Here is a 72,089-nt window from a genome sequence, read left to right on the forward strand (position 1 = left end):
TCCTAATGTTGAATCCAAATTAAACTCTTCTATCACAACTGAGTGCTATGCGGTCCTTAAAATGCTATTCAGCTCAGAAGCAGGCAATTAATCTTTTCTTTTCTCATTTTAGTAGACACATGCCCATCTGCTACTCATCTTTCTTACTGTTAGCAAGGAAAAGGAAATGTCTTCTCTATGTTTTAAGCTTCACCTTGAATAAAATCTGAGAAACCTTGTGGGTAGACAATAAAAATTAAGGAGAAGCGAGAATGGGAAATTGGAGAAAAAGAAAAAGAATGGAATGCAATGAATGACAAGACAAAAATCAAACAAGAAATTGATTTTATTTAGGCAATTGCAATAAGGAGATCAAAACACCAGGGTCTGAACAGTGCAGTTTTGTCTTAGACTTTTACAGGGAGGAATAAACACGTTAAAGGCGGGGTGATTCACGGTGGGATTCCCTCCACTCTCCAGTCAGGAGAGTCTCAGTCGGTTAAAATGAAAACATTTATCCCTGTGTCTACCTAGTTTCAAAGAAAATAAACAGTTCTAATCTAACATAATCATTCATGAGACAAAGAATGGGAAGTAGGAATGTCACCGTTGTGGCTATGGGAGTTCTGGTAACACATACACACACACACACACACAAACACACCTCTGGGTCCTTATAACTGATGAAAAAATTAATTTCAACTCAGCGAATATGAGAAATATTAGTTTATTAAAAGCACATTATGAGGTAGAAGATGGGTCAAGCTGAAAACTGGTTAACCGTGGGAAAATGAGGAGGGGGTGAGGGTTAAAGCCAGGGAAGATGGAGAGCTGTAACAACCCCTGCGGAGGTAGAGGTCTGTGTTATATTAAGGATGTAATAAGTGGTTATGAAAGTGTTCTTAAGCCATTGGCAAGTGAGCTCATTTTGATATATAACTCTTCGCCAAGTGTGCATGTGCTTACCCAGAATTCAGTCTGTTATCATTAAATTTATGAACTTCCAGGTATAAACATTATGTTATAATGAAGCTTAAATTGTGGGCAAATTAAGGTAGTACCTTCTGCGCAGCCAAATTAGGCCAGCTAAGATTATGATTTTCCTTTCCGTTGTCTGTGGGGATGCAGGAAGGATTTTCTAACTACCAATAGGGTGTTCTTTGGGTGGCCTCTGGGCTAGGGCCCTATTTCTTTGTTCTATGTTGCTCATGTCTGACTGGCAACCTAACGAGAAGTTCTGTCTGGCTTTGCCAGCAGCTTTGGGCAAAACAGAAAGGTCTGTGTTGGACCCTGTCACAGTAAACAAGAGAGTCATTTAAGAATCTTATGGGAGTCATGAGAAAGTGTAGACAGTAGGTCTTACTTAACTCATGTGGGCAAAGGTGGTTTGGTGAGGTAAGCAATTTTCTATAACATCCTATAACACAAAAAAGGGGATTTGAGGTAACAAAAGCTTAGAGAGATTTCTTATCTAACACTTTTCCAGAGTATAGAGATCAGGTAAAAGTCAACATTATCAGCAGAAAGGCCAAAAAAAAAAAAAAGGGGGGAGAAGAAGGAAGAAAAGCACCCGGAAAAACATTACATTTTTCTCTATGTTAAATTCGTTCAAAGTTAAATTTATTTTATGAACCAAAGTTTTTCCCCAAGTGTTCCCTTAATTTTTTAGATCTCTATTAATCTTTTAATTTGATTTAAAAAATGTTAATTTTAATTTGGCCTTCAGGTTCTCGTTCATATTTTATAAACAAATTACACATCCATTACACATACTATATAATCAACAACATATTAAAAGCACCATGTTTTGACTTGTTTACTTCTCTAATATCCTTTTTTCACACATAATCTAAGTCACTAGGACTATTTTATAATTAAAGCTAAATTAAACCTTTATAGACATGTAAAACTTTATTAATCAACTAGTTCAATACCTTCATTTGTTCAAATAAAGAACTTTAGGCCTGTAGAGCTTTCCTAAATTTATACAATTAGTTCCTTAGATTATCAGGGCAAGAACTCAGCTTGCCTGACTCCTATTGTAATTCTTGTTGCATTGCAACACACTTGTAGTCACATTTTGCAAATGAATGACAATATTCTCTTAACATGACCACTAGAAAACATCAAAACTAAAACAGAATGGTCCTAAACAATAAAAAAGCTATTTGTTGTTAAAGGATTTAGAAGCAAAACTTAAAAACCAACAACACAACTAAAAATATGCAAAGAAGAAAATAATACAACTAAAATTGTAGACCATGGAAATAGTGACAAAATAAGATCAAGCTGAAAGTTTTATCACTCTTAACAGATTAATGTCAGCTTCAATTTCCTAAATGCTTGGTTTTAAACTTCTTACAGTCCAGTCTAATATTAACTGTTGCTCACCCAGAGTAACTCAAGTGTTTGTATCTGAGGTGAAGCTCCTTGAACAAGAATTGAAAAGAACCTACAATTGATCCAGTTCTAATGGCTTTGTGTACCTAATGCTAATTAAGTTTAGAATGAAGTAAAGAAAAGGCAAGGCTGTTCTTGGTACATCAATTTCAGCTCAAAGGCAGCCTTTAAGTAAATTTTCAAAGCTGAGAGTCTAAGGAAAGTAACTCAAATTCTTTATTTTACTTATTTACAGGAAGTTATTCTTATTGCAGAATTGTACCTGGTCAGAAGAGATATTTAAAAAATAAATAAATAACAGGCTCAAAATGGAGTAATTTGCCCTCAGGACAGCAAACTGGACTTAGTTGTAGTTTTAACATCTCCCAAGAATGTGATTATTAAGCAGACATTCTAAAATTTGCAGATTAGTACTAGTTAGATAATCTGCATGATAAACCCCCTGCCATTCCCCTCATCACCCCTGCCCCACAAAAGATGTTCTGTCCTGAATAAAACATTTCTTTTCTTTTGCTAATAACTTCCTTGCCCCTGCTCTCCTTCTGTCTGTAAAAACTTTTCATTTTGTACAGTCCCTAAGTACCTATTACTAGATGGAATGCTGCTCTACTCACGAATTATTTAATGAAGATCCAACTGGATCTTCAAATTTACTCCATGGAATTTTTCTTTAACAGGGTTCTTGGATTCCTCAAGATAGAATTCAAAAGGAAACCTCAGAAAAATTACCAGGCAGATTTTACTAAAGTTATTCTTGAGCACAAGGGAGACAAAACAGAGGAAAGGAAGGTCTTCTCAACTGGTTTGGGGCCTGGCTCTGCTTGGCTGCTTTTATAAGCTAGGGACAAAGCAGGCTTGTAGAAATGACAGGCTTTTTCAAAGCAAAGGACTTTCTTTACTGGTTAGTTGCCTTGTAACCATGTTCGCACCTATGCTGTGGGGCAAGATGATGGACTGATCATTATCGCTACTATTAGCAAACTCAAAAAGTTTATTTTGTCTGCACACGTCAAAGCCAAAAGAGACACGGACAGGAGTTTGCAGCAAAAAAAAAAAAAAAAAAAGTAAAGGTTTATTTAAGGAAATGCCTCCACCTAGAGACACAGGTGAGCTAGACTCAAAGACTTGCTTCTCCAAAGAATGGTATCTAGGGGAAACTTATTAGTCATGGTAGCTAAAGGAGTTGGGGTCATGGGCTCTAATGATTGGTCGGGATGAGGCAGTTGTTCACTGCCTCAGGTCATAATGTCATTCTGTCTTGTTTCCAGGGGATGCTGGTAGGATTCCGCCTTCAGAATGTGGAGCTGCAAGACATTATTTTTAGTTTCTGGTTTGGTCACAGACCTGAAGCTTTGTTCCTAAGACTGTTCAATGTTGACCTAAGAGCTTAATAATTAAGGGAGTGGTCATGCAGTATGCAGAAGGATAAGCAAAGAAAAGAAGCAAAAGCAAAGAAAAGAAGCGAGTGAGCACAAGGTCAATGTGGATCAAGGAGAAAGAGAAAAGAAAAAGTCATTTTAAAGAAGTGAAGATTTGCATTTACATTCCCCCAGGAAGATCATATAGCAGACAAACCTTGATCAACTGTGCAAGCAAAATGGTGGTTTCAACATTTGTATGTAAGCAAATAGTTAGAAGGGAGATAAATCAACTACTTCTGCATTTTTGCGTAAGAAGTGATGGGATGATGATATTCCTTCTGCCAGGTCCCAAGTCCCTATACTATCTCAAGAGGAAAATCAAAATCAAGTACAAATCATATAATTTTCAAGATTATTCTCTGTATCATTGAATTTGCTATTTCTTCAATCATAAAATTTTCTAGAGGTCATGACATACAAGAGAAAAGAAATATTGCTTAAAAGAATCAGTGTATAGAAACATGAAATATCAGTATGGCTGGTAGAAATGCAAAACTGGCAAGATTATTTAATTTTGTAGGCATCCTATGTTCTTATAAATGATGATTAAGCTGTTATTTCCTTTCTTATTGAATAAACTACAGCTAAATAACTTGCAACTTCCTTACAACAGTGACTTATTAGAAAGAAAAAAATGAGGTTCTATGGTGAACTGAAATCACTATACTTTCTTGTTCTCATGCTAATCTATTTTACAACATACTTCTGGTTTTGTGTGAAACAATCTAAAGAACACAAAGATCAGGTAACTATTTTCTCCAAGAAATACTTGTTCCTGGAAGATATTGTGAGAGAGGAACAACTTTTTCCTACCCTCAAGTTTCTTTCGGCTGCTCTAATAATCAAAAGACATGAGAACGATTAGCAAAAGAAAATAACCAAATTTAATACCTATATATGTATGGGAACCTCGCAAACATCAAGGAGTCAGAGACCTCACATGCTTGAGAGGTTCAGAGACAGAAATGGAACATGGGTATATAAGATATTCTGAGCTAGGGATGAGGTAAGGTGCCTTGGGGTTTTCAAAAGGTCACACAGGATGATAAGAAGAGCCTATGTTTACTAAAGAGACATCTGCCCTGCCTTATAAATAGATCAAAAGAGGTTATCTCTGATTCTTTCTTATTATGGGCGAGGCCCCTAATTTAAATTCTTTGAAGTAGATAAGGTAGGGGCAGAAGTTTCTCTTGAACCAGAGAATAAAGTTGCCTTTAGCTCAAAATAATCTGCATACCACAGAGTCACATTTTGGGGTGACTCATTCTGAACCTCCACAATATGACAGCAAATTACTAACATAACTTACTCATCAGAGGCACTTGAAAATCTTCTTCTTGCTATGCCTGCCAAACTAAAGATACTGCCACAAACTGTCATTCCCAACCAGTCTTCCACCTTGCAAGATCTGCCCTAAAATCACCCAGTCTAGATCCTAAAACCCTTAAAAATGTTCAGCCAATGCCATAAATATGATAAACATCTTCCCTGGAGATCTCTGCAACACTTCAAAGACTGTTAGGGGGTACACTTATGCACTTAGTTTTTTTGTATGTTTTCCTGGTGATATTTTGGAGAGTTATCAATCAATACAGCAGTACTATTTATCATATTTAAAATATCTGAACCTCAATTTCTCACATAAAATTAAGTACTGAGATCATTCTTTGCACGGATAATTCATGGCTTTGCATATTTTAAACAATTAAAATATTTTCAATTCAAAAATTGCAGAAGTTCACAACTTTTAAATTTACAAACTTTTAAAAAATTATGAGTTTATAAAGTCTTATAAACTTCTGGTTTGTTCTTATGTTAAAAAATAAGTTCAGAAAATAAATTAATTGGGATGTCAGAATCACAACCAAGAAACAGTTCACAATATAATTATAACTTTTATTTTTCCTTATTTTTCCTGGCTTTAGGAAAATGGCTTTAAAAAATTTGAAAAAGTGCAATAAATTAATTGCAAAGGTTTTCCCAGAAGGAATTTTTACTGTCTTCAGAAGGTATATATTCAATTTTAAAAAGTCAGGGGGCTTGGGGGCTCTGGGAGAATGGAGTGAAGGATTAAAGAAGTACAAATTAGTAGTTGATGATGGTCACAGGGATGGGGAGCATGGCATAGGGAATGCATTGGCTAGGTGGAGAGCCAGAGGACAGAAAGAAAAATCAGGGGGATCATTTTATAAACTATATAGATGTCTAACCAATGTACTGTATACTTGAAACTAATAAAATAAAATAATAAAAATAAATAAATAAAAAGTCAGATAAAAACTGTAGCCAGTAAGGAAAGAAACTGAATTGCCCATCAATGGATATGTTCAAGCTGACCTCAGACAGCAGGTTTCAGATATGTTGTAGAAGGGATTTAAGAATCCATTAGAATGTAGGCCCCATAAAGCAGATGCTTAGTATACTTTATTCACTCTTATATCTCAAATGTCTAGACTAATACTTGTCATATAGCTCAATAAATACTTGGAGAATAAATCAGCCAGAGATTTAGACTAAATAATATTTAAATTTTAAGAATTGTACTCGTAAGACAACTCCATGAGCTTTTGCCATGGTCCCTGTGCTTTATCAAGTCCTGGTTTGGCCTTCCTCAAGTTACACCACTTCTTCCAGAATGATAAGTCCTCAGGTCAAGGGAGCATACTTCCAAGAGCCCATAGAGTTCCTCTGAGAGCACACTTGGGATTCCACACCCAAGTAAAGCAACTCCTAGCTCACTTCTAGAAGCTGCAAGGCCTTTACTTCCAGGGACAAATGCGAATACTGAAGACTGGCCATGGCCAAGGAGTAGTTCTTTGTGTGGTTCAGGTAGATGGTACCTGTACTTGCAGGATGTGGTGTCCACTTCTATGTAAATGAGGCCCCTCAAAGTATAGGCCTGGTCAGACTGAGATAAAAAAAAAAAGGTGATCTATGGGCTGAAGGCTGAGGGTCTGGAGCTAGCTCTGCCTAGGTCACCAATTAACAACACAGAACTTCAAGGAATCTGCAAATTCCATATTGGACCTGTACATGTTGTACAGGACATTATAAAGGAATGTTTACCAAAGAACATATAAAAACATATTTTACTTGACAAATGGTTAACTTCATTTATCACTTTTAAGTATTTAGACAAAGGGCATGTATAACTCCTTGAATGTTAGGGGTAGGACTGTACCTGACACTCATTTCCTGCATTTTCTCTGAGGATGAAGACACCAGAAAACGCTAGGTGGAAACTCAGTAAGGTGAGTTTAAGTGCACAAGAGTTTGGGTAATATTTGCGTTTCCCTTCAGTAAGTCTTTATTGGGCCTCTTTGTGCCTGAAAGATAAGGCCGTAAATACCACAATCAGGGGTTCTTAGGGGAGAGTTACCAACAGCCTTCAGGGTGCTGAATCACCTTGATCGATTGTTAAAGCTACAGATCTCGCCGAGGCCACCTCCAGAGATGCTGATTCATTACATGTGTATGTGATGGGAGTGAAACAGATGGAATGTGCACATGTGTAGTACGCATCCCAGATGATTCTGAAGCCTGTGAGTCATATTTTGAAAAACACAATTGAACAAATAACATTTTCCTGGATTGTCCTGTGTCTCTTTAGTTTTTTCAGTTTCTTTTATTATAAAAGTAACAATAATGAACAAGTATGATCAAAAAGATAGGATTTTCATGCCCTTAAAGTTTGTTATTTTTGCTTATCGACCTTCTCTGTTTTCAAGCCAAAAGATTCCAATCAGTTACATCAGGGTTTGAAAATCAAGATGAGAACCTAGGGACGGGTATTCAAATCTTTAGTTAATGAGGGAAATTATATAAGAAAGACTCTACCCTTTAACTGTTGCTTCTCCTGTTTTACACGTGCTGATTTTTCAATCTTCATGCTAACATGTAAGTGTACTATTTGAAAATGTGGACGAAGTGATCAGCTTGAACCTGGCATACTTCCTGGTCATGTTTCTGATTTAATGCCTTTATATTTTTCCTAACTAAAAGTTTATTAGACAAGAGTTTAATGTGGTTCACTTAGAATTTCTGAAAATGTCAAAGGTTTGCATATAATCTTTAAGGAACATTGAAGAATACAGAACCCTCATAATATTAGACATAGGATTCTTCATTCTCCAAAAACATTTATTATATTTGCTATTCATATTTGAGTCAGTCTTATTTAACTCCCAATTTAGATGCTAAACAAAACCTTCCTGAGATTCTATAACAATAAATTGTAATAATACAAGAAGTTATACTGTTATAATGTAATAATATATATTAATAATTCTATTATTATATATTATTGAACTATATTATAAATTACCATACATAGATTATATAAATAATAATTTAATCACATAACAAATTATAAAAATTATAAAATATTGTCTTATATAGATTATTATAAATTATTACATATTTTATGTTATAACAATGTAATATGTGTAATGACAATTTATAATAATATAATAAGTTATAACAATAATTTATAATATATATTGCTTTGTATATTATATAATTATATAAATAATATAATATGAGGAGTTATATAACAATCCATAATTAATAAAGTTGATAATAATAATGGCTTTACGTGAAGTTGGATTTTTCTTCCCTTAAAAAAGGTATCACCTGACACAGTGTTGAGTATTTAGGCATTCAAATGTTGAATAGATTCATATTGAATCTGTATAATTTGAAAAAGCCTATAGAATTATATCTTTCATTTCATATAAACTGTTCACAAATCTGAAACTCCCACATCTTTGAAATGAGTCACAGTGCTTCCCATTTTCACCACTTGGGAAAAAAACTCACTATGTTTTAGTGACAAAAAAATGTGTTTATGGTGTCTGCACATTTAATTACATCCTTTAATCTGTTTTGGGGAATCTTATTAATTGGTCTACAAATTCTATGTATTATGCTATATCCTTACCAATCACACAGATGTCATGCATTCTAATTCCTGTTGTATAATCAATACCTTATTTAAGGAACATGAGCAATTTGAGAAAGTTAGAACATGTATACCTAGAATTAGTGATCTACTAATTAATTGTTATTATTTTCAAGACTTAAGTACATAAGTACATCTTTGAAATGCTTATTTCTAGTGTCAAAAAATTGACACTAAGATTGTTAACAAATTCCTGTTGGGGAGACTCAGCTTCTAGTAAGAAGTTAGAATCCTCATTGGTAATATCTCTGCTTAGAGAAGATTTTCATTTGAAGATACATATATTTCATTTGAGGATGTGAACATGAGTGGAGTTTCTTACCAAGGTCCTAAATTTATTCATTCCAGCAATTTAAAAATGTTCATTTATAATAAGCATAATTAACATCGCATGTGGAAATATCTATTCTGAAATCATTGGTTTAAATACTTTTGAGTAAGTGAGCTTTGGTCAAACCAAGAGGAATATTTTAGACTACAAAAATAATTCATGTCTCATAATCTCTCTCTAACTTTTTAAAACACAGATATGACTGAAGTGAAACCTGAAGAGAGGCACAGTATCATCAATAGCACACATAACCTGGGCTCTTCCAAATATAAGATAACTATTTCAGCAGCATGCAATTTCTGGTGCATAAGTAAAAATTCAAGGAGGCCTTTTAGATCTGTGAAACAATATACTGCCATTGATATAGGAGTAGAACAAGCCAACTTGCTTCAATTCTCTGATTAAATAATCTGTTCATAACACCCTAAAAAATTGACTCACAAAGATGATATTATTAGAAACTATTTCCATTTATTACCAAAGACATAATTTCACTAAGAAATCTAACAGTAAAGAGGAAAAACATCTCAAATTTGGACAAAGGAAAGTGTAGTAGGAACTTGGCTTCAGTTTCCATTAATAATTAGGCTGTTCTAATGTTATTCTTGAAATAAAACAAAACTATGGTCTTTGGTAAACAGCCAAAGTTTCCCACAATTTTTCAATAATGCTGTATGCAATTTACTACATGTAGCACATTTTTAGATCTGATTTTGCAAATGTAATATGATTTGGAAAATTAAAATTATTCTAATTTTTACATAAAAAGCTAGTTTTCCTTAAATGGTGACTGAATTTCTAAAAGCTGCTCTAAATAGTTAAAGCTATTCATATTAAAGATGTAACTGGGTTAAAAATCTCTTTTTCCATCAAGATGCTCCAAGAGCTTTAACAGTCAATAAGGCAATAAGTAGAAAAATGCTGTAATTTATTAAAATTTAGTTCCTATGTGGCTAACAAATTAAATTGATATTCAGTTCACTGCTCCCAATTTAATCCAAAATGTTATTCATTTTTATGAGATACTAGGAACAGTTTCATTTGACTTCACCTTCATCTCTTCTGCTAATCATCAAATGTACTTATGTTGTGTTCTGTTTTCCTAAGATCAAACTTATAATGTCGTTCTAAGTGAGGCATGTTAGAATCAATACCCCTTTTAATGCTCCTAAATCTTTTAGGAAAAAACATTAAGTTTTATAAACATTAGATTATAATAAAATCACACCTATAAATTTATAGTGAAATAAAGAGGATTTATTATATTAAGCTGCATTAGACTTCTAAGAAGTTAATTCCTTACCAAAGACTGTTGGTGATTTCTAGCAGTAGATTCATAAACATGCTTGTTTTTCAAATCAAACCCAGATCTGTGTTGATGTCCTCACTCACCTGGTACAAGTCAGAGACATCTTGTCATTAGTGATTGGCAGTGATGGGTAACTATTGACGCTATAACACCATACTTACTTACTAAAATAGTTGTCTGTGCCTTAACATTTATTAATGGAAAACCAGCACTGAATTTATTAAAGCATTTTGTTATTTGTTTTTAACAGGCCATTTTCAGGCTAAGAAATTTTGTATCTGCAGTGTTTGCTCCATTACTTCATTTTGCTCTCTGCTTACTTGTCAGCTTATCAGAGATCTAACATCTTATCTAAATAGCATCTATTCATTCCTATCTCCACCAGTATCCATACCCCTACCTGCTTTATTTTTCACTATAGCACTTATCACTTAAACTATTACCTTTTTATTTGTTTACTCATTTCTCTTCCATGGGAGCTGTCTCCAGAAGTTATTTATTTTCTGCACTTCTGTATCTCCAAATTATATAACATTGTAAAGTATGTAGAGGGCACTTCTGTATCTCCAAATTATATAACATTGTAAAGTATGTAGAGGATATTCAATATTTGTTGAATAAGTGAATACATAAATTTCATATCTATGAAATATTAGTTTATGTTTTGGATTTTTGTTTCTCAGTAGAAAAAAAAGGAGGACCAACCATATAAAAGTTGACTTTTTATTTTGGAAGTACGTGATCCTAGCAAGCTGTATACTACCAACATTCATCAGTCATGTCTCAAACGGCTTCTTGAAAATTACAGGGCAGTTTTGATTACAAATGCTTAAGATGTTGAAAAATGCAGATATCCGAACATTATATTACCAGTTCACATTACCTGATCCAGTTTTGTTTAAAATAGGATACTGCATCTGAAAATCTCAAAAGTAATTGTGGTGTACACTCCAGTGGATGCTTGGTGGTCTGCCCAGGTCCTCCTCACCAGTGATGCACTGGTTCCCTACCTGCCCTGTATGTTGGGTGACAACAAATCAGATACTTCTCCAGAGAACTGCACTCAGCCAAACAGAATCCCAGGAGACTTCTCCCTCCCTCTGCCCCCTCAGATTAGCCAATCACTGACTGACTGGCAGGAAGTCCAAAAGATGATCCTTGTTGCCTGGAGGTAAGTGTATCTCTGCACTGTGATTTTGTCTACAGAGGATTCGTATAGGATAAGACTAAAACTAGTCTCCTGCTAGGACCACATTCTTGCTTGTTTTTGCCTCTGCCATGGCCTGCTTTCCTCGATTCCTGTCTGCTCAGAGTGACCCCTAATGAATAAACCACCGGAACAAGAATCACGTGGAAAACTCTACTTCTGAGGAGCCTGACCCAGAACATTCCCAGTCTCAACATTTTTGACGGATTTTAAGTTTTTTGTATGGTTGTCTAAAATTTATATATTCTCTTAATTAAGTCCTCCAAAGATTAGAATTAATCCAAAGCATATGGTGGAGTTAGATCTATAGGCTGGATACAGATGAGTAATGATCAGGCCTGCTGTTTAATCCAGGACAATTAGTGTAGCACTGTATACCAACAATTAGCTGAAATTTGCCCAAAGATGTCTTCCATGATGCTGAAAGTGGATCATCTAGCTTTCCAGTAAACTGGTGCATTGCCTGGACCCATATAGATTGTAGAGGTATTTTAGCTACCAGTTCATCATAGAATACCTTAGTTAATCTGCACATTTCCTTTATTCACTTTCTTTTAATGATCATCTAGTTGGAATACAGATTCCTAGTGGTGTAAACCACTGGAGTAGTGCCCTGAGACACTGTCCCAGCACCTTCCGTTTAAGATACAATTCTTGTGGCCATGTGAATGGTCAGGCAGGAATCCATGTGTGGTAAACACTGCACATATTTCTCAGCTTGATTCTGGTGGATTTTCAAAGACAATAAATTTAGATTAGTGAGTATTAGATTGCCATATGTTAGAATCCCTTGGGGAACATCTCAAAAATAAAAATGTCTAAGTCCACCACCAAAATTTCTGATATTTTTTTTTAGATTATGGCCTACGCATCATCATTATTATTTTTTTAATTCCCACAGATGATTCTAATTATGCATCTACAGTTGAAATTCACTTCCTGGGATAGTTTTCCAATCAAAAAGTGTACATGCTGAGTTCCTACAGAACACCTAGGTTAGTCCTTATTAGATTGGTAGAACTTTGTCCTGTAACCTTAATCTGATAATATTCTGCAGTATGTATTCAAGGTGTTTGGTAATTCTGTTGCCCAGAATTTCCTCCTTTGTCTACAATAGCTGTTCTGAACCAGGGAATTTTTGCCCCCACCCGTTACCCTGGAGATACTTGACAATGTCTGGAGATATTTTTGATTCCTACAGCTGGAAGAGTACCACTAGCATTTAATGAGTAGAGGCCAGGGATTCTGGTAAACATCCTGCAATGGATAGGACAGACTCTGTATGCCAAGCAAAAAATTATCTATCCAGAAAGGTCAATAATGTCAAAGTTGAGATATCCTAGTTTATACACAACATTTATTTTAGAGGCTTATCTTTAAATTCAAGGTTTTTCTTAAGGTACTATTAAATATCAAGGTAATTCAAATAAAAAGCATTCCAATGCTATTAAACAGATCACACCAATCTAATGATTTAATTAAGTATTCAGTTCTTTTTATGACTTTTAAACTTCTGTGTAATGATTGATGGTACGATAATAAGTATACTTTCAAAAGTCCCTTGTTTGACCAAGTGAAAACCAATATTTGGATCCCTCAAACTCTGTGGAACATACTTCTTTTCAGGGTCATCTCTTTGATTTGATTCAAGATAGAAAGAGTAAAAGCCACTTATAATGAATCCTAGATAGAAAGTTACCAACATAAGACTCTTCAGTTTGCTCTCAAGTAATCTTTAAAACATAATATGTTCAGGTTGCAGCAGGAAATCAATCTCTTCATTATTGTGGAAGTGAATTTATACCACTTGCTATTGCCCAAATCTTCTAGTCTTCCCCTCAAGAGACCAATATATACGTAATTTATGTTTTCTTGTACCCTTTCCTTGGCAGCACTTAGCTTATCCAACTCTATGTATTTGTAGCAAGGCTTTTAATCAACCAGTTTCTACCCTGCTTCCCCACCCATCCACCAGTCCAGAAGTAGGCATGTGGATCAGTTTGGACCAATCTACTCTACTTTACAGTTGTTGTGAATGAAGACTCATGGGGCAAAACCAGAAGAATCTGAAGACCTTCCCCAGGGAGCCAGGTTCCATAAGTCCCATCCCTCTTCTCTATTTCTAATTCCTGTGGTTAATACCATTTTCCAATTAAAAAAACAAACAAAAAAAATTGTGTTAATGAGAAATTTAGTGGATTTTAATCTTGCTTTTAGGAGAAAAAATTTTGTTTGGTTTTGTACCACTTATTAGCTGTGTGACATTGCACAGGTTATTTACTTTTCCTATGCCTTGATTTTCTCATCTGTAATGTGGGAATAATAATAACTATCTTATAATGCTGCTGTGAGATCTTTGTAATGTACTTCTTCAAAAAGTTCTGACATACAGTTAGAGTTAAATAATTTGTCAGTGTCATCATTCTATATATAATATAATTTTTTAATGCATTTTGAAACTGGCTTCTTAATTGAATCATATTATTAATTGGAGTATGTTTGGAGTTAATTTTTTTTTCTTATAATGATTTTTTGAGAATTTTAAAATTTGGAAGGTTTACAGATTTTTAAAATTATTTTTGCTTAATTCTTTGTAAAATCTTAATAATGTGAAAGTAAAAAATTTCAAGTTTTCCTTAAACTTTTTAAACTTTTTAATCATAATTATTATTATTTGTTAACCCCCCCTCCCCAGCCATGGAAATTATATTAAATGCACTTCCCATCTCTCAGTCTTACTCTTGGATATGCTTTTTTGTTTGTTTGTCTGATTGGTTGGTTGGTTGGTTGTTTTTATTCTTTTCTATCCATGTTCTAAGTTATCTTAAGTTTATCCAATGACTTTGTGTAGTGTGTAGTTAAATTCTCCATTAAGACTTTATTTTGAAAATTATGTTGTTATCTTAATCCATTTTTTTGGATAAGTGATTATTTATATGTCATGATTGTTTCATTTTCATGTATGTGATATCCTCTAATAGTCAGTAGAAAGTCAAAACATTCACCAATAAAAATGAAGCCACAGCCTCAAAGGTGTCAGTGGAGGCCACGTGGGCAATAACAATCACTCCATCCCCTCTCAGTCAAGGTGGGTGCCAGTCCTCTCACATCCTTCTAGTACTAATAGGGAGACCCTCCCATCTTTAGGGTAAACAAAGACCAGTTGAAGAATCCACATGCATACCCCAACCTGCATGTAATGAGGGGGCACTCTCTCCCCACCTCGACAGCTTCCTATGCAAAAGTGGAGTCAGTGAAAACCAAGTAAAATAAAATATTTAAATAAAATCAAGAGTCTAAATACATATTACCCCAAATATTCAGGTTTTAATAAAATATCACTTGTCATACCAGGAACCAAAAGATCTCAAAGGATGATCTCAAACAATTACCAATATTAGGAAACAGAGCATATCGCTATAGTCTCTGAAGATATCAAAAAGGAAATAAGACAATACTATGGATAATTCTCAGATAAATTGAATGACTTAGATGAAATAGATCAATTCCTCAAAAACACAACAACCAAAACTCACCCAATGTGAAATAGATGATTTGAATGGATTGCTAATTATTACGGAAATTAAATTTATAATTTAAAACCTCCAGAAAAATAAATCTCCAAGTCTTGATGAGTTTACTGGAGAATATTACCAAATATTTAAAGAAGAAAGACTAAATTCTTTTCCCCTAAGGGAGGAAGACTAAGACTAAGGATAGTTCAAGGATGTCTACTCTCATTAATCTTATTCAACACAGTAATAGATTTTTAGTAAAGCAAGTTTTAAAAGTAAATAAAATATGTATGGATTACTTTTTTAAAAGGGACCTATTTGCATATGACATGATTGTATTTGTAGAAATTTCTAAGAAACCTAAGGAAAAAAAATCCTAGTACCAATAACTGAGTTTAGCAATGTTGCCAGATACAAGATCAACATAAAAAAAAAAAGTTATGTGTCAGCATACTAGCAATAAAATGGGAACACTAAAATTAAAATACAGCGCTATCTATAATCTCTAAAAAAAGACAGAGAGAAATAAGTGTAAATCTAACAAAGCATGTACAAGATTTGTATGCTAAAAACTATAAAATATTAATAAAATAAATCAAAGATGATCTAAATAAATTAAAAGATACATTGTATTGAAAACTCAATAAAGTAAAGATGCCAATTCTCCACAAACTGATATTTCATGAAATTTCTGTCAAAACCCCAGAAATATTATTTGTGAATATAAACAGATTTTCTAAAATAAGTACGGGAAGGCAAATGAAATAGTATAGATAAACAATTTTGAAAGAGAACAAAAAGGAAGAATTTACCTAATTTTCAAACATATTATATAGCTACAGTATTCATGAATGTGTGGTTTTGATGAGAGATACACACAGATCAATAGAACAGAACAGAGAACCCAGAGATAAGAATCATAAAAATATACCCAACTGATTTTTTAACAAAAGTGAAAAATTCAATAGAGGAAGGATAACATTTTTAACAAATGGTATTAAGACATTTATACTTACTTAAGGAAAATAATGAACCTTGATCTCATACAAAGGTTAACACAAAATATAACTCATAAAGCTATAAAACCTTTAGAGAGAATGTAGGGGAATATTATTGCAAACTAAGGCTGGACAAAGCATTAGACTTAACACCAAAATAATTATCTGTGAAAGGAAAATTTGATAAATTAGACTTTATTAAAATTAATACCTTTAATTTAATTTTCTCCCACTTTGTAGCTTGTCTTTTTTATTATCCTTACATGGTCTTCCACAAAAGACCATGTAAGGATAATAAAAAAGACAAGCTACAAAGTGGGAGAAAATATCTGCAAACCACATATCCAACATAGGACTAATATCTAGAATATATAAAGAACTCTCAAAACATAGGACTAATATCTAGAATATATAAAGAACTCTCAAAACTCTATAGTAAAGGATCAATCTAATTAGATAAAGGACAAAAGACATGAGAGACATTTCAGTGAAAAGAATATACAGATGGCAAATAAGCGCATAAAAAGATATTTCCTGTTTTTAGCCAACAGAGAAATGCAAATCACAAAGAGATACGACTACATATTTTTCAGACTGGTTAAAATAAACAACGATGACAAAACCAAAAAGAGTGCAGGAAAAGTACATCACCCATACATTGCTAGTGCCAATGTAAAATGGTACAGTCACTCTAAAAAACTTTTTGTCAGTTGCTTAAAAATTAAATATGCAGCTATCATATGAGCCAGCAATTATACTCCTGGGCATTTATCCCAGAAAAATGAAAACTTATGTTAGTGCAGCAACCTGGATAAATCTCCAAAGAATTATGCTGGGTGAAAAAAAAAAATCCTAAAAGTTATCTCACAATATAGAATTCCACTTATTTAACATTTTAAAAGAAATTATGGTATGTATATATATAAAATAAAATATTATTCAGTCATAAGATAATGAAATATTGCCATTTATGACATGGATGGACTTTGAGGACATTATGCTAAATGAAATGTTAGGAAAAAAACTACTTCATATGATCTCTTTATATGGGAATGTAAAAAAGAAAAAAAAAACAAGCTCATACATACAGAGAACAGATTGGTGGTATCAAGAGGTAGGGGTGGGGAGGTGGGAGAAATGGATGAACTGTTGCTTTGTAAATAAATGGAATTTAAAAACTTCAGAATTGAAAATTTGTAGAGCTGTAGAACAAAGTCTAGGGGGTAATTGTGGCTGTAAATGGGTAACAAGAGGGATCTTTGGAGCGATGGAAATGTTTATCTTGACTGCATCAGTGCCAAGATCTGGTTGCGGTACTGTACTGAAGTTTTGCAAGATATTACTATTGTAGATAAATGGGTAAAGAATACATGAAATCTGTCTTATTTCCTTCAACTACATGTGTACCTACAATTACCTCAAAATGAAAAAGTTTAGTTAAATAGAAAGATGGCCTTTAAAATTTTTGAATTATAAATAATAATGAAAATTATAATTTTTCTAAGATTAAAGATTTGATGTTATTTATCATTCAAGTACAGATCAGTGAAAACATACTTTCATGTAGTGTCTAAAAATCCCCAATGTAATGAATATTATTGAAAGGTTTACTCTGTAATAAGCTAAATTCATACCATAGCCCCCATTAATACACTTTGCTAATTCAGTTACAATGAGAAATTCTTTACTGCACATTCAATAATCCTCATCCATACAAATGTGTAACTGATTATGTACTATTTATACTTAAACAGAGAGGAGAGAATCACTGCCCCAGTTTTTTTTTTTATTTTTTTATTTTCCCTTCTAGCTTTATTTCCGAACTTTCAAAAATAAAGAAACCAAAAATAAAGTGACACAACCCAAAATAACAAGTAGGTATTTGGTAGAGGAAGACGGTAAGGATGAAAGTGTGGAGATATAGGATTTTTTCTTTCTCCTATAGGGTTCGAACATTTTTTTATTTTCTAGTTTATTATAATAAGCCAGATATAAGCTCTGTTTCATCTACTAATATTACAGGCCAAAAAAAAAGAAATGATTTCGTCTGAGTATTGTAAAATGACAAAAAGATATTGTTGTCTCATGAGACTTCTTGTAAATTAGCTGCATGAGCTATAGCTAACAAAATTAATAAGTTATATCTAATTTTTAGCCACAGCTAATAAAAACTTACAGCATTCTTACAGTTTGCAGAAGCACCTTTTCAACAACCCATTGAGTAAAAATGGCTGATGGTCCATGAATATAGATAATTAAAACAAACACTAACCCAGGAATGGAGAGGTATGGAAGAAAGCTGAATTTATACAGAAGTATGTCTAAAAAATAAATTGTATGAAAACATTGTTAGGATATCAAAAAGAACTGGTGAGAAATACAAAGTGGGAGAAGGGCAGAAATAACCTTCTGGCTCACATGTTCCAGGGAAGTAAAATTGGATTCATTTTGTTCAATCAAAGCGGTTTTCACAAAAGGAACACAAAGTTGCCATCACGACAGGAAACATTTATCTAAGGGAAGATTATAGACATTTATTATAGACAAGGCAAAGAAAATGAAAATGCTTTGGCTACGACCAGAATTTACTCTTTTGTCATCACCAAGAAAAGTGTTTTGGGCAAAATATTATTATGGCAGCATTGAATCAAAGATGTACTTAAAGGTGGCTGTTTTATACATGAAAAGGCTTTAGTCATTTTCCAGGAAAGTGTATTGAATAGAGAACATTAAGCATATTGAACATTAAGTACAGAAAATGGAGTAATATCTTCACACATATGGGTAACAAGTTTTCTCATTATAAATGTTTAAATCTTTTTAAATGATCACTATATCAACTATAGATCAATCATACTTCCTTTAATGGCCCCTATTCCAAAATCGTATCATGAAGATTTTTTAAAAAATTATTTTAGTGGTATTTATCAACAAGAAAATGCAAAAGTTTTTTATAATGATGCATTATCTAATTTTATATAAAGTTGTATCCTCTTTAGTAGTCAGAGTAATTCAAATATTGTTAAACTATTTGAAATTTTCTTCATTTTCAAATAATATTTTTTCAAATTTTTTAACTTTAATTTTTAAATAAGTTAGCATCTAACCTTAATGCTCAAGCTTTTGCATATATATTTTTAAAATACCATTATATTTTGCTGAACTAACTCTAAACACAAGTACATAAATTTAATTTATTAATCCTATGAAATTTTATTCAAAATAGCTACAAATCCACATAAATCCTTAATAATCAGAGAAAGATAATATTTTCCAAATTATCCATTCATATAGGTGGACTAAAATACACCTGTTTTCACAAGGTATTTGAAATAATAAAGTCTTTTATTTTATTCCCCCTGTTTTAACCTTTTATTGTCCCAACAAATGAAATATTTTATATGCCTCTAGTTCTATCTCTGCCTTGTATTGGAGAACACCCATTGTTCTCCTTAATCATTTTTAAACTCAGTTCTAAAAAACATCAATTGTCAGTTTTCTCTCAAATTACAGGAAACAATAAAATAAATTAAGCTAGGCTCTCAGCAGGGAGGTACATCATTTTCAGCTAGTTCATACCAATCTTTTACTAAATCTTTCACTCAGCTTAAATACATATACAAAGTCTACTTTGGTGGAAGAAATGATTCTGACAATGAGATGAAATGCCGTTTATGAAATATGCTCACTTTATTTACTGGTCAGAAGACAAAGCTCCAAATGGATGTTTAAAGCTAAGGCATTATCTCTACTCCTTAAAATGTTGAACAACAACTAGGTTTTCTACTGAAAGGGCTCCATCTGCCTGTGTACGTCCAAGCCAAAGAGATACGTGCAGATTTTCCAGAAGGAAAGTAAGGTTTATTAGAGTGTTGTTCATCCTGGAGACACAGGCAAGCTCTTGTTCAAAGGCCTGGCTACCTGGGTGTCTCGGGAGTACAGATTATATAGGGAGAAATCAAGTAGTCATGGAAACTAAAGGAGATTGGGTTGTAAACTCTACTGATTGGTCGGGGCTAGAGTAGGAGATAGTTGATCATCGCTTGAGGTCCTGATGTCAGTGATTGTGCAGCTCTGTTTGGTTTCAGGGGTTGCTGGTAGGGTCATCCACCTTCTTGAGTGTGGAGCTGCAAAATGCTACCTTTAGTTTGACGGAAACTGTCTCTGTGGACAACAGACCTGAGTCTTTGTTCCTAAAACTGTTTGATGCTGACCTAAGGGCTTAATAATTAAGGGAGTGGTTCTGCAGTATGCAGAAGGATAAGAAAAGAAAAAAGCAAGTGAGTCACAAAGCCATTATATGGGCAAAACCAGATTGAATCACAGAAAACAAAACTATATTAAAGAAATGAAGTTTGTATGCAGTTATAAAAAATAAGTTCAGAGCAACCGAAATTCACTCTTTCTGTAGTAAATGCTCAAAGAACAAAGCATGCACATACAGGGAGAAATTGAGCCTGATTATATCCTCTAAAGTGAAAGAGAAAAAAAATTTCCAAATTCTGCACAAAGAAAATACGTGGTCAGATAAGTGTAACTGCTGGCAAAAAACGATTTGATCAACCATTCTTCCTAAGATGTTTACATGACTTCTGAGAAACAGGTACTTTTCTAACAAAGATTAAATTGCTTCCACTGTGAGTGGTACCAGCTAGTCATATCCTGATGTGTCATAGAGAACAGACAGGGACTAAGACCAATACAAAAGGAGGAAGGAAAAAAAAAAAAAGGAAGCATTGCTGATCAAAAGCTAGTTGTTCACAGCAGTGACTTACAAAAATATCCCCTTCTACATCTAAGCAATAGGATGATTTCTAACAATGTGCAACAAAAACACTGCAGAAAATTGTTTATCTTGAAACAAACAAAAAAGATTATTCATTTCGAAGCAAAACTGCAATGCACAGCATTCTATGGTAAAACTCAAATAACCATGTAAGCATTAAAGAATTCCTTCGTACACAGAAAATAAAAATTAGCTAGAGTTCTACTTTTGGCCTACTAAAGCTAAACATGTATTAAAGGCAAGAGAAGAAGAAAAATTAAAAAGCAGAGACCAGCAATATTTGACAAGAGCTAAATTCTTTAATCCAGCTCCTGTAAGATCCCATTTAGATTTCCACATGAGACATAAACAGCCTTGGAAATGGTTTTCAAAAATCATTAGGTCTATAAAATGTATGTAGAGCTTGCAAAATTTGCATTGACCAAGTCCACATGTATCGATTCACATTTTACTTCTTTTATCCCTCCTAACCAATTTTAACTTCTGTAGCTCCCCGTGTAGTTAAAGAGCATTCACAGTTTATATTGCAATTGAGAAAAAATAAAAACTATTTTATAGCATAAATTAAATATGACATGTGTATGTACATATATGTATATACAAATGTGTATATGTATATACACATTAATGTGTAAGGATTTATACGCAAATGCATTGTAAAATATTACATACACATATAAAATGTGCATAAATATATCTATAATCTGTTTACATATAAACAGATATATATATAGTTCACATGTGTGTTCTCTCTTTACATACACACACACACACATGTGCACACACACACACACATATAATGTATGTATCAATACCTACATCACCAAATCCAGATATATGTTGCTGGATTAGAAACTAATCACTCTTACTAAGATAATAAAATGTATTCTTACTCTCTTGTTGCTAAAATTTTGAGGAACATTCTAGCTAAGGGGTAAATCTTATATAACTCTCCATCTAAGTATGGAAGCTGCCTCTAAATGTAGTTCTGATAAGTTTAGACATATGTATACACCCATGAAACCATGAACGCAGTCAAGATCATAACCTTATTTGTCACCTCAGAAAGTTTCCTCATGTTTTTTATAGCTACTCCCTTCCACTCTTTCTTTCCCACTAATGAATAGAGAAATACTGATTTACTTTCTGTCACAATTTTATCACTCTTTTTCATTTTTGGTTTTCTAATAGGCATATAGTAGTAGCTCATTGCAGTTTTAATTTGCATTTCCTAAATATCAAATGATGTTGAACATCAATTCATATGCATATATGCTATTTGTGTGTAAGTAAAATATCAGTTGAAAACTTATTTCTACTTTTAATTGGGTCGCTTTCATATTATTGAGTTTTATATACTTATGTCTTAGTCTGCTCAGGCTGGTATACAAAAACCACAGACTGGATGGCTGGAAGAAAAATTTATTTCTTATAGTTCTGGAAGCTGGAAAGTCCAAGCTCAAGGTTCTGGCAGAGTTCTATTCCTAGTAAGAGTTTTCATTCTGGCTTGTAGACAGCCACCTGGTCCCTGTATCTTTACAGGGCCTTTCCTCGAGACATGTGCCTGGAGAGAGAGAGCTCTTTTCCTCTTTTTAAGTGATCACTAATCCCATCACAATGCTCCCAGCCTCATGACCTAATCTAATCCTAATTTCCTCTCAAAGTGCTCATCTCTAAATACCTTTACATTGGGGGATATGGCTCCAGCATTCAAATTTCGGAAGACGCAAACATTCCGTCAGTTTGTAACCAAGATTTTATATATTCTGGATATAAGTGCTTTATCATGTAAAGCACTTTTCTTTACTTACTAGAATCTTTCGATAAGTAGAATTAATTAAGGTTAACAAGTCCATTTTCAATTTTTTTTTTATCATTCTTTTGGTGTCATATGCAAAAAAAATCTTTCTTTAACTAAAAGTTTCAAAAAATTTCTCCTGTTTTCTTCTAATTCATTACATGGAGTATATTTCTAGCTATTTAGGACTTTTTAAATTTCTCTCAGCACTGATCTGTAGTTTTCAGCATACAGTCTTCCGCAGCTTTTGTCAAATGTACCTCTATTTCATTGTTGTAATAATTTCTTTTTTTATAGTATGTATCTAGTGTTATAAGTTTCTCTCTAAGCAATGCTTTGCATCACACAAATAGTGATAGTTTTGTTTTCAATTTCATTCTGTTCAAAATATTTTCTGTTACATTTGAGTTCTTTGAATCATGGGTTATGAGGATGAGTGTTATTGAATTCTCAAATATTTGAGGATTTTCAGAAATCTTTTGTTAATTTCTAATTTAAGTCTATATTGGTGAGAGAACTTGCTTAGTATGACTAATTTGTAATGATTTATTGAAAAATGTTTAACAACTCTAAATATGTACATGTGTTTTGACAATTTAAAAGGACGTGTATTCTGCTGTTGTTGAGTGGAGTGTTCTATAATATAGATCAGGTCAAGATGATTTACAGTTTTATTCAAGTCTACTGTAATCCTGTTCATTATCTCTTTATTTCTCTTGTTAACTATTCAGGGAGATATATTGCAGTCTTTTACTTTATTTTTATATTTGTGTATTTTTCCTTGCAATTCTATTAATTTTAGCTTCATGTACTTTGAAGCTCTGGTATTTTCTGCAAAAATATGTCAGATTCTTATATCCTCTTATGAAATTACTTTCTTTAATTCTGGAGTATTCTTTATTCTGAAATTTACATTGTCATTTCAACATAGTCACTCCAGTGTTCATGATCAGTGTTAACATGGAACATATTTTTTCTTTCCTTCTACTTTTCACCATTTGTGTTTTAACATTTAAACTGAGTTTATTGTGGGATCCATATGGAATTGGGTCCCACAATTCTATGTGGATTGCATTTTTATCCAATCTAACAATCTCTGCCTTTTAACTGAAATGTTCAGAACATTAATATTTATCATGATTATCAATATGATTAGATTTAAATATTATCTTTCTTTTTGTTTTTAGTTTGTCTCATCTACTCTCCATTTCCCTTTCTCTTCCTTCTTTTGGATTCTGTAATTTTTATAATTCAATTTTATTGCCTTTATTGGCTCATTATTTATAAAAGTTCATACTAATCATAGGACTTATTATATACATCTGCAAGTTATCTGAATGTGGATTAAAATGATATGTTACTTCACATACACATAACAACTTTTCATCAAAGTTGGAAATTTTGGCTTACTATTTCTTCAAATATTTTTTCTGCCTCTCCTTCTTTCTCCAGTATTCCATTTATACATTATACATTAGTATAGGACTAATTACTCTCTCCCAGAAGACAAAACCCTTCTTAATAGTCTAATGTTCCCTGAATTATAAGAATTTTCACTTGGCTGTGGGGGATGGGTACTATCTCCAGCTTTGCATGAGCTTTGGTTAGCATTCCCTAGATTCTTCCATGTGGTTCTTTCCCAGCCTCGGGAAAGTTCCTCACATGTAAATGCCGATCGGTGTGCAGCTACATACTTGAAGGAAATCTCCACAATTCCCAAGTTTTCTCTCTATTTGATTCTCTCCTCTCCAATATTCTGACCTATAAATTCTAGCCTCCTTGGTTTCTCTGGACTCCAAGCTTAGTCTCTTCAACTCAGGAAGATGACCAGTCTTTGCCTGGGTCCTGCCCCACTCCACTTCACTTGCTCTGTTCCACAGCCTAGAAACTTTCTCTAGGCATTTACTTGTGGAAAGTGATAGGTATCTATTTTTGTGTGTCCTGCATCTCAGAAATCACTGGCCTTCATTGTTTAATGTCTAATGGCTTGAGAATGTTGTTACTTGTATTTTTTTTCCAGTTGTTTGGTTGTTTCAGGAAAGAAGATAAATCCAGTTATTATATTTTCATTTCTACTGGAAGCAGAATTAAATACATTTATATTTGAAATACTGAAACTACATTTTATGTCATTTTGCATCCCGTTTTTACTTTTATAAAATTTCTTTGAAGTTAAATCATATTTATTGACCTTTTTTGAGATGGTTCTTAAAAGTTTCTATTCCTTTAGAAAAGATCATGACTTTGTAAAAAGGTAAGTTTTTCATGTGTGTAGGGCCTGGGAATAGGAAAATAAAAGATATTAAAAACAAAATCTATGAAAAAGTCAATGGACAAACCTTTTACTTTAGTCTACTGAAATACTTCTGAGAGCCATTATAATCAATAAATACACATTTTGTATTTTCGTATTCCTTCTGCAATCAGTAATTCAGCATTTAAGGCATGGCATCTGAAAGGGACCAAAAGTTTTGCCTTTTAGGATATTGATTTTGAACTGGTTATTAAGAAACAAAAGACTCAGCAAGAACCTTTGACCCTCCTCATTTGCTGCCCAAGAAATTCAGGTTGAAAAACCTGCTTCAAGAAGGAAATCTTAGGATGTTCGCTTTAGCTAATTTGGCTAAATAGGAAGACTTCAGGCAGGGGACTGTTAGCTCGATACCCCGCTGTATCCTATTGTTTCTGAGTTGCCTAGCAAGAATTTGCCTGTCATGTTTTCTGCTCTTCCTCAACCACTCATAAATTGCCCATTGTCATTTCTGAAATCTGATATTCCATCTCCCCTATCTTTTCCTCTTTGTTCAAAATGTCATCTATACCCAATGTTGCCTCACTGTCTTTGGAATTTTCATGCTTATATAAATTCCTTGTGTATGTGCATGGAAATTTGATTATTTCCTGTTAATTCGATTATTATCCCAGCTAGAAGAATTTAGAAGGTGGGAATAAAAGTATTATTTATTTATTTATTTATTTATTTATTTGTTGCCCCCACAAATCCCTTTCCAGAACAAAATAGATTGGCATATCTGTGATTAGGACTAGAGACTGAAGAAGCAGTATTATATACTTTGGGTATATCAATAAACAATAGATCTTTTAAATTTATTACCTTTCTTAGTGTTAATTAAAAACATAGTATGCAGAACTTCAAAGATTAAGTCACTCTTTCAACTGCCACTCCAAGCGTGGATCACATGACAGCAGTTGAAATAATTCGAAGGCTATATTTAAAAACATATTATCTATTGATTCTTGGCCTTTAGCTGAGATCAAAACATATTATCTATCTACAGCATGTATTAATGATTTTTTGAGGTCAGAGTAACACAGATTTTACTTGGAAAAAATATTTATTTAACAAATATCTATTTATCTAATATCTATCTATCTATCTTATTTAGTTTGGGATGCTATAACAAAATACTGTAGACTGAGTGGCTTATAAACATAAGAAATTTTTTTCTCACAATTCTGGAAGATGGAAATTTAAGATCAAGGTGCCAGCAAGGTTGAGTTCTGCTGAGAATCCTCTTTTAAGGTGCAGACTGCTGGCTTGAATTCTCATGTAGTGAAGGGCAGTGAGGAAAAACAAGCTCTTTAGTGACCTTTTTAAGGGTAATAATCCCATTCATGAGGTCTCCACCCTCAGACCTCATCTAATCCTGATCACCTCCCAAAGGTCCTACTTCCTAACATCTTTACATTGGGGAGTAGGGTTTCGACATACAAATTTTGGAGAGATACAAACATTCAGTTCACAACTGCCTGTCTGTCTGTCTGTCTGTCTGTGTATCTAATCTATCTATCACCTGTTAGGCAGTTAGGTAGTTATGAGCTATGGGAGAGAAAGCCCAGCTCTGTAACCATAGAAATGACAACAATGATGGCCCAAACAAAAGGCTGTCCCTAGGAACTCCCAGAAAAAAACTCACTTTTCAAATAACAATACCCCTACATCCTGGAATACAAGGAAATAAATGACCATAACATAGCAACCGGTTTAGCCCAGCCACAAATGTTTACACAGTAAGGAGTACTCTGACCTTCTTGTCACCTCAGCCTCATTATACCATCATAATAATGTCATCCATATGCCTAGAAGTTCATGAATCTAATTATAACAGACTGAATTCTGGGCAAGGACATGTGCATTTGACAATAGGTTATATAACAGTCAACTGTCAATCAAAATGACCTCATACACCAATCTGCTAGCACAGCACTTGTAATCTCCAAACATGGCCCAAATATAAAACAGACCTCCCCACCTCTACAAGGCTACAGCCCTCTCTGGTGTAGCTCATTTCTCTCTTGAAACGTATTTCAATAAATCTTAACTTTTCCTAAACTTCACTGATCTATAATTCTTTACTGTGTTGGCAGAAAGGACTGAGTCCGCTCCCCACCCCCGCCACCAGGCCACAGTGGCAAAGAAAGATTTAGATGGCCCCCATCAGTAACATCCCTATCATTATCTACTTTTTCTCTATTTATCTATTTTCTGTGTTGTTATCAGACTGTCCAGGTTCCAAGCTCATTCACATGATTAACTGTTTGCCTTTATGGAAGCGACTTAATTTCATTGTGTTTCTATTTTCTTGTTGTAGAATATGAGAAAAATAATCATTCTTTTCTATGGTGTTTAAGTAGAGGAGAAAATTCATGTAAGTCCATAACACAGTGTGTGGCCCTTTTCCTTCTTAAATGTTAGCTATTAGTTTTTGTTTCTGCTGAAATCTTGATCTCAATCACTTCTCATTATCTGTGATTTTTCTCTCTGCACTGTGTTAATCCAGCGCTGAAGCACAGGTTTGTTTGTTTATTTGTTTTAGCTTCCTTCAACTTCATTTAAGACAAGATGATTTCATGTGAGCATACTTTATTAAAATCTTGAGAAAATAGAAAGGCATTATGTTACAGCACTGCCCAGCAAACATTTTTAAAAATTGAAATATCACTGGTCACAAAAATCTATAACCGTTGTGGCCTCTGGGAATTCTTCGCAGGTAGGTATTTCACAGCAATTGCTCAGGTCCTCTATCGCCCAGCTGACTATCCACAAACAAATCCCGTCAACCTCAGGACAGCAGCCTAGCCCCAGCCAACTATTCACAGTCTCTTCAGTCTCACATTTTTGGTTAAAGAGCTTTATTAGGTGTGTTTGTAAACAATTCCGGAGTTGCATTCTGTAATTAGCTTTCAGCTAGTATTTATCTAGAAAGAAGAAAGGAGAGAAGGGGGAAAAGGAGGGAAGGAAGAAGGGAGAAAGGACAGAAAAAAAAGAAGAGAGGAAGGGAAGAGAAGGAAGTCTTAAGAAGCCAGACAACTTAGGTGTAAATAAGAACATTTTAAGGAAATCTTATTTAATAGAATATAAATGCTGCTTCCTCTTGCAAAAGGCATTGAGCTCAAAATGATGCTTTCACCTGAAACTTGCTGCACAAGTTGTCACCAATTAAAGTGCCCCAGATGCTGAGCTTCTGCCCAAATTACTAATTGTGAGTGAGTTTACAATAGATACAACTTGATAACATTGCTTTTTTTCCCCAAACAACTCATTGCAAGGTAACTGGATTATCTGATCTTTAAGGTCCTTTCCAATCCTGAGATTTTAGAAGGCTGTGATTCCCTTGTGAATTTATAAATGTCACAGAAAGTTTTAGGATTTTATTAGATCCTATTCGAAATCATGGGAAAGGCTAAATGCTGAGCTCTAAATAGTTTATCCAAAAGGATTTATATGCTAATGTTACCAGAGATGTAACCAGTCTGTATTTATTGACTTGATGACTATTATCTATGTAGACTCTAAAAAATATTCATTACCATATTATCTAAAGAGCTCAAACTGTGAAGTCCATTCAGGTTTAGAATTTATCCATGAATGGGTGTGTTTGTTCCATTAGCTTAGGAAATGATCATTGAAGGCTTAACATTCCTTTCTTTGAATACACCTCCATAACATAAAATAAAGATACAGTCACCTGATTTATCTCGCCTTGGTTAGGATTCCACCAATGCTGCATTATTTGGGTACAGTACATTTATTTATGTCTTCTCGCAGGACTTCTTTCACTAACTGTTCATATTTTTCTTCCTTTGTTATTTTGTGCCCTGTGGCAGAGCTCAGTCAATCAATTATTGCAGCCGGGGCTGATGCTGCAGGATTCAAACAAAGGCCCACTAGCAACAAAGAAACAATGGCAACAGCAAACTGTAGTCTGTGTATCACTGAATCAGCTGATCAATCCATGATTGAATTGTTTTAAATGTATGTCAATTCAAGAACAGGGCTCAGAGATACATTTGAGGCATGAAAGAAAGGGGGAGATGTGATTTCAAAACATTTTTTTTTTCCATAACAGTGTAGAGCTGACCTTGCATTTAAAGATAGAGATGAGGAGGGGCAGGAGGGGGAAGAGGCTGTAAGAAAGTATGAGCAGTATGAATAAGTGCTGTTTATAGGAAGCTGTTTTAATACCTTTACTAAACCTGAACAATAGAAAGAGACAAAGCTCTGAAAAATGTATGCCTTTCCCTGTGATTGATTCTTTTATCTTTTCCTTCCTGCCCAGGTGATAAAAAGCATTTATAGGGCAAACAAGTCTTAATGTCTTTATTTTTTTGCAAATATGAGAAACGTTCCTTATTTAGAATTTTGCTATTAAAACATTTACTGTAGTATATCCCCCTCAGATTTAAAGGAAAAAAAAAAAAAAGAATTTGAAGTTTTTAAGTGAAAAGGTGGAATTCCATATAGAAATCTTTTTGTCTTGTTTTGCTTTGTTTTTTTCAGTTCATAAACTCATTTTTGGCACAAAGTTACCTGGAGTGATACTAAAAATAAAATAGTCTTTGAATTGAGACAGACTTCCTTTAGAATCTAGATGACACTTGAAAAACACCCAGGACAATTGCCAAATGAAAATAAGTGCTCGGCCTACATTAATTCTCATTTCTCCTTTCTTTTTAACTAGGTTATTTCTATGTTTCTCTAGGAAAACATAATTCCATAATAGCAACACATTTCATATTAAGTAGAAAAATTCAAATTTATTTAATATTGTTGTTGTATTAGACAATGGACTAATTGCTTTCATCTGTCATATCACTCATTTCTCATAATGATTCTTCAAGTTAGCCCCCACCATTTCACTTAAGGAAACTGTATTCTGAAGTTATTAAAAACATGCTGACCTCATGAAGCTGAAGGAGAGCAGATTTTGCCACCCTAAAATATGTCACTTTGGCATGAGTATTATTTTGAGCTAAAGGCAATCAAGACCCAGCACACCCATGAAAATCTATTACCTCTCCCTTAACTAGCTGAAAGAATGTAGGTAGGGGTCAGCCTAGAAATAGAGCTATTATTACAGATAACTTTTTATCTGAAAGAACCTATCTGTATGGCAGGACAAACATCTAATTAACAAACATCTGCTCTTATAGTCCTGTGAATTGCTCTCCTCCTTTTTGATGTTCTAGGCCCCTATCCTAGTCCTTAGTTCAGGATGGCATATTAGCCTCAACTGCATGACTTGCCTTTGGGTCTCAAACTTTTTGTGGGGCTCCCATATGTACAAAATTAAATGTGTTTTTCTCCTATTAATCTGTTGTACGTCAATTTAATTATTAAACCAGCCAAAGAATCTAGAAGAGTAGAAGGAAAATTTTTCCTCTCTGACGTGGTTTATAAGTGACAAAAGTGAGATGTGAAAACAGATTTGGTTAAATTCGAGGGTCTTTTTGTTTCTCTTTATCAATGGTTCTCAAATATTAGGGCAAATCAATTGGAGGGCTTGTAAAAACACAGATTGCTGGGCCCTAAACCCAAGAATTCCTATTCAGTAAGTCTAGGTGTGGCCTAAGAACTTACTTTTCTTTTTTCTTTTCTTTTTTTTTTACAAATTTCCAGATGATGCTGATGCTGCTGACCTGAGGTCCACACTTTGAAAACACTACTCTATACTCTGCTGACTCTTATTAGAGAAACATACTTGGTGTATTTTACGTTTACTACTGACAAGATTTGCTATTCAAGATAAAATGTTTGAGAACCATTTGAAAATTCAAATACTACATACTGATGAATTAAATTTTATTAAATTCTTATTCTTATGCATCTAGAAATTACATGCAATAGAAACAAAAATAATATATAAAATATAATCTCACATACCTTGTTGGCTACCCAACAAGGTATGCTAATCTTGGTTGTGACCTTAGGTAGGTTCTTCTATCACTTAGAATAGAAGGACATATAAAGAGGTTCCCAGACAAGAAAAAGCTAAAGGAGTTCATCACCATATTACAGGAAATGTTGGAGAGACTTCTTTAAGAAGAAAAAAGAAAAAATATGAATAATAAAATAGCAATAACTACATATCTCTCAATAATTACTTTAAATGTAAATGGATTAAATGCTCCAATCAAAATAAAGGGTAGCTGAATGGATAAGAAAACAAGACCCTTACATATGCTGTCTATAAGAGACTCACTTTAGATCGAAAGACACACACAGACTGAAAGTAAAGGGATAGAAAAAGATGTTTTATGAGAATATAAACAAACGAAAAAGCTGGGGTAGCAATATTGATAGCAGACAAAATAGACTTTAAAGCAAAGGCTGTGACAGGAGACAAAGAAGGATGCAGTAATCTCACTTCTGGGTATTTATCTGAAGAATCCCAAAACACTACTTCGAAGGGACATGTGAAGCCATATGTTCATTGCAGCATTATTTACAATAGTCAAGGTATAAAGGGAACCTGAGTGTCCATCAGTGGATGAATGGATAAAGACGAGGTGGTACGTATACGCAATGGAATATCACTCAACTATAAAAAAGAATGAAATCTTGTCATTTGCAACAACATGGATGGATCTAGAGAGTATTGTGCTGAGTGGAGTAAGGCAGACAGAGAAAGACAAATGCTATATGATTTTACTTACATGTGGAATCTAAAGAACGAAATAAACAAACAAAACAGAAATAAACTCATAGATTCAGAGAACATTTTGATAGTTGCCAGAATGAAGGGGTTTAGGGTAGGTGAAAAAGGGGAAGGGATTAAGAAGTACAAATTGGTAGTTTTAAATAGTTATGGAAATATAAAGTATAGCACGAGGAATATAGTCAACAATATTGTAATAACTATGGTGTCAGATAGATACTAGATCTATCAGAGTGATCGCTTTTTAAGTAATGTAAATATCTAGTCACTATGTTGTACACCTAAAACTAATATAATATAGTATGCCAACTGTAATTAAAAAATAAATTATTAAAAAAAGAAATAAAATATAGTCCCTGTCCTCCAAGAACTCATCAACTGGTTGAGACTACAGTCATAAGTATATACTTAAATTTATAATTAACAAGGCAAGTAGAATAAATGCTTCAGCAGAAAACGTTTACAAAATGTACTCTGGGAATATGAGGTAGGAAATTCTATTTAAAAAAAAATAACAAGTCCTTACCTTCGACTTGCTTTATCCTCAACTCACTTCATTTCTATATTTCTTGCCTGCAGTTAAAACTAAATTTATTCTATTTACTGTAGCTACTTCAAATCTCACTTATACCTGAGTCATAAAATAAAGCTTCCATATCAAACATACGAGTAAAACTGCAGTGGAGAAATTCACCCATAACTTCCTAATTGCAAAACTCAAGGGTCGAAAACAGCCCTGTTTCTGAGAATATGGGCGCTATTGATCATTGTCAGCTCTGCACATGCCCTCTTTTGTCCAGGTCACCTGTCTTGTCGCCTGCTCCTCCCTCCCTTCAGCTCAGATCTTTAAGCTCACTTCTCTTTGTTGTCTCGAAACCTCTTCTGCCTCCATCTAGTGTTTAAATTCCCTGTTCTCTGAGTTTTGCCCTCGTTCACAAACCTTAAAAGCTTTTCTCCACCTAAGAAAGAAATGATTTTTATTAAAATACAAGTCTGTTCACCTTATTCCCCCTTCAAAAACATCCACGGAATTCCCACTACCTAAGGCAAGCGGGTCTCATCATCTGGTTTTCTGTCTTGTCTCTTGCTTTTCTTTTCACTGCTCAATTCATTGTCTATCTTCATAAGTTCACTATTTCATTGCTTTTTTCTAACTTAAGGTAGATATGATTGAGCTAATTACATTGTTTACCTTCATGAGTACACAAGAGACTTCTTGTGTAAGAAAAACCTGTTCAGTTTATTTTTTGTCTATCTCTGTTACTGCCACACTCACACAGAACACTTCATTCCTGACACTTTTGGTCACCAAAGGGGAGGTTTTTCCCCACAACCAGCAATTCTCAACCAGCTGGGTGTCCTACAATTTAACTCAAATCTGACACTCTCTGAGATAGCATCAGATTCCACAAGTTAAAGGCTCGGTCCCATGAGACATGCCCGCTCTCAGCCTCTCCCTCCCCTCTCCCTCCCAACACACTCCTGCACCCCCCACTCCCCCACCTCCTCTCTACCTCCCCTCCCCACTTCCCCCTCAAGGCCTCCGCCTCCCCCCCCCACCGCCACCATTTGGTAGATTCCAGGTTATCACCTATGCTTCTGCTGAACTGAGTATAGATTAGAGGTTCCAATGCCTGCCTCTTCTGTGAGTTTGATTCATTTTTGGAGCAGCTCACAGAACTCGGGGAAACACTTGAATTTGTCAGTTTTTTGAAGATGTGATAAAGCATACAGGTAAACAATCAGATGAAGAGATACCTTGGGGCAAGGTCTATGGGAAAGAGCATGAAACTTGCATTCCCTCTTTGAGTGTGCCATTCTCCCAGTACCTCCACGTGTTCCCCAACCCAGAAGCTCCCTAAAACCCAGACTTTGGGGATTTTACAGAGACTTCATCATGTAAGCATGATTGATGATTAGCTCCATCTCAGGAGAATGGGAAGTGGGATTGAAAATCCCAAACTCCTAATTATGACTTGGTTTTTCCGGTAACCAGCCCTCATCCAGGAGTCCACTCAGAGTCACCTTAGAAAATACTCTTATTACCCAGGAAATCACAGGGTTTCAGGATCCCTGTGTCAGGAGTCAGGGGCAGAGACCAAAATATAATTTCTATAATCCTGCACTTTTCCTTTGCTTTTTTTAATTTTCTACTCCCTTATACTCTCCTTTTACCTCAGTGCTTCATTTCTCCTCTGATTCTTCTCATGCCAACAAATCTCCACACTAATAAATTTAACATGTGTCCTTCCATTCCATTTTACCTATAATGAGTACAATGTATGTGAACACTTAAAAAATCACTCACCATTTCTGTGGTATTTGGTTATGATATTTCTGACTAATCTATTAATTATATTCCTTAATTTCAATTTGTTTCACTTAGTGTTAAGAACTTGAAATTTATTTATTCTTCCACATAAAATTCTACTTAAGTTTGCAACGAATCATTTTATTTTTTATTCATTCATGCTTAATTCCCATTACTCAGTATTCCTCATGGAGATAATTTCCTTTTTTGCTGAAATGCTTCCTACAAGAATGCTTTCAAGATCAAATTTTTTTTTTATAAAAAATTCTAAAGTCTTTTACTCAGAGAATATTTATTTCTCCCTCATATTATGTGGTAATCTAACTACATATAATAATTGATGTTTAAATTTTTTTAAAAAATTTGAAAATATTACTCCATTGTCTTCATTTTAATCTTCTATTTAAAGAAAATATGTTTGACATTTAATATATCATATATAACTATATATAATATAAAATAATTCTATAATGTGTATTATGTTATATATCTATAAAATATAAAATAATTACACATATACTATGTTATATAATTAAAATACATTTACTATTTATTAAAATATAATATGCATTTTATGTTATATATATAATACATTAATTAACTATATACAAGGAAATTTATAATGCATGTGTAAGATAAAATGAATGACAGTGGAATAAACATTAATGTATCTACTATAGTTTAAGAAATGGAAATTTAGATGTGATTGAAATCTCATTTCCGCCTATTTTAGGATTATGCAATCCTGACTTTTTGTGGTTTTCATTGCTTTTACTTTTACTTTGTGGAGTTTATTACATATGTATTTAGCTTTTTACATTTTGACATTCATATAAATGATATTAGCTGTATAATTAAGTGACTTGCAGTTGTACTCCGTTTTATAGTCCTAAAACCTTCACATCTAGAGATGTGTTTCATTTATTTTCATTTGTGTGTTGTATTTACAGTAGAATTACTATAAAATGTCTCTATTTATTCAACTATTGATAGAATTTTGTTTGGGGAATTTTTGTTTTGTTGCATGTTATTTTTACAAAGTCGCCATGAATATTCTTAAACATATCTTCTGCAGCACGTGTCAATATTCTCTCCTAGGTTGAATTGATGGATTACAGTATGCACACTCTCCAACTTTAGATGATGCTATGCTATTTTTCAAAATGATTGTTTAATTTGTGGTCCCATCAGCGGTTTTTGTTGTTGTTAATCCTCATTAAAACTTTATATTTCTTGACTTATTTTTTGCTAATATGATAATTAACTTGTATTTTATTGTAGTGTTTTAATATCTATTTGCCAGTTACAATTTTAAAAACATTTTTGATGAACATTTACAAATCCTCTTCCTAAAAAATACCTATCCAATTATTTCAACCATTAGTTTATATTTTTTATCGTTTACATGAATTATTTTTATATCTTCTACCATAATATGTTTTAGAGATATAAAATATATATAATAATCTATTATAAATATATATGTGTGTGGGTATATATGTAGGTGTGTACACACAATACAAATACATTCTCCAATTTTGTGATTAACTTTTAATAAACATTCTTAGTTTTATTGCAAGTAAAAGGCTCAAACTTTTAACTTATGTTTTATACTCTCTGTATCTTGTTTAAAGAAGTCATTTCTCCACTCCAAGATTGTGTAGTCTCCCATGTTGTCCTCTGAAATCTTTGCAGTTATACATTTTATATTTAAATCTTTAGTTCTTTTGAAAATAATAATAAAATAGAAATGGTATAAGTGTTGAATATAATTTATCATAGAAATAACAAATTTTACCAGAACCATTCATTTAATAGTGTTGTTTCTATAATTAATCTGCATTGCTATCTTTGTCAGATATGAACTGTCCATATATGTATGAATATGTTTCTTTACCCTCTACTTTCTCCATTGGTCTGTTTATCTTTGTCCCAGTGCAAAATCTCTTGGTAATTTTAGCTTTATAGCAACTCTGGATATCTGGTATGGTAAGTCACCCCCTTCCTTTTCTTTGTTAAAAATACCTTGGCTATTCCGTATCACTTGTTTTCAAATAAAATTTTTAAAGTTATTAAATGTCATGTCAAATTCTAAAATATATTTTGTAATTTTTACTTGGAATTAAATTAAATACATAAATCAATTTATAAAGCATTTACAATATCATATTTACTCTTTCTATAAACATGGTACATATTTCCATTTACTCATCTTTCAACAATTTTCTTCATAATAGGCATTGTATATTTTATAAGACTTTTATATTGTTGGTTAATCTCAGTAATATGCATTTGTAAGTTACAGAAATTATACATAAATTAAAATGTTTTTAGAGTAATTATGTATACACAATTTGGTTACATTTATAAATTTTAATGATTTCTGTAAATCACTGTAGGTTTTCAACTTAGATAATTACATAATCTATGAAAAATGAAAGGTTATTTTTTCCCCTTTCCAATTCAAATAATTTTATTTCTTTTTCTTGCCTTATCATACTGATTAGATAGTAAACTTCATAGCCTCTTTCATGAATTTGAAGAGGATTAAAAAATTTTTTTATCATTTACATATAATGTGTATATTATTAGATATTTGTGAATGTCCTTTATCAGTTTAAGTAAACTTTGTTCTACCTACATTTGCTGATTTTTTGAGATCATAACTGGATGTTCATTTTTACTGAATGATATTTTCTGCATCTCTTGAAATGATTAAGAATCCAGAAATAGACCCCATGTATGAGGTCCAATGATTTTTGAAAAGGGAGAAAAGACAATTCAATAGAGAAAGGATAGTCTCTTCCACAAATGATGCTGGAAAAATTGGCTATACATGTACCTCCAACATTAACCTCATTTATACCTTATATCATATAGGAAAATGAACTCAAAATGAATTATATTCTCAAATAAATACCTTTAGCTCTAAAACTCCAGAATTGTGCAAAGAATTCTTAGATACGAAATGAAAAACATTGTTTGTAGATATAAAACATGATGAATTATACTTTATTATGAATAAGAATTTCTGCTCTTCAAAAGAGACTCTTGAAAGAATAAATATACAAGCCATAGATGGGGAAAAATACTTGCAAACTAAGTATTTTAAAGTATGTTAAAAGATACATATACAGTACATATAAGAAGCACAGGAAAAGAAACGAAGGTAAAGGAATAATTGAATTTAAAAAGAATGGACAAGATGTTTCACAATTTATCAAAGTTAATATGTAGATGGCAAATTATTACATAAAAAGATGGTCAACATCACGAGTTATTAGGGGAATGCAAATTAATATCACAATGAGCTTCTATGGCAATAACTAACATTAAAAAGAGTGATCATATCATGTGTTGGCAAAGATGAAGAGCAAATACATTCTTATACATTGCTGGTAGGAATATAAAATGTATAATCGCCTTGGAAGACAGTTTGTGAGTTTCTTTAAAAGTTTAGTATACACCTACCCTATGGCATGGCCATTCAACTATTGGGCATTTACCAAAGAGAAAAGAAAGCGTATGTCATTACAAAAACTTGTACATGAAAGTTCATAGCAGATTTGTTTATAATGGACAAAACTTAGAAGCAACCTAGATATCTTTCAATAGATAAATGAATGAGCAAATTATGATATATTCATATAATGGAATATTATTTAGCAATAAAACAGCGTAAACTATTTATTCATGCAAAAATGTGAATGGATCTATAAGTAATTATGTAAAGTGTCAAGAAAAGATCACATACAATATTATTCTATTTACATAAAATTCTAGAAAATGCAATTAATCAATAGTGACCAAAAGTAGATCTATGATTGCTTAGTGTTAAAACATGAGAGAAATAGGAAGGCTGGTTCATGAGGAAATTTTTGAGGGTCATGGATTTATTTATCATATTGGATATGGTGATGATTTCCCAGCTGTATACATAAATCAAACTTATAAAATTGTACATTTTTGCCTATGTTAATATATGTATGTATACATATTATGTGTATACTATTTGTACCTTATTATAGCTATAATAAGAAACCACTTATAAAATTTTGGATGCTTTTACCCTAAGTTTGAGGTCAGAGCAAGATGTCTAGTTCTGTGGCTTCTGCAGCTTTACACTGCTGGTTAGAGCCAAGGCAGTAAGGGAAGAAAAGCAATTAAAAGGTCTCAATGCAATTCAATAAGAAAAGTGAAATATTTTCATTATATGGTGCTGGATCAACTAGATAGCAATATGAGGGAAAAAAGAATCTTGACCATTACACTGTGCACAAATATTAATTTTGAGATAGATTGATTAATTAATTAGATTAATGAACTTGAGGTATTTCTAAAATTTGAAAGCTAAAGTATAAAGCACTTAGAAGATAACATGTAGAATATCTTTGTGATCTTATTCTAGGCAAAGATTTCTTTAAGAAAATATAAAAGAAAATAAAAACCTAACTGAATATTTAAAAATTTGTTAATTGTTCTTCATTATTATGAAAAACTTCTCCTCAAAAGACGTAGTTGAGAAATTAAAAAAAGGAAGACACCAAGTGGGAGAAAATACCATACATTTATCTGATAATAGACTGATATCCTAAATATATAAGAATTCCCAAAAACCAGCAATAAAAAGATAACCTATTTTTAAAAATAGGCAAAGGACTTGGAAAGGCATTTCACAGAGGATATTGTATAAATAACCAGAAAGTACATGAAAAGATGTTCAACGTTATTGGTCTTTAGGGAATTGTAAATAAAACCACAGCAACCATCACACATTAGGAAGGCTAAAATTTAAAAGACTACATAATACCTAATGGTAGAGAGGATATGAGAGTGTCTAGAAAACTATGTTTTTGATAGAAGTGTAAAATTATACAACCAATTTGGGAAACCGCTTGGCAGTTTCTAATAATGTTAGATATGCACCTACCACAAGATCGAGCAATTTGGTTCATCAGAAGAGAGAAACCATGAGCAATCTGAACAGGGACAGTTCAATGTAAAAATGATTAACTATAACAAGGATTAGAGATTAAACAAGTAAAGAGAATGCTAGAGAATACAGGAATAGCATACATAGAAGAAATAGTCACTGCTTCTAGATCTGAGATAAAACATCCAAGGAAGAGGCACCCCCCTCTCAAGAGCAGGCCCAGTGGGGCTACTGGATGGCAGAGACGTATGGTGGTGCTGTGCTGGCAGAACTGGCTGTAAATTGACTCCTTAAGAGTCTTGGGTAAACACACAGTGTATTGTTAATGGCAGGCACTATGTGTACAGCAGATCTCTAGAATTTATTATCTTCTATAATTGTAATTTTATACCCATTGAATAACTCCCTATTTCCTCCTCCCATAAATTTCTGCTCCTATAAATTTGACTGTTTTAGATGCCTGGTATCAGTGGAATCATGCTGTATTTGTCCTTCCATGAGTGACATTTCATTTAGCATAACAGTTATGTTTATTACCTTGATTATAGTCATGGTGTCACAGGTATATGCTTATGTCCAACTCATCAAATGTTTACATTAAATATGTGCCTTTTTTTGTACCTCAATAAAGTTGTTATTGTTGTTTTGTTTAAGAAAGAGTTCTGGGGAAAGTTGTTCATAGAGAGGTATCTCAGTAGAGACATTCTCTTACAAAATTTCTCAGGTGGGTAGGCTACCAGGGAAAACTGTTAATTACTGTATGCAGCTGTCTGCCATGCATTGGGAGTCAGGCACTGGAGAAGCTCCATGCATTCAAGAAGCCAAAGGCCAGAGGAGAAGTCATCTGCAGTTCAGAAACGTGCAGAGAAGAGATCTGGAACCCTGACACAAACCTTCTTTCTTTTGCAATGTTTCTTTAGCGCCCTCTGTTGACAAAATTTAACAAAGGCAAATTGACAAAAGGGAAAAAAGTGTCCCAGATCCATTTTCACAGAGCAGGCTCAATTTGTGAATTTGGAACTGAGAGGCTATAAATCAATAGCTGGCACACATTTGCAAGTATTTAATTTCCAAATTAATTTCCAGGTAATAATTTGCAAAGGCTATTAAAATATGTTCATCATTAAAGCTTTTTACAAGGATGTTCATTACAGCTTTGTTCATTATAGCAAAAAAAAAAAAGGAAACAACACAAATAAACATTATCAGATCAGATAAACACAATGTTGTATATTTATAGGAAAGCACACTACCAAGCAATTACAAAACAGATACACATGACGTATGCAAATCTCAAAAACATTACGTTAAGCTAAAGAAGCAGGGCACTAAACGGTGGATACTATATAATTCCACTTACATGAAATTATAAAAGAGGCAAAACTAATCTTTTGGGAGAGAAATAAGAATAGTGGCTGAGTCTGGGTCAGGGAGTGTGGATGAGAAATAACTGGAAAGGCACAGAAGGGAACTGTTTAGTGTGGTAGTAGAGTTCAATATTTTGATTGGATATTGGTTTAATGACTATGTACATTTGTCAAAACCTACCAAACTGTATTCTTAATATGTATTTTACTAGATATAATTTCATGATAATTTTAAAAAATCTATACATTTGAGGTGACCTAAGAAGTTTAGATCAAATTAGCTAAATAAGGTTGTATGAAGTAAAAAAAAATGTACAAATTTTATTTTTTCTTACTAAAAATTATTGCAGAACGGACTTTAGTAATTTTAGTTTTATTTTAGGCTTTGGTTACATAATTTTTTAAGTAAAAATGCAAGTTAAAATTTTTTAGGATGATTAAAAAATTTATAGTGTGGGATATACTCTTGTTATGTAATGTCTCTTAATTAATTCCCAATGGGTTTTATATCACTAGAAGCAAAGCAAATGCAGGCACATATGTAAACAACTTATATTTCTGTTGAAAGATTTATGTTTTAGTCTTCAAACAATGGACAGTAAAAAGACATGTTGACAAATAAGAAACTAAAATATGAAGCCACACAAACGACCTCTTTTTCACATTTTTCATTTATGTGAAGCACAATAAAATGAATCAGAAAAAGTTGTCCGGTTATTGTGACGTACATAACCTACTATTGCTAAGGGAAGTACAAATGAGTTTAATCTATTTGAAGGTATAGTCATTGAAAAGTTTTGAAAAAAATGCTAAGCAGATAGCTTTGAATAATTATAAGTATTAATATATTAGAGATAGAGTCGGCATGATTTTTACAATATTATGATATGGCCATTAGAATTACAAGAATCTGTTCAGTATATATTCTTAGAAGAAAATTCAACATATTGGGTGCTCTACTCCATTTGCTGATCTGTAATTGCCAAGACATACTTTTTGTACAGCAAAACATGAAGGTGGGTTATCAGATATAAGTAATGTAGGTGAGGAAGTCAAGTCAAGTCAAGATCTGATTTTGTGTCAAAATTAATGAAGAATTAAAAAATGGAGCTGCAAGTCTTAATATTCTCATATTTTCTATTTTCATGGTAGTGTATGACTATGATCTGAGTTTCTGTGGCAACAAGCAAGAATGTTATCAGAGTCACGGTGTAGATAAATGGCTCTTCGTCTTTCTTATAAGATAGCATAGAAGGATATGTATCAGAAATAAAGTTATTGCATTAATTTAAGAAAAAAACAAAAACTGTGTACCAACAGAACTATGTTCTTGTTAGCACAGAAGGTGCTAACCACAAGAGTGCTTGTAATCTATAAAGAACAGCACAGTGATTCTATTTATATTGTGTGACAATTGCTTATCTTTCTTGCTTTCTATACCATTGTTTTTCAGAAATTATAGCAAAACTTGAAGACTTCTATATTAAGCTTCATATTGAATGTAAATTGTTAAGTATATTTAAAAGTGAATTTGCATAAACAAATGAGGTCCACATTTTGCTTTTCATTTTCAATAGATACTTTCAACACCTGAACAAGTGAAGAGGTACACATATTATATACATAACGACAAATGTCTATAAACTCTTGTTATTATAAAGGTAAATAACAATTGCTTGCTTGGATTTTGTATTCTTATTCATAATAAAATATATTTTTTATTTATAATAAAATTATTTACTCTTCTAAAGTTAACATCCTTTTGAAAATACATTTTATTTGTAATATATAATAATACTCTGCTTCAAAAAGTTACCATAGAAAATCCATATATAATATTGTATATATATGTTGTTTTAATAGTCTTCCTATCAGCTTACTGCATAAGAGAAACCCAAAGATGGTATTCTAAATTCTGAGCTTATAGGTAATGTCCTGAGGGGAAAAATAAGGTAATTTCAAGTAGTATCAAAATGTTTATTATACTAATAAATAAATTGAATGCTTGAAAATACATATTAATCCATTGTGAATGAAGACAACTTTATATCACTTATTTATTCACTTATCACTAATTATAATATCATTATCTTGGTATAAATTAGAAAAAAGGTATAAAATTAAATGGAAGTTATTAAAAGCAAGGTACTTGTAAATATATCAGAAGTCATATAGGTAAAATCTCACATCTCAATAGTGTTAAACTGTAGAACACTTGGTCAGTGTTCACCAGGAACTGGGGAATTGCTTAGTGTGGAAAAACTCACACATTTGGTGTCAGAAGTGTTGTGAGTAGTAGGAAAAAAAAGGTGTTTTCTTTTACAGATGATTGTGTTTTACTTTTCCAATGCTGATTCCTTTGTTTTTGTTGTTATTTATTTTTTAATTAAAATTGTTGGAGTGTCATTAGTTAACAAAATCAAATATGTTTCAAGTGTACAATTCATAATACTAGTGCTGATTTCTTTTATTCTTATAAATATTCTAGAGCTTTTTGCCTTGGATGCAGTTAAGTTACTTGAAAGTAGCTTGATCCTTTCTGGTTTTCTCTAAAGATTTGTTAATCAGGACCAGAGCAACATTTAGTCTAGGGCAAATTATGCCCTAATACTAAAATTAGACACTTCTAAGTACTGTGTTCAGTGTCCAGTAAATTATAAAGTTTTCTAGACTGTCAAGTAGGAACAGACATTATTTGTGAGAACCAGATAACATTCTCACTAGACCTTGATGATTCTTTCCTCACATGAATGCACTGATCATCACTCTACTGAATATTCAAGGTGGATCCTCTGCAGATATCTAGGGTCCTCTCTCTCTACAGTTTTCTCTTCTCTAGTACTCTTTCCTGCAAACTCCAGCCTCTTTGATCTTCTAGACTCAGCTCCATGTCCTCAACCCAAGGAATTCGCTATGTTTGGTTACCTCTCAGAAACTCTTTCAAGGTGATAAGCTGTGACAGTCAGAGGGCTCATCTCACTTGTTTTAGTCTTTCAATGATCATTGTTCATTGCCTCATATTTAGTATCTTAAAATCCACTGTTTAATGTTTTGTCTTATATTTTTTAGTTGCTTCAGGAGGAAAGCTACATCTAATCCTTGCTTCCACACCTTAGTCTGAGGCAAAAATCACAATCTACTTTTTGTCAATTGTAAATCAATACTAAAGCATACTCTCCTCATATTTCATCTCTATAATATATTTGAGTGCTTATACTTTTATGATTGCATAAATTATCTTTTTAAAATAAAAATGTCAAAATAGATGCAAAATATATATTACTTTATCTGGTTTCATTTTACTATTTGGTAGTAAGCAGACTTTTATTTTCTTAGTTTCAGCATAAACACTGAGTTAATTATGCTCCTCTGCCAGTTTAGATTAAGTGTTTAGAAAACTCTTGAGCTGTATTATAAATGCCTAATTCAAGTGGACCAATATATATCTTTGTAGAATTACCTTTCCTCTAAGAGAGTGTACTTGTTTGGATGTGATGATCTATGTGAATTATCTACAGTTCTAATTCATATATACGACTCAGATATTTCATTCAACATGCATAATTTTTAAGAAAAAGATTGTTTCCATTATTAATAACAAATATTTTCCTAGTAAAATAAATCCTGGAGACATTGTATGCATGTTAAATGAAGGAAAAGGAACTAAGCCACAAGTTTCATTTAGAAGAAATAATATTAACCCCAAGAGACCTTTTTTCTAAATTAAACAACAAATCACAGGGAGACTTAGAGAGGACTTGTTGGGGGAAAAATGACTTTTTGGAAACTCTGACAAAAAATAGACAAATGTGAAATTCAAAATAAAAATGTATAGAAATGTTCCTAACTGATTTTCAGACCATTGAGTAGCACAATCCATATTTTACCCCAATAAAATGTCACTAATAATTAGCCATTTAAAAATGGCAGCATTTACTTCTAGATATGCAGTTCATATGTCAATTTATGGGTTTTTTTACTTCTGAGTAGTAATTTACATAAAATCTTAAATTTTCTAGATATATAAAAATATCAAAATTTTCATTTTCCTCCACAAAACAATTTAACATGGTAGATAAAATATTCTTCTTGCCTTGGACATACACCTCTGGCCCAGAATAATAAATCAGGTTTCTAAGTAATTTTCATGTGTTTACCTAACACAGAAGAGGTCATTTCAGTTACGAAAAATCTCCATGTTATATCCCAGAGACTTGTATCACTTACTTATTCTCCAGGGACCTAGGCTCTATAGATTCTGGATCTAATGAATCTTTTATCCAGAAATATCCTGCTAAAAGCATTTAATAGATTGGGTCTCTTCCTCTGAGAATATATCTTTAGACACTTACTTGAAGGTCTGATAAGGAGATTAGCTGGTCACTTTCTTTCTTTCTTTTCTTCAGAGGCATCACACTAACCCTGATAAAGAGAAGGAATCCATACAGGCCAACTGCTTAAATTTCGACAATGTTATCTACTGTGGAGAAACATATATTAGATACAGTTTTATCTTCAAAGTGAGTATTGCACTGCATTTTAAAGTGCTTTTATATTATTAATTTTAATGAATAAATAGACCATTTTCATGTGTTTACACAAAAATCTCAGGAAAGGTTGATACATGATATAGTCAGTCAAATAAAAGTGGACTCTCCATGCTTGTCCATGTCTTTAAATTAACTTTCTGAACATTGTGTCCTTACTGATCCATAAATGTACAAAAAGCTTTTCTAAATTCTCAAAATTAAAAAAAAAAACAAAAACAAATTTCTTTTATCTGCATATGAAACAAGATCAATACACCATAAATTCTTCCTCCCATAGAATTCAGAAATGGAAATTACTCTTTAGCCTGACATCTTAATTGAGTTTTTTTTTCTTTTCCAGAGGTGTATATTTCCCATTATCATAGCCCATCACATTTATGACTGCTAAATATTATTCAGATGATTCTCATACTCTTTCTCATAACAAAAATTAATAAATATTAATTAAGAAATTATTAGTTACATTATATAGGATAAAAGTGGAGATGCATATTAAGTGTAAACACATAAAGTCAAAATTAACAAAAAAACAAGTTTTGTGGGAATTCATAAGATATAATCTATAAATCTATAATCTAGAGATTAAGAAGAGGAAATGTAAGGTAAACTTTGAAGGATAAGTAGAATTTTAACAGGAAGAGAACAAAATTCCAAATAGATTAAGAACATCCTTGAATATACAAGACATATAGTAATACATGGTATGCTCTGGGAACCATAGTAGTATGGTGGGGTTGTGTTGGTAAATAAAATTATAAAGAGTCATTATTCATTGTGGGGAATCATAAATATCAGTCTAAAAAGTCTGAGCTTTATTTTGTAAATTACATCGATTCACCAAAGTTTCTGAATAGGAGGAACCTTTGACAAGTTAAATTTTAAAACTGTTGTTAAAGGAAAGGAATCAAAATAACATTTGTTGAGTGCCAATCAATGTTCCTGGCACCTCCATTTATTTAAGTACATTTCATCCTGGACCTAATCCTAAATTAGGAGTATAATATATAATTTACATCTGAGGAAAAAAAAATTATAAAAGTTTTTTTAATTTATTCCAAGTCACACAAGTAGGTGGCCTTGAAGTTTACTGATGAGGAGAACCTATAGAGTCATGAAAACTTTAAGAAAGTTCTGACAATTCAGATGAGAGGTTATAAGAGTTATAACCAGGAAAGTTGTAATAGAGAATTTAAGCAGGTGAAAGATTCAAGGGGTTCCAGGAGTTTCACTGATGATGCTTAGAGGATAAGGAAGTCAGCAGGCACTAAAATGTTTCTTAAGTCTCTATTTTGCTACCCCAAGTAATGCAATAGAAATTCAGGCTTGTTCTGAGAAGCAAGCTCTGTCAAACCTTTATTGCCTTTGACCAAGTTCTTGAACCTCTCTGAACATATGTGAAGTACTTGCGATGAGGATAAGATAATATGTACAATATGGAGCATGCCCTTTTTTCCAAAATCTGTAGATGATATATTATACAATTTTTTATGCAAAGTTATTACTTGAATGTGCTGCACAGATAATTTCCCAAATAAATATATTTATTATGTAAGAATGGGACCTGAATTGATCACATTTTCCCTTTAGTTTTAAAACAATGGAAAAATTATACAAAATGAATTGATGATCAAATGAGAATCATGGGACATATTAGTGATGGGACAGGAGGTGACTATAATTCTCAAAGGAAAGGTGGGGCTGATAAAACTGGATCTGAGAATATGACTTAGATCTGAGATTAAAATGGGTGTCTTCTATTCTTTGCCTAAATATACACTTGTGCACCCACCCACCTATGTGGAGGGTTTGGGGCACAGGACAGACCTTGATTTATCAAGTTCATTGTATCACATATCAGTTTGCTAAAAAGTATAGAGAGAGATGGAGAAATTGTAAGTATTTTTTGTCACCTATAGAGAAACTGCCCATGTGGTCTTCCCACATGGAAACTGTGACACAGAAGCAAGGCCACTTTTCTGGAGCACAGACAAAGTTAGAAATAAATAATATTTTCCTGTGACCCACATGCTGACATATTTATTAGAACTCTAGGTCTCTTAACACTGTAGATAACATCAACTCATCATGAGAGAGTTTAGTAGCATATGCAACTAGGAGGGTTAATAGTTAGGCGAACTTTAGGGTTGGTATAATTTCATAGATCTATGATGTCACTAAAATGTAGTTTATTTCCCTAATTTACTCAGCTTTTTGTGGGTTTAGCTACCTTGTACCTATCTTCTTTTGTGGTTGCAACATGGCCATCAACACTTTTTGGAGCTACTTGGTTTCTCATCTACATGTGGAGAGAATAAAAGGAAGAGAGAGGTGGCAGAAAATAAAAGGTCAAGATAGAGATGGAGAGATCATATAACTCCACATGTCTCACATAACCAATTGCTCAAAGTTTCATTTCCACCACTAAGTTAATCACTGTGGTTAGGAGGAAGTCATTATTTAGATCTGTGTCCAACCTTGAAACAAAAACTGAAAAAGAGTGTGGAAATACACTGATTGGTTAAGCCAGAAATGGCCCATTTTTAGAAGTGAGTGATCTCTCCCATCTGAATGTCACAACTGGAACATTCATGGTCTTTTTGAATAGAAGAAGTGGAACTGGTCATTGAGGATGTAAACCACAATGCACTGTAACTAATAAACTTGGACTAGTAATGGCTCATTTCTCATATGAGAGGAACCAAGAAACACAAAACGTTTCCTCAGAAATTTCCCACTTGGAAAGAGAACAGAAATTTCCAAAAGATTATAAGAGGTCACAAAGTTTCTTTCTTATACCATCTCATAAGTAATTATATTTTTCAGAGAATGTTAATAAATATGATGTGCAACATTTTTATGTAGGAACAAATAGTTATATATTAATGACAGATAATGGTATAAATATTTTATCTTTAGACTTGAAGTTATAAAAAAATTAAAGAAATAAATATACAGCAACATGGACCATGTTGGCTAAGGATCATAGGTAATATTATTTTTTTATTAATCAAAGTAATGTAAGTTTGTTAATATTTGAAATAATTCTACATATCTTCATTAAATTTTCATTGCCATCTATGTAACATTTATGTTTTATAAATGTCACAAAAAGGTCTTGTTTCAATTTGTGCTTGAACTTTCTATGGCCAACAAATTTCCCTACCAACACCTGCTAGAAATAACTTCACCCCTAAATATAACAAGCTTTCCCTTTTGGTTTGTATTTTGTTTTATGACCCAATTAACTTTAAATTAAGTAGGCTTTATGATGAAAGAACACCATCAAGTTGACATACAAATAATGTTTAAATAGACTCCCGTAGGATGAACAATGAAATTTGTTAATGCAACACATTTTTAAAAGCCAGTTCTTACAAGCATGATATATATGGCTTTGTTTCCAATTGGAGATTGCCATTCTATTTGAAATAATTCAAATTGTGATGAAAAATTTTTGCTTTTTCCTGAAGAACAGAGACTTTTTTTCATGATGTGTTATATATATTGACCAAGTCTAACTTACACCTTTGGGGATTGTGGTATGAACAATTTCATGAGTCTTTGGCTTTATTTACACATATACTCACACCTGGATCAGCTGGATTTATAATAGTTTTTCTGGCAAAAATGTCCTCTCCCTTCAGAAAGAAAATTTTCAATACATAGCTTTTCTTTTATAAGTAAAATTTATGAATATTATTTAAATAAACTTTAAATTTTAGAACAATTTTAGGTTTACAGAAAAAAGTGTTAAAATCATACAGAGAGTTTTTATATACTTCACACTACTGTTTCTCCTATTATTAATATCTTATTTAGTATAGTACATTTGACATAGTAAATCATGTAGATACATTATTATTAAGGTAAATCCATAGTTTATTGTACTTTTGTATAACATTTGTTATCTGTTCCAAGATCCCATCCCAGATATCTCATTACATTTAGTGATTATGACGCTTGGGCTTCTCTAGGCTGTAACAGTTTCTTTAGACTTTTCTTTTTTGTAATGATCTTACAATTTTGAAAAATATTGGTCAGGTATTGCGATGCCTTTTTTTTTGGAATTTGTCTGATAGTTTCCTGATCATTATACTGGAGTTATGGATTTTGTGGAAGAAAGCCACAGAGGTAAATGTGCTATTTTTCATTACATCCTATCAAGGGTACATACTATCGACATGATTTATGACTGTTGATGTTGACCTTGATCACCTGGCTGAGGTAATGTTTGTCATGTTTGTCCACTACAGAGGTACTCTTATTTCCCCTTTTCATACTGTATACCCTTTGGAAAGAAGTCACTGTGCACATTAAAGGAAAGTTTTATGTCTACCTTTTCAATCCATATCTTTTTTTTTAAGTCTTATTTTCCCGGCTATGACTTCAAACAAAAGTATTGATTGTGAGCATTCTATATTGTTCAAAATTTTAGGTAGAAAGCTTTTAATATTTTATCTTTTCTTTTTTGCCTTTTTAAAAAAGAATAAACTTTATTAGATTAAGAAGCTACCTGCAATTCTTAAAATGTCAGGTACAGTTGGCCCCCTATATCCACACAGTTCCTACCCACAAATCTAACAAACTGTGTACCAAAAATATTTGAAAAAAGTTATATTGTTGCTAATATGTACTATGTAGTTGCATGTGTACTGAACATATACAAACTTTTTTCCTGTCATTATTTCCTAAACAATAGAGTATAACAACTATTTACATAGCATTTACATTGTATTATGTATTATAAATAATCTAGAGATGATTTAAAATATGAGATGTGTGTATGTGTGTGTGTGTGTGTGTGTGTGTGTGTATTGGTTATATCCAAATACTACACCATTTTATATAAGGAAGTTGAGCTTCTGTAAATTATGGTATCTGCAGGGAATTTTGGGGCCAATCCTTCACAGATACTGAGGAATAATGTTGTTTTATGTTATACATGGATGTTTAAATGCTATCAAATTTTTGTTCTACATCTATGGATATTTTCATATGACTTTTCTTTTTATTCTATACATGTAGTGAATTGTATTGATTAATTTTTCAATTATAAAAAACATCTCCTGTGCACCTAAACTTAGATATGTTATATGTCAACAATTTCTTTCTGTTTTTCCTTTTTTTTGATGTAATAAGCTTTTATTTTCAAAGTGTACAGTTGGTGGGACCTGTTCATGCATCTTCACCAGCAGCTGGGGCATCTCCACCCTTGGTGTTTCTGATGTAAATTACTTGAGCTCTGTGCTTTGAAGCTAGTTTAATATGCCCTTTACTAAGGAGCTCCTGAAGGGCTACCCTGGTCAAGGAGCTTCTGATCTGTCTCTGAGATAACAGCTGGGGTTATAAGCTTATAGTTGGGAACTTCCTTACAGAGTTTATCATATGTTGCTTTGTCAAACAAGACTAGGTTATTAAGCTTGTCCAGAACTTCGTCTTTGAATCACTTCTTCCTTTTGGCCTTGCCCCCAGATTTGTTCATTGGGTCTTTGTCTTTCTTGGCCTACTTTCTAGTATCCTTTTTCTTCTTGTCATCCTTGGGCAGCATAACGAAGTTTCGAGAGTTGCTACCACCGCAGCCTTGCTAAGATGTCGGACAAAAAGAATAACTTCCTAATTAAGCTGAAAGAAAAAGGAAATCACGTTTATGGTTACTTAGATGAAATATTACTGAGAGGGGGAAACTGAGTAGGTTCAAGGATACTATACTATTCTCTTTTGGGATTTGGGTTCTGATTGCACAGGTGTGTTCACTTTATGAAAATGCATGGAGTACTTTCTATACTTTTCTGTATATACATTTTATTTTATTAAAAAATAAAGCTGAAAAAAATTTTCAACTCAGTCTAATATATAATCTTTCTGTATATTGCTGAATTCTGCTTCCTAAGAATTCAATTTACTAATTTACTTAGGCTTTTCCTTTATGTTCATAAGAGTAATTGGCTCAAAATTTTCATTTGGTATTAAAGTTGGAGAAGCCTTGTAAAACAAGGTGAATAGTGTTTTCTCACTTTTGAATTTCTAGACGAGTTTGTGTAATAGAGTTTTATACATTCCAGAAATGTTTGGAAAATTCATCAAGGCAGCCATTATCTTATTGGGAGACTTTTTTTTTACAATTACAGATACAATTTCTTTAATAGTTAAAGAATAGTTTTATTTTCTACTTCTTTGTGAGTGTGGGTGTTCTGCTCTTCTAAAGATTTGTCCATTTTATCTAAATTGTTAAGTTTATAATAAAAGATAATTTATAGTATACATTTTTACACCTTTAAGATTTGTGGTTATCTCTCTTTTTATTTACTGGTTGTTAATATTGGTCTATTTTTCTCATTTTATTTATCAGATTTCAAGGAGTTTATCAATTTATATTAGCCATCTAATCGAACAAACATTTGGCTTTGTTGATTTATTTATATTTTATGTATTTTTTATTTCAAAATTTATGCTCTTATCTTTTTTCCTTCCTTATGTATTCTATGTTTTAATTTTTAAGCATAATTTTTAAGATAAACACCATAGATTCTTATTCTTCTTTCTTTCCAAATACATGCATTTATGGCTATAAATTTCTCTCAAATACTGTTTTTGCTGTATCTCACTCATTTTGATATGTAATATTTTTATTATTCATTCACTTTAAAATATTTTCTAAATTTATCATTATTTCTCTTTTTAGCCTGTAGCTTATGTTGAAATATATTGATTTATTTCTAAATCATTATGAAATGATTAGTTATTTTACATATTGATTAGTATCTTAAGTCCACTCCAATCAATAGAAAAAACTGATTTTAATCCTTTGACATTATTGTTAGATGTTTGATGCAGTATATTATCAATTTTGATAAAAATTTATGTGCGTGTGACATAATAAGTATTTTGTTACTATTGCATATAAAATATTACATGTAAAAATCTTATAAAAGTATTGCATCATTTATAAAATGTTTTATTTAATTCTTTTATAAGCAAATGACAGAATTATACTAAAGTCTCCTACTTTTTGTTTTTGTTAGTTTTTCCTTTAATTTTTTCAATTTGTGCTTTGTGTATTTAAAACTTGTTATACATGTTACTTTTAAGTTTATTTTATAATTAGTCTTTTATTTGTTTAAACATTATTTTAGTGCTTTTATACTATAACTTTCTTTTTTAGTCAATTTACTATTGCATTTTATTATTAATGTATGTTCCTTTTGATTGAAATATATTTCTTATTATTTTATTATAGATTTTTATTATAGATCTTTTAAATGTAGTAGTCTGTATATATTTTCTTACTGTTTTATTTGGATTTAATTCTAATTTATTATTGATTTTTCTTTTAATGCCAATTTAGAGATTTAAATTACCTAATTTTGATAATTATGATATGGCTATAGAATAAAAAGCCACTGTTCTTAGGAAATTTATCTTTTATCCTGTTTATCCCTTAAAAACTACTGTTTTTAAGGGATAAACAGGATAAAAGATAAATTTCTCTAAATTACTCTCAAATCATTCATAAAAAATATGTACATATATGTACACAAATACACAGAAGGAGAAAAAAAAGATGATAAATCCAAGGGCAAAATGGAAATAATAAATTTGGGTAATGAGTATCTTATGACCTTGTTAACATTTATTAAGTAGAGCACATGATGCCAGATGATAAGCCTCTGTGCAACTATAGATCACAAGAGAAATTGAAATAGAGAAGTTTATTACTCACAAGTCCTAGAGGAGGCACATGGCACACCTGCGGGGCCATAAAGAAAATCAAGGCAGAGTACAGATAGAGAGAATGGCAGCATGGGTATATGCCTTTATTAAGGTCCTTGGTGGAATGTTTTTGGGTTCCTGCTCTAAGACTGAATTTGTTCAGTCAAACCAAAAAATGCTGAGCTTTTGTAAACTCCACACGAGTCTTATCTAAAGGACACACAAGGGGAAGGCCTTAGGCCACAGGGGAGACTGTTGATCATAGGGTTATTGTGGAAGTCATATCAAGAACTTATATTTGCTTGTGACTCTGTAGGCATGCATGTGCATGAGAGACAAGTGTTGGCTGAAGGCCTCCACAAGCTGTTTGGCCAAACAAAGTGGGTGCTAAGGCAGCAATATCATGCAGGAGTATAGCTAAACTTTTGACTGGGTATATGGTATTTTCTTGTATTATTTTTGTAACTTTTCTGTACACTTAAAATTAAATATTAACAAAAGTTACATAAAAGATAAAACTAATCTTTTGCCAAAAACTAAAACAAGCATTCATTATTTCATTCAAATATATTTTCTAAGTTGTAATTATGATCTAAGCCCTTTACTAAGTATTGTGGATATGAAAGTCAAAAAATAGACTTACTCTTATCCTCAGTGGGGTTATTATCTCTTATAAGTGAAACAGAAAAAAATGAACAAATAATTAAATAAAACGAATTGAAAGTAAATTCTATAAAGTTCTGTAAGTGAAACATATAGAATGCTAAAATAGCAAAACTGACAGGACAGCACTGAATGCTACTTTAGAAAGTATAGTCAAATTCCTCTTGCTGGCCCCCACCAGGTCTATATCTGACAGAAGGACAGAATCCCTAAGAAGGCCTCATCCCTGAGACCTAGGGACCCAATGCTATTTAAGGCTAAAGCTTAAACAGTACAACAGAATACAAGCTTCCATCCCCCCACTATTACCACTAGGCTTACAAGTATTAACTAACAAGTAACACTATTCTACTAATGGAACAAGATAGAGTGTAAGGAAGACTTTTTTTTGAGGTATTGAAACACCTAAGCTGAAGGCAGAAATGACACTGAGAAAAATTGACAAACCAGCCCCAATATCGGCACAAAGTAGTACTTGATGCAGTTGAAACCCATGATAAACCAAATGCAGCAAAAGTAACAGCAGACCCAAACCCAGCTTGACCTTTGCATAGATTGACTCAGCTCCCACAATAAGGCCTAGCAAAAGATGAGTGATCAATTACATATATTAATAGGGATGAAATTTATTATATGTATATTATATCTTCATTTTAAAAAGTAAAGATGAAATAAAGACATTTTCAGCTAGTTATAAACTGAAAAAATGTACCCTCCATTAAATTTGTAACCCAAATTAAGTTAAAAATTTTAAGATTAAAGGAATATTCACTAGATAGAAAGTGAATTCTGAAGAATGAATGGAAGGACATGAGAAAGTTTGAACATGTTAACACAAGGGCCTTTAAAAGTTATTTTATACATATATACATGTATGTGTGTATATATGTATGTGTGTGCATCTTTAATACTCTTTAAAAAGTATTGACTGTTAAAGCAAAAATAATGTATTGAGGGGTATATAATATAAGTAAAAGAATATAATAATAAGAACATAGAAGATAAATTGCTAATATATACTATTGTAAAGTTCATACATTGTTTGTGAAAGAATGAAATCATCTTTAAAAATAGATGTTAAATTTGCATAGTTAACAACCACTAAAAAATAACACAAAAAGGCATAAATAAAATGGAAATAAAAGATATTAGACAAAGTATAAAAATATTCTCACCTATTCCCCCAAATAACAGAGAAAGAGAACAAACGAAAAGCAGATGGAAAAAAACAGAAAATAAAAATAAAAAAGTCAAAAGACATCATTAATGAAATAAGCAGGCAAGTGGTAGACCAGGGGGAAACATTAGTGACACAAAAAACTGACATTAGGACTTGTATTCACAATATATAACCGCCCCCCTGAAATTCAATAATAAAATAATAAAGAACACATTAGAAAGAGGCAAGTCTTGAATAGTCACTTCAAAGAATCTATATGGGTGGCCCACATGCATGTGAATAAGGGTCTGGCATCATAAGTCATCAGTGAAATGGATGTGCCATTGAGGTTTAAGGTTTGGTTTATTTGCTTTGTTTGCAGCTCATTTAGTGTGTAAGTTCTTCAATGTCAGGGGCTACACCTTCCACATCTTTTAACATCAGTGAGTAGCACACGGTTAGGGTGTAACAAGTATTTGAATAAATAAACTATACAAAGTCAAAGATGGCTAATATTTTTAAAAAAAATAGGAAAAGAAGAGAGGACACCTAAAAAAAGGGAATGCCGTTTGGTGAGAAGTAAGCAAACACTTTCTCAAGACCTCTGGGAAACAGGGAAGTTGTCAGGGAGACAAGAAAACAGGCCTCAGCTCTAATCTGCGCTGTTCTATTTGATGAATCACTAGCACTAGCACATTTCTTCTCCTTTCAAGAAGGGTCTTACTCGAAATTATCCTTAAAAAGAGGTGTTAAATAGTTATAAATCTCTTTAAAAATTTTACACAAAACCAAACTCCTTTTAGAGCTGCAGGTTCATTTTCAGCTCTACTTCCAACTCTTTCTTCTCTATTCTTGCAGAGAATCATGATATTATTAAGTTTTTGCACCAATTTCTTCTTTAGGTATTCAAACGACAAGTCTAAAATACCCTCTTCACAAAGAGATATGTGCCATAGTTTTCTTTTTGCTTCTTGGTAGCAATTTTAGTAAATGCTTTCCATGACTATGATTCTCATACTGAAACTCTCTTCTTTACACAGCTTTTATTTCAACTTGGTTTGTCTCTGTTAATTTACCTCACCGAGTTTGCCTTTTTTATGTCAAAAGACTCTGACATGTTATTATATGAAAATCCTAAATAATTCTGTTAGTTTCAAAACATGAGATTTATTTTGATATATGAGTAATATGAAAACTTTATTTATTAATTATCATACATGAGTCAATATATACAAATTCTTTCAGAGTACTATGAGCCCTGCTGTGTTAATAAGTACACTAACATTTTTTTGAAAAAAATTGAATGTCTTTATTTTTGCTGATTTATGATTTTCTCCTTTAAAATCTGAAACTCCATTAGTTTAAGATATTTTCCTTCTGCATTTTTTTCCTGTTCAGATCTTCAAACAATTTGTTTACTTTAAAATTTAATTTACTTGCTAGACATTACTATAAAAATAAAGGCAAAAAAGAACTTTGGAAAGTCAATTAATCCTGCCTTGGTAAACTTTGGTAAGCATAGATGAATTAAAAAGGTCTTATTATCTATTTGCTAAATATTAATTTACATTTTGATTTCTATACTGATCTAGAGATTAAACTAAGATAAATACTTAAGTATAGGGTCAAATTATGATAATTTATTCTAATGTTTTTTAAGAATAGATTTTAAAAACATGCTCATGTTATAGATTAAAAAGTGAGATAGTGGAACATTTAATTTTTTCAAGAAAGTTTATACAAAGAGATAACCTTAGGAAGTCTAGTTTTCACCTCATTTGAAAAGAAAGATAGAACATAAAAATATTTCTCCAATTTATGCTGAATGCACAGTTGAAATCTCTATAATATGTTAATAAAATATTATTTAGCTTTCAAGTAGCAAGAGCTTTTTTCTGACCCGGGATTTTTACATTTTCCTATTATGTAGATTGATTGTTTTGAGGGACCAAGGTGACTGATGATGGCTGAGTTTCACAAGGTGGGAACAAATTTGATTGTCTCTGAATCGAGAGAGAAATGAATACTCAGAGCAATTGTCAGTACGTTTTTTTTGGCATCACATTAGCTCTAAATCCAATAAAGCTTCGAAGCCTCTAATAATTTTCAAATGGTCATTGAATGACAATTTTAACAAAATTGAAATGGTAGAAAGACAAAAATGAAAGTTATAGATAAATAAAAAGAGTCTTGGATATTATTTCTGATCCACATCATTTTATTGTCTAGCTCTGCACTACAATGTAATGAAATGTTTCCCATGCACAAAAAGGGTTTTCCCACAGATATATTGGAGAGGTTTTCCAAGATGTCTCCTGTAAAGGACTTCAATTTAGCACATAGTTTTTTTTTTGAAAATTATGAATAATAGATTTTAAAACATATCTGTGTTTACTTGTAAATTCTTAGCTATTCATAACATTCATGAAAGGATGATCATTTAATTTAAAAAATAATCTTTTAACTAATAAGAGGTAGTCAAAATCACAAAATATTGCACAGGCAAGTGACAGGGAAAAAAAATGCTCTTTATAACTTTCCTTTCAGGAATGAGCACTGGGGTAGTCACCAAAACGTGACAACAAAGTTACATCAATTTTGGGAGTCCTTTCTAACTCTCCTTGATCTCTTCTATGTTTAGTGAGCAACACTCAGTTTATGATTTATCTTCAATCACAAGGACCAACAGGGGAAGAATGCTCTAACCGCTAAACACGACAGATGTTGTTCATTTGGTCGCTATAATTCTCATTATGAATTAGTTCACTGACATCTTCACTTATACAATGGTCTCTGGGGTGTTTGGAATCATTGGAAGAGTGCTCCTTGAGCACACTCACACAATCTAATTTCTGGACATGAAAAATGATGATCATGTCTTGGCTTGTTGTGATTCCAACCAGCAACTGCAACTCTATGAGCTTCTGCAGAAGCAAGCATTTGGCACCCCTTGATTTTATCAGGATATCATTGTTGCATAAGTCTTGTCACAAAAGTCTTTTTGAAAATCTATGTATAAATTGAGATCACTCTATCCTGTTAAACATGGTCTTTCAAAAATATTTCCTCCATATTCTCATATAATAATCAAAAAAGAAGTACTTTAAAGCATTATTTTGGGGTGTGTGTGTGTGTGTGAGAGAGAGAGAGAGAGAGAGAGAGAGAGAGAGAGAGGAGAGAGAAAGAGAGAAAAAATAATTTGAGAAATTCTGAATGTCTGTGCCTCTCAATTGTCATAGTCCCACCACCAGAGTATCAAGTAGAATAGACAACAACGAAAACAAGATCTACTGGCTCAGAAAAAACTAGATAAAATAAATAGTAGTGCTATGTTCTGAATATTTGCATCCCTTCAAAATTTATGTGTTGAAATCTTAACCCACAAAATGACAGTAATTAGGGAAAAGGGCTTTTGGGTGGTGCTTAGTTTATGAGGGTGGAGACCTCCTAGATGGGAATAGTGCCTTTCTGCAAGAAGCTCCAGAGAGCTTCCTTGCCTCTTCTACCCTGTCGAGGACACAGCAAGAAGGCTCCAGCTGTGATTTATAAAAAGGGATCTCATTAGACCGTAACTTTGTTGGCACCTTGATCTTGGATTTCCCAATATCCAGAACTGTGAGAAATAAATTTCAGTTGTTTATAAACTATCTAGTCTGTGATATTTTCAGAAAAGCTCAAATAGACTAAGATACATAAATAGTAAAATAGATAAAATAAAATAGCTCCTCCCATTAACACATAGACAGGAATTGAGTGAGTCATCAATGAGGAAGTTTCAAGTTAGAAGACAGGGTAAAATACAACAAAGTGATTAAGAGCATGGGCTTACACCCAGATCCACTGGTTTGAATTGTAGCTCCTACCTTGAAGCATTTATCAAAGTTCTTTTTGCCTCAGTTTTGAAACTTATGATGGAGATGACAATAATTGCTTCTAGGGTGTTGTGAATATTAAATGAGTTTATATAATGAAAAAACGGTGCTAGTAGTAAGCATTAAATTAATGTTAGCTCATTATAGCAAAAACACATGCTAGGAGTTTGCAACTTTTAAAGGCACCAGGTTACTTACCAATGGCAGTTTTAGGTTATTATGACAGCTGCTGCTTTCCTGGAATAATTTGGAGTCTTCTTTGTTTTAAACAAATAAAAAAACAAACAAAAACTCTATTAGTTAACAGTAATAGTGTGGACATCAAAAGCAGATCTGTCTCTCTTAAGATCTTACATCTACATATATACGCATTCTACATAAATGATAAGCAGATCTTTAATGAGAGGCTCTACACCAAACTATCGTGTATGACAATAACTAATAAAAAAATTATACTTACCTAAATAGAAAAATGTCTCTATATGTACATACTAGAGCATATATTACCTTATATTTTCATATTTTTGTGAGCTTGTCAAAAAAATAAAATATTGGTATTTTAAGGTCTTTTCTTACAGTAAATTCTAGGTATAGAAATGTTTTCACAGTAGATATAATGTATCTTTAATATTTTTGACATTTTATTGTAGTTTACAAGATTTTCTGAATACATAGATATATTAATGCAGTCCAATTCCTTTCCTCAAGCAATCTATCATCCAAAGAAAAATAAATGGCTTTCAATGAGAGATTTAATCATAAGCTAAAGAGAAATGGAAGTTTAAGTGCAAGATTTAAAAAAAAGAAATAAAGCCATAGCTGGAGAGGAGGATGGGATGTGCAAGAGTGTATCCTGCCTGATTTTGCCACCTTAGATTTTCTTCACAAAGGCTTAGAGGCCAAGGGATTGATTGGTATTTGCTGCTCACTATCTTCAGCTGGTTCAATTCAAATTATGAGTCAAATTAATCACCTTCTATAATTAATAGTTCCCTATAAGCTGATGTATCTATGATGGTCAAAGAATAGGGTTTTCTAAAACGTCAATTGGCTACACCACTAAATGAGTGAAAGAAGGAAAGATCTATTTCCGGATTATGAAGCGAAACAAAGATCGAAGATTCCAAGATTTCCCCAATTATTCTAAAATAAAAAACACCCAAATAAAAAACTTAGTGCATCTTTACCCAACCACTTTTACATCACAATGCCCTGCTCCCTCTGCCCTTGGAAGAGCCATGAAAACTTCAGGGGTTTACAGTTTTTCGCAATATTCTCGTTCACTTCTCTGAGGATTTTCTAGGTTGGGTTTAAAGAAAAAAAAAAAAAAAGACTGCAGAGCTCAAAGCTCTTTATAAAAAATTCATATGTCTAATAATCATGTCAATATATCTTCTTTCATATAGTGTATTAGTGTTTGTTTTCATTAGTTTTTTTCTGAATAAACATTCAAATGTTACACTTGCAGCATAGTGGTGGAAGCTCATCTTATATCACTTCTAACACCTTTTTTCCCCCAGCAGAGCATCTTAATACCAACACTACTTCTACCAGGGAGGAAGAAAATAATCCTTCTAAAAGATTTACTCCCCAAAATTATTGCGATTGGCTGATCCTCAAGCATACTATTTGCCCTATAAGCAGTTTATTATAAAACATTTGTTACTTGGTTCTAAAAATGCTTCCCTTGGCCAAACTAACTATAATGACTCCTCTTACTCAAAAAAAAAAAAAAAAATCTGTATTTTTCTTACTAAAACAACCTTTGGAATCTTCAACTTCTATTAAATTATTTTATTATTTTTGAAAGACTGTTGCTAAAATTGCAACCCTGTATCCAAAGGTGAAAGGTCACTTTAAACTTCCACTATACCTATTTAGTTAATGATGCAAAGAGAAAATTCCCATTACGAAGCATGGTTAAAATCTGATATAATTAGTTTTCTCTAAAGACATATGGATTTTAATAAGCTACAGACAGTTTCATCTTAGGTATTCTTTTTTTTTTTTTTACCCTTAAAAAAGTTTCATTTCTTTTCAGCTAGCTAATAGTATTGAACAAAACGTATGTAGTTTCAAGAACTATGACTGAATTAACAGGAAAACTATCAGGCTAAACAGATTATATGGGTAGTTTTAAGAGAAATTCATATTGTACAAAATAATTTTTATTATAAAAATTAGCTTATACACTGGTGTAATTTCTGAATGGGGAGCAATGTTCACTACAAAGATATTTAATGGTAAAAACAGCAGTAAATTACCATGTATTAAAATACATGCTGCATTGTACCTTTTATCTCACACATTTTTGTATGTTTCAAATCCCCAAACTTACATAGTACGGAGAAACTGACACTCAAGGAAATCTTTATCAACAGTTTCTCTATTTTGTAGCTTCAAGATAAGAGCTTCCATCTGCTAAAAAAAAAAAAAAGAAAGAAAGAAAGAAAAAAAATTGTCAACTGAATTCACATGATCAAAGAGTTTTTGTCAGTTATTAAAAGAGGGAAAATCCACAAATTTGTGATTCTATGTTATCTCTTCCATTTTCTGTTTGCAGCTTATACAATTTTCATGCTTTCAAATGGTAACAGTAGTTTAACATTTTAAATATGTTTTTGGCACATCATTTGAAGAACATTAGAGATATTTGCATTTTTTTCTGTTCTTTAGCAGCTCATTGATGATTTTCATCATCCTCCATTGCCCCAAAGGAAATGTAGCCTTGCCTTTGCCTATATTCATCATCTCTAGAAATTTAACTCATCTTAATTAGTGACTGAATTGGCTCTGAATGATTTACTTAGTAGAGGTGAATAATTCTCTGCTTAGCCCTCCCCCACCACCAAGCACAGATGCCATTGTATTTAGGCAAGAATTAGTCTTTTAAAGAAAATCCAAAGACATTTACACAATAAAATCCTGTAGGTGAACTTAAGATAAAACAGCAGTGCAGTGTGACATGGGAGAAAGATCTGAAGGCTCCTTCTAGCCATTTTTCTACAAAGTAAATAGAATAAAATCATATGCTATGTAGGTAAACTAAAAATAATGATTCATGAAAAATATATTTCTTTTTAAAAACTACAGTGTTCTTTTTATTTTGATGCTGAAAGTACTATGGTCAATTTTAATCACTTTGATAAACTCCTCCACACCACTTTAAAATAAATCCTGATACAATGATTGACAAATTTTTTCAGTGGTTCACTCAAACGTCTCATTTTCTAATCATCATCACATATTATAATTACTAGAGAGGGCCTGGCCTCAAATCGTATAACTGACACATATAGCTCCACCTTCACTCCTATATAATTGAATCTGCTCTAAGTAAAATCTGACCTGTTCAACAACACTTCAATGTGTTCTATCAAATCCAACCTCCTTAATATGGATCATAAGATTCAACATAATCCATCCCATACTATTCCCCAAACTATACACTAATCACACTCTCACTTTATGCCCTGGCCTGTCTCAGAGATTTGGGTTCTCAGAATTCACCATCATTTTCACACGTAGTTCCTCTGACAGATGAGTTCTTCCATCCTCTCTTTAGCTGGCTAATTATATCTATTACTATTAATGTTTTAACTTAAATTTTTGTTTCCAGCAAAGCGTTATGTATTTTTCGTTAAAAAATTCTAATGGAATTATATGAAAAACAAACGTTTCCCTTTTCCTACTTTTTACTCTGGCTGTTTTTAAAAAATGTACTCTGTATTATTGGTTTTGAGAAACTGGATAATGATGTAACTTGGTCTAGTTTTTTTTTTTTTCATATTTAGACAAAAAAAAATTTATGGCTCAGAATTCATTGATATTAGTGGATCTGCGGGTTTTTAGTTTTCATCAAACTTAGAAAAATTTCAGCCATTATTTCTTGAGTAATTTTCTCTCTCCCCACGCCTTTCAGGAATTCCAATTACATGTACGTTAGGGCACTTGAAGTTGTCCCACATCTCACATTTCCTGTTTATTTTTAAAAATTCTCTTTTCGTGCTTCATTGAAGTTTCTTCTGCTGTATCTTCAAATACCGTGATCTTTTCTTCTGCAATATGTAATTTGCTGTTAATCTCATTGAGTGTATTTTTCATCTTAGATCTTTTAGCTTTCATTTTTGTGAATTTGAGCTAAATCTTTTTTTATATCTTTTCTGTCTCTACTTAACTTTTTAAGCATGTGGAATACAATTATAATAACTCTTTTAATGTCCTTGTCTGCTAATTGTACATCCAAGTTAGTTCTGGATCTATCTTGATTAATTTTTCTCCATAAAATGACCTTATTTTTCTACTTATTTTCATGCCTGTTAATTTTTTATTGGATGCTTTGCTTTGAATTTTACCTTTTTGGGTGTCTGATATGTTTGTATTACAATAAGCATTTTTAGTCTTTGTTCTGAGATATGATTTAGTTATTTAGAAAGGCTTAATCCTTTTGGTTTTGTTTTTAACGTTTGTTAAGTAGAACTGGAGCAAAACTCAGTCTAGGGCTAATACCTCCTCAGTACTAAGGCAAGACCCTTCTGTGTACTCAATTCATCACTATCATATGGTTTTCCTACTCGGGGGGTGGAAACAGGCTCTATTACCAGTTTTGGGTAAGCATGGGGACATTGTCACATCTAATACTTTCAGATCGCTTTCTTTAACATATGCTTTAATCAGGACTCGGCTGCACACTTGAAGGCGATTATCTGTAGATCTCTAAGGGCCTCTCTCTGAGCTTCTCTCTCCTCTTCAGCAGTCTGTCCTTGAATTCTATCTGGATTGCTCTCCCCAGATCCTCAGTTCCTTTTTCCAAGTCAGGGGGTCTGTAGGCTCTACCTGAGTTCTTCCTCCCTGCACCACAACCTAGAAACTCTCTCAAAGGAATAACTGGGCTTATTGTAGGGCTCAGTTTATTCGTTTCTCAATTTTCAGATCACCGTCCTTTGTTGTCTGATGTCCAATGTCTTGCCATCCATTGTTTTATATATTTTGTCCATTTTTTTATTGTTTAAAGCAAGAGAGTAGATCTGTTCCTTGTCATTCTACCTTGAAAAGAAATAGAAGTCCCATCTATGTTTTTAATTTCAAAGCATTTATTTATTTGGCACTATTTTCTTTCTTTCTTTCTTTCTTTTTTTTTTTTTTTTTTTTTTTAAGAAATGGAATCAATGCTTTGTCCCATCTCTCTGCAGGTTAATTTGATTTTGTTTCCTGTCTCTTTTTTGCCAATTGCCTTTGGAAATTTCTGATCAATGAAACGTGAGGTGTATGATGTGTTGCACACCCAGGCTGAGGCAGTAAAAAGACTGAGTATTTCTCCAATCTCTATCTTCTTGTGCTTAGGAGACCAGCAATGCTCCAGATGGCCCAGCATCTCTCAAGCGGGATCTCTGAATGACTGTGTGGAAGAAACAAAGACTTCCTAAACACTATAGTGGATTTTGCACAAGTAAGAAAAACGTTCACATTAAGGCTTGAGAGTTGGAGATTGTTTTCATGTACCTGAAGTATAGTCTATCTTGACTAATATCCTGATTCCCATAGAGAAGATCGAGTGCTCATAGCATCTTTATTTCCCTAACTTTTTGCTTTTTGCTTATCACTCTATGCTGTAATGTGTTTCCTCCACTAACAGCTCTCTAAAGGCAGAGGTACTACCACAGTTACTCAGAAAATATTGGCTGAATAGATGAATGGCAGAGTTTAAGTCTTTTGTGTAATATATTGAGTGTAATTGATGCTTATAATTATAATAACCATATGGACTGAGACTATGTAGATACATTAGCAGTAAAAATGGAATATATAATATAATTGCATTCATATATAACATTTGGGGAAAATTCCTAACTTTTCTTTTCTTGACTTTTTCTAATTCCCTTAAGTAATAAGGATTTATCGTACACCTAGTAATCATATGTAGTGCTTCTTTCTAGGATATGGCCCTAGGAATAAGAGAGAATATTTTAATTGAATTCTAAGACTTACAACCTTATCTGGGATTTCAAGAGGAAAAATGGCATAATTGACTTTATTAAAAAGAAGTATGGCCATATCAGTTCAATGTTTCCTGAAATGATTTTAAATACTATTTTTTATACTGGAAAGATTATTTCTAAACCTGAATGCATTTGTCTATGAGCTAGTTGTGAAGAAACACTAGATAGGGATATAGTTCTAAATATGTTAGCTCCAAAACTGTATGAGGCAGAACTCTTTCTTGATTTCTTTCTTTCTCTTCTTTTTCTTCTTTTCTATGGAAGTTAACTTTTACTCCAATAAAATACCAATTTATTTCTCAACATGGATTTATAATTACCAGTTGGATGACAAATTGTGACAATCACATTTTGATTTAGTTGTTTCCTTGTTTCATGTATAGAATTGTAGCTCCTTGAGGACAGGGCAATGAACACATTATATTTTTTGTAGGGATCAACTTGGCAGGCATAGCTCCTAAGCATAGTGTAAGTGTTCAATATGTAGCTGTACATATAGATAATTTACATGGAGTTCTCTTAAGTATGAACCCAGAAAAGTCTTGATTAAACTAACCTATCTCAGAATTTCGTGTATTCATCTTATACAATCAATATTTCTAAATGCGTGTTGTGGGAAAATCATTTTTCTAAATGCAGGGAACATGAAAAAGGAAAATAAAGATAAACTCTTTCCTTTTGTGGATCTTTCAATTCTAAAATATGAAGATCAGATTGTGACAAATGCTATGGGCAAAAATAAATCTGAAAAGGAACAATAGAGTGCCAGAGGATAAAAATTATGTTTTGTTTTGTTTTTTCATAATTTGATACTCTAAGGTCTTACAATACAAATGAGTATCTAATAGATTCTGTGAAATGTTGAACATTTTTTTTCATCATAAAAGATTGTAGCCTATTTTCCTGAGACTGGTGTCTGACTTCTTTTTTGATCTCTGTCCTTAAAATCATGGTGAAGAATAAGTAACCCATAACTACTCCTGGGTAGATCCTGTGAAATACAGTCTAATTAACGTGTTTAAAATGTACTGGCTTTAAAAAGGAAATATATATTAATTTTATTATTTGGATTGAGGACTTTAAGTCTAAATAAAATGATCAAAGCAATACCATATGAGTTAGTGTTAAATCTAAAAATAGAATTCATATCTTTTAATTTCAGTAAGTGTGCCAAACACAACTTGCACATAACAGAGAAGGTTCTTTCTGGATGCTACACATTTTATTTAATATTATAAAGTAAATATTTTTCAAGTTATATATGTTTCTACAGCATGCGCTATTTCATTTAACCTGACTTCAAGTGATCAAAACATGAAGGAAAAATTCAGAGACATTTTCTTTCAATTATTATATTTCTGTATGATTTGGTAACATGTCTTTTTTGAAACAAAGTTTTGACCTTGGTGTTTGTATTCAAATTAGTGTTTTTTTTGTTTGTTTGTTTGTTTTTAAGTGAGGCAACCCTTGGTTGACCTCACAGATTACAAGGACCTTGTCACGGTACAATCCCTTATTTTTTTATTTTTTACACTTACAGCACCTGGTCTTCCTAGGTGGTCTCCCATCCAAATACTAACCAGGTCCAACCTTGCATAGCTTCCAAAATCAGACGGGATTGGGCTCATTCAAGGTGGCATGGCTGTAGACACAAATTGGTGATTTTTTGACTGATCTTACCTAAGTTGTAAAACCTCCTGCTTGAGTTTCCTCATCTGAAAAACATATAAGAATAGTTTCTTGCTGTTACTGTTAGGATCAAAAAGTGAATAGCTCTAAAGCCTTGGTATAGAGAAGAGTCAAACCTTGGTAAGACAGTATAACAAAACACAGCAACTTTAACCTGATCTGACACATGGGGTACTTGCTCTCTATTGCCAAAGTAATTTATCTCACAAGTCACAACTATTACTTAAAGCTTGACTTTTTCAAAGGTCAAAGTTAAGTCATCTGTTATGTTTGGCTGGGATTCCACTTTCATCTATTCTCTGAAATTTTAAAGTCAACGGTGAAAGAAAGAAATAGAGGAGAGGATAGATGCATTATTAATAACAAAATTGGCTTTGCACTCTATCTCCCTCCTACTCTTCTCTACCCCATCACCATTCTGCATCCAGCATCTGTCAGCCTCCATATTCAAATGGGCAATTAACTATGAGAATTTTTAACATGGTTGACTTCTCTGCTCGACAATGTATAAGGTTGAAGTCCATGGTTCCTATTCTTAAGGAGATTAGGGTCAAATAGGGGAGACAATGGTAACATAGAAAACAGCAACAGATTACTCAGAACTAGACACTAATATTCTCTGATATAGAGGATAACTGATGTAGGAGTTATCAGGTATATCTTGTAATTAGGTATAATAGGACAAACTATATTTCTAACCATCCCATGCATTTCCCTTTGAGTTAATACTACATATATTGTCCTCCTGTACATTTAGTTTCTTCTCCATTACTGCCTCTTCCTATATCTAGAGACTTAAGTTCTCAACTTCTCAATTTTGCCTTAAATTAAAATAATTTAAAAATATACCTTTAATTGCTGTCACATTCTTCTTCTTTTCTCAAGTTTCTAAAACAGCGATTCTAAATGCTATCAGAGCTAACACCTTCTTTTTCTTACACATATTTTTAATACTCAAGTTTCTATTCTAAAATGAAATGCATAGATAATAACTTACACAATATATACATATACATATATATATATTATAAAATCAGCACAAAGCTCTAAATGTAATATAAGATGATAAAAGTACCTTATAATAATGTACATTTCAGTTTGAAAACGTTTGGCCATGACATAGTGAAGTAATGGTAAGAACAACAACACAAGTTGTGATGATATAGTGCACCTAACACTTAGCATGAACTGAAGAGAATGTCAGTTTAGTAGCAGTAGCTGCTATTCAGCGCCAGGTGATTGTTGCCAGGTCTGAAACCTACCCTAGAATTATCACGTCTTCTAATTTTCCACAAAAATCCAGATTTCAGAATTTTGGTATATAACCTCTTAATTTTTAAATATTTACAACAAATCAATTTTTAAAAATCAAAGCAAAGTATTAAAGCTTAAACCGTAGACCTTTTTTGACTGCATAATCCTCAAATTAGCAGTTTCAATATTGTGGAAGTTGACATAAGTAGAACCATTTAAAAATAGAGCCAGAGCAGCCATTCCAGAGGAACCACCCTGTACGTCTCCTAAAAAATTGTGAATTGTTTGGACTGGGCCAGACTAACATTGCCTTACAAATGAATGTTTGTAAAGCCAGCAAGATGGTGGACATCCTGACTGCAAGGACTGTGGATTTCGAACTTTCTATCTGAGGACAAAATCAGTAACCAATCATGTATAGCCAAGACTAAGCTCAGTTTATCAGCACCTATAGCAATTTTTTCTTCCCTCCATGTAATTATTTCTTTTCTTTTCTCATAAAAACCCCTTGCCTTCATTCTGTAATTGAGACAATATTTGGGCTTCTGCCTGAATCTGTGTTCCCAGATTTGCAATTCTTTGACCCCAGATCAATGAATTTTGCCTCTCATTTTGGCTTTTTATAATTTTAGGTTAACAACTTCTGGTGTAGATGCACTGAGATTAGCTTCAGTTTATGATACGTTGGCCTTTTAATTGGAGAGTGCAAGGAAAGAAATTCTAAGTTTGTCTTGTGTTATTCCTTCCTGAGCAGACATTTCTTTTATAAATTTAATAGGCTGAATAAAACTAAATATAAAGCATAATGGATATGTAGCAACTTGAAAAATAAGGTGACTTTTTCACTAAAATCGACCCCTGCTCTAAAACTTAGCATCATTTGCAGGCATAAAGGACATCTTTATTTTTCTCAATCAAGTCTTTAAGAATGATATTCAGTAATGGGAGAATCATTCCATTCTTCATTTATAAGTGAATTAGCATAACAAAGCTGCTTAATATGAAGGTTCACAAAGCTCTGATTAATACATTAATCCTTACATTTTACAGTGGGACTTATTTTTGCAAATAATTTCTATAAGAAACTTCTACTCTCATGTTTTTTTTATTTTCAAAATATTAACTCTTCAGGAACTGTCAGTAAAATGTTTCAACCTGGGGCGTGGCATTCTGTAGGAAGAATACTGGTGTGGCAAGAAGCCCAAGGTCTTTCCTTCACTTAAGGGGACTGTATGAATGATGCTTCAGTGAGACGTTTATATCTTATTTTGTCTTTTCATTTTATAACAGGTCCTAAATCAACTTTCTCTCACTCAGCAATTTGCTGGGCCAGTTATGAAACTCTCTTTAATAATTCTTATAGTTATCATTACAAAGTGCTTAAAGAATTCAATGAAGCTTCATTGAATTAGCCATGTGTGCACACATACAATACTCAGAATGTTTAAATTCAGGCAGATTGATATGTGGTTCAGGATTCTGGTTTTTCTTTTAGCAGTTTTCCCTGGAGAAAGAGCTTGATTTAAAGTCCAAGTACCTAACCAATGTTGATGCCTTTATGTCAATGTTGTCACTAAAAAATAATTTTATTTATTAATTGTTCATTTTAGCACTGTATTTTCTATTAATTTTGAAATCACAAAACTAGGGAAGCAAAATTGGAAAATTTTAAAAATTTACTTAAATGTGACTATGAGATCCTATCAGAATGACTTGCCAGGAAATTTAATCTCCTTTGTTATGATCACTCTCTTCCTTTCCTTGAGTCACAAAAAAATTGAGGAAATTTGTCCAGATATAGAAAAAATACAGAAAAGCCTCTATTCATTGGCTTTCAAAAATATTTTTTGTTTATAAGCCTACGTGTTCAGTTATATGTGGGTCACTTAAAAGCATGCCATCATGGATGACAAAGGCCTATTTCCTGGAAAAATCTACACCGGGGTTCTAGCAGCCAATCCCCTCACAGACCTAGCCATCTCCTTGGGGTTTGCCCAGGAGTAAGACCCACAAGCCTTAAGAATGATTCCATTCAGGAATCAAATATCTAATAAACAAAGCCTAGAACATTGTTTGAGAACAACCTGTGCTTCACCTAAACAACGAAAATCCTTTCAGGGAGGGATGCACTAAAAATCTGGATTCCTTATTGGAATCAGGTACAACAGGTTACTACCTCCAAAATCATCCCATAGCATTATTTAAAAAATGTGCATTTTTTAATAATAATGATAATACCATGTAACAGTTAATATTACTAAATCAAAATTTCCCAAACCTAAAACTTTTTCACAGAAGATTGATAACAATATTTAATTTGCTTACAAGGCAATATAAGATATAAACATCTTACTGAAGCATCATTCACACAGATTCTTTGAGAGAAAGAATTTGAACCTCTCCTCATTCCAAGTTGAAACTTATATTTTACTCAGTGAAATGACAGTTGTAGGGTTTTAAGATCTCAGTTCATAATTGGTAAAATTTGATTAAGGTCATTAGACTGAGGTGGTTCTAATACTTCGGCAGCCTATATAAGCAAACCCAAACCTAAGCCTATAAATACCTCAAGGTTAAGAAATCAAAACCTAGGACAACTGATCATAAGCAGCCAACTAGCCTTTCTCAAATAAGGCAAACACTTAAGCTATAGCCAACCAAACCATTCCCTTGCTTTGTTTCTGTTTTTCCTCTACAAAAGCCTTTCCTCTGACTCCTGTTAGTAGAGCATGCCTATTTATTTCCACTTTGGCGCTGCCTGATTCCATTGATATTCACTTGAAAAAACTATTAAAAACTTAATATGCCTCATTTTATCTCTTTACATTGCCCAGGCTATTGAATTTAAGTATGTTTCAATAAAACACCTAATCTCATGGTTGTCAGTCTGTAACTTGTGACCACACAAGTGTCTTGTAAATATATATGCTATGATATTTTGCCTACAGTCTGGAAATGTGTGTAGTATTATTTTTCAAATGCTTATAAATGTTGTGATTAGTAAAATTCAAATTTGTTTTAAAATTTTAATACATGCATAGTATCTTTCTACATTATTCATTTTTAAAATCAATGAATGATGAAAGCAAAATTATTATGTTGGGAGGGAACATTATCTAGAATTTTTTTGACATTAAAAATTGGTGGTAAAGTAAGTCACAAAGTCCAATGCTTCTATTGCACTTTTTTTTTCCCCTGAGGAAAGCCAGAAAATTAGAAAATGAAATTCAATTTTTAAAGGCATCAAAGAACTGTGAAAACAATGAAGACCAGGTGAATTATAATTACAGAGAAAAGAGAATCACTCCAAGGGAAGTGTTGATCACAAGTGGTTTTAACTCTGGGACATTTGTTAACTCTGGGTATGAACTGATGATCAGTGTTGCCTAAGTAGAGGGACTCTGCTATGGGGAAAAGAGAAACTGCAAAAGCTTTTTGTTCTCACTTATGACTGGAGTGACAAATTTGACAGTTGAACAAAGTCAAATACACAAACATTTGCTGAATTCTGGTGTGCTGTACTCAGCTGAACTCTCCTTAAAGACAGAGTAAATTTCCTTCAATCTTTTAATGATCAAGAAATTAAAAAAAAAAAAAAATCCTAAAGGGAGGGAGTGTGTGCTTCAATACTAGTGACCACCCTCACTAAACAGTTCACAAATTTTGAAGCTGCCTAGAACAAGAGACTGGAGAGATGCAGTGAAAAGCTCTAAAGAGGCAAATTAAGTCTATTGGTATAATTTTAAGTTTCAGGAGAAAATACCCTGGAAGGGCCAGGCCCTACAAGCAGGTTAAACTAAAGTAGACTGAATTTACCAAAACTATAATCCAGCTCCAACCCAGCACAATTCCTGATTGGATTGACATGATCACCCCGTGTTTTCTATCTGCCTAACCACAGAAAGAATATATTCTCTCTGTTGGAAAGTAGCATCATCTGAATCCTCTAAGATTCTTTTTGAATAAGGTCTAATGTAATGTGAAAAAGAAATACCCTTCTTAACAGGAAACGAAAGACAGTAGAAGCACACCAACATGATCCAGTAAATAATAGAGTTAGCAGACAAGGACTTAAAAATAACTATAATTATTTTGTTCCAAAAAATAGAGGAAAAAATGAATAATATAGAGGGAGGGATGGATAATTTCATGCCTGATATCATTTGCCTCAGCTTTACTGGTGGAGTAGGAAGAAAGGGAGAAGAAAGAAGTAAAGAGAGAGAAGAGGGGAAAGAGGGGAAGGTGGGAGAGGAGAAGAAAATGAAAAAGGAGGAGGAAGAAAGAAGGGAAGGAAGAAGAAAGGACTGTGTGCTTTGTCTTACAAGGATATTTTAAAATGTAGCAGACTATGATACTCTAAAATATGACTGCAGGAGCTCAGGACAAGCCATTCCAAAATATCCTGCTTTGGTATATTGATTATTTTTAGCTGAAGCGCTTGGAAAACAGCACATGCAGGGAAGAGCATACTCTGAACTCTTCTTATCAGACTGAAGACAAACACTCCAAAAGGAATTCAATTGTCAGAAATCCCTTCTCCTGGCATTTCATCAACCAGGGAAGATTGACTTTTATCACAGGAGAGGAAACTAGAAGTTGACACTACATCTATACAAACTTTGTCACAAACTATGGTACCTCCCATCTATTCTTCTAAGGGCCCCATTCATCTTTCCTGAAAAGCATTTACTCTCCCCTAAGAGGCCTACATCCTTCTCTCCTTTCCCTATTAAGATGATATATAATCCTGAATTCTAAGCCAACTTGTAGAGTTACTCATTTTTCCCTGGGTATCTCCCATGTATACATGAGGTATACATGTTAATAAACTTCTGTTTCTTTTTCTATTATTTATATTTTATTATAGAGGTCTTAGTTAAGAACTCGGAAACCAAGAGGGAAAATTATTTTTTCTCTC

At 32.7% G+C, this 72,089-nt stretch overlaps 2 pseudogenes; both read right to left on the reverse strand.

The window, feature by feature from the left end:
- Positions 1–49,945: 49,945 nt before the first annotated feature.
- LOC120587208 (40S ribosomal protein S25-like) lies at positions 49,946–50,388 on the reverse strand (annotated as a pseudogene).
- A 15,371-nt stretch (positions 50,389–65,759) lies between these two features.
- LOC120590064 (uncharacterized) lies at positions 65,760–65,878 on the reverse strand (annotated as a pseudogene).
- Positions 65,879–72,089: the final 6,211 nt, after the last annotated feature.

The sequence above is a fragment of the Pteropus medius genome, unplaced genomic scaffold (assembly GCF_902729225.1).
Source record: "Pteropus medius unplaced genomic scaffold, Ma_sr-lr_union100, whole genome shotgun sequence".
Taxonomy (NCBI): domain Eukaryota; kingdom Metazoa; phylum Chordata; class Mammalia; order Chiroptera; family Pteropodidae; genus Pteropus; species Pteropus medius.